The following is a 72,089-nucleotide window of genomic DNA, read 5'->3' as shown; positions in this document are numbered from 1 at the left end:
CTGCCCTGCAAGGCAATATTGTCAAGAAGATGGAATTGTCTGAAGAGCAGAAGATCTTATATGTTGGGGAGGACTTTGAAGATATGGGAGGTAATTTTTATGATTGCTTATTCGAACTTGATTGCAGAAAGAGGAAATTTGGAGATGTTCAAGATGTAGTTCCTCCCAAACCTGACATGAGGAAGAAAAGAAAATTACTCACCCTAACACCTCTCATTCCGTTCCTACCAAACCTTCCATGAGGAGAAGAACATGCATCCCCAGCCCTAGCCCTAACAACTCTTATTCTATCAAGAGCGCCATCGGGACTCAAGAAGATGATGATGCCTCTCAAATGATTCCAGCATCAATATATCTCCATGATGATGATAACCATCAAATGAATCCAACAACAACAACTCCCTAAAATAGATGTAGATTGGATCAAATGACGAATGAGCTTAATGAACTAAAAACTGCAATGAGGACGGAAATAAATCTCATAAAAGAGATCCTTAATCAACTACAAGAATAGTTTGGCATATTATCAGCCACACTAGGGGAGGAACAAAGTAGCCGAAGATTGAATGAGAAATATGTGGATGTTCTTGTGGAGAAAAGGAATGTGAATGAGGAAGACAAAGATGAGGAAGATTTAGAGAAGGTGAATGTTTTGATTGAGGATCTGGTGAATGAGAATATTGAGGTATGTCTAATTCAAACATTTTGTCGAATTCAAACATTTTGTCGAATTCAAACATTTTGTCTAATTCAAGCATTTTGTCTTTTATTTAGGATGTGGGGGATAAGCTGAATGATAAATACAAGGATGGGCTTGTGGAGCTGAAGAATGAAGATGTGGTGGAGAAGAAGAATGAGGATATGGTGGAAGATGTGGTGAATGAGTATGTGGTGGAGAATGAGGATGTGGTGGAGAAGAAGGAAGACAAGCAGAAGATTAAGGTTTGTAAAATTCAATCATTTTGTCTAATTCGAGCATTTTATCTAATTGAAAGATGAGATTAATGATGTGGAGAAGGTGGATGTGAATGATAAAGACAAGGTGGTGAATGAGGAGAAGGTGGAGAATGTGGAGGGGGAGGATGTGTTTGTATAGAATGAGAAGAAGGTGGAGAATGTGTAGAAGGTGGAGGAGGATGTGTTTGTGGAAAAGGTTGAGAAAAAGGAAGACAATGTGCAGAAGAAGAAGGTGGATGTGGTGGTGTGGAAGAAGAAGGTGGATGTGGTGGTGTGGAAGAAGAAGGTGGATGTGGTGGTGCAGCAGAAGGTGGAGGAGGATGTGGTGGAATTGGACGATCCAATCCATGTCCAATTTAAAAGAAAGAGGTTGAGGTCAAGAGTACTACTTAGTCCCTACACCGACCCTGCTGGAAAAAAAAATGAGAGTCAAAAATCTAATCAATGTCGATCCTATAGTGAAATTTGATCCAAAACTGCTGAAAGAGTTGGGTAAAAAAAGTCAATTTAAACAACTAGATCTCAGTACTGGCACTGTAGGCTATAAATTCTTCGATACAATGCTGAGGACAACTAAGTGGCTCATTGATGAGGAGATCAATGTCGGATGTGCTCTACTAAGAAAAAGAGCAATCACGTACCCTAAGACTTACACGAAGGATTTCACCATCGCAGATTGTCATCTCGCCCCTTTGTTTATATCACACTATGACCAATTTGTTGCTGCTGTTGATGAGCTAAAAGGCTATGATTTAGATCCTTTTATGAGTACTACTGGGGTAAGGAAGAAAGACATATACTGATGTGGAGCATGGTTGATGACATTTTCGTGCCCCTCAACCTCGAAATGAAGCATTGGGTATTGTGTGTTTTGCGAATTAAAGAATGAAGAATTGACGTTTATGATTGCGATCAGTCAATTTTCAAGGACAACCAATTTGCAAAATTCATGATACCCATGTGTGAAATGATGCCGCTCTTTCTTCATAAAGCAATGTCTCTAGTTGAAATTTCCAGTTATCCTAAGATGACCATGGACACTTTAACATTTCATAGAATCCCACATCCATAAGTACCAAAAGCAAAAATAAGTGGAGACGGTGGTGTTTTTGTATTAATGTATATAGAGTACCTGACTACTAAACTTGATTTAGAAAATTGCATATCAGATAAAATGAAATTTTTTAGAAAAAAGTGGGCAGTCAGGTTGTTCCACCAAATTTTAGAGCCATGAAGTGTTAATCTTGTAACATTTTAGAGCTATATGATGATAGTTGTAATATGTTCACATTATTGTAATATGTTGAAACTATTCACATTATTTTAATATGTTGAAACAATTCATATTATTGTTGTAATATGTTGAAAAATATATTCACATCTATATTAATGCATGAGTTGATGATACATCAATATTTGTGAGTGAGTTATGTTGTAATATCCTACACAAATTTCAACATAACTCACTCACGAATATTATAATATTCGTGAGTTATATTATAATATCATACATAAATTACAACATAATTCACAAATATTACAATATTCGTGAGTAAGTTACACAAATTACACGAATATGTGACTCACGAATATTACAATATTCGTGAGTTATGTTGCAATATCCTGAGTTGATATTATATATTACAACATAACTCACGAATATTGTAATATTCGTGAGTTATGTTGTAATATCCTGAGTTGATGATACACCATATTACAGCATAACTCACGAATATTACAATATTTGTGAGTTATGTTATAATATCATGAATTGATGATACACATATTACAACATAACTCACGAATATTAAACATATTGTAATATTCGTGAGTCATTGTTTATCTCTTTACCAATAAAAATAAGAACAATGTAATATGCATACAACTAAACTAAGAGCCAATGTTTTAAGTAAACTTAAAAAATAGAATTATTCATACAATACAATAGAATTATTCATACAACATTATCTTAGAAAAATGTCATGCCACACATGAAAATCCAATGAAGCATAACCGATGAGGATTTTGCTAGTAGAGTTTCATGGAAATCTAATTAAGCAATTTTCCCAGAAGTTTGTTGCAATGGATCTAATGGATAGGAGCCCCTATTCAATAGGTCCACTGAAACAAACTTGTGGGCAATTCTTGACACATTGTATTTCCATGAAACTTGTGGGCAATTCTTGACACATTGTATTTCCATTAGAAAGTACTGCAACGAACCCAAGTCTTTGACCTCAAACTCGGTCACCAACCGTTGTTTGATTAAGTTAATCTCATCTTCATCATCACCTGTTACAGTGATGTCATCGACATACACAATCAATATTGTGATTTTGGCTCCTTGTCTCTTAACAAATATTGTATGGTCTGAGTTGGTCTGCTTGAACCCAAATTTTATCATAGCACCGTGAAATCTCCCAAACCATGCTCTAAGAGATTGTTTTAGCCCATACAAAGTTTTCTTGAGTTTACACACTTTCCTTTCTGTAATGTGAGATGAGAAGCTAGGAGGGACATCTATATAAACTTCTTCCTCTAGGTTGTCATGCAAAAAGGCATTATTCACGTCAAGCTGTTGAAGATTCCATCCTAGATTGACAGCACAAGAAATTAGGATCCGAATAGAGTTCATCTTGGCGACGGGAGCAAACGTCTCCTGATAGTCAATCCCAAGTGTCTGTGTGTACCCCTTCGTAACCATTCTTGCCTTGTACCTTTCAACTGACCCATCTGGCTTATATTTTACAGTGAACACCCATTTGCATCCAACTGTTTTTTTGCCAACAGAAAGAGTCATAAGATCCCATGTGTCACTCTTCTTAAGAGCATTCATCTCTTCACCTATAGCACATTCCCACTTTAGTTCAAGTATAGCATCATGTCAACGCTGAGAAATAGGAATAAAAGACAAAGTGGAAACAAATGCACAATAGGAAGGAGATACAGAATCATAAGAAACAAAGTTAGAAATAGGATGATGAGTACATTTTCTAAAACCTTTTTTAGTAGCTATGTGGAAGATCAAGGTCAGAAAGAGAAGGATTACCGTTTGTATAGGAAGAAGGAGCAACTGTAGTACTAACTTTCGGATAAGACAATTTAGGGGGTAATATAGCATCTTCATGTTGTCTGCGTGAGTATGTCACCAAATTCGGTCCATCCAGTCTACTAGGTTTCAAACATGGTTCTCCACTAGAAGGTGCTTCCCTTTCCTCCTGTAAACATGATTCTCCACTAGAAGGTGCTTCCCTCTCCTCTTGTCTTGGAAAAGTAAGAGGGTCGATGGGAGTGGAAGAAGACTCCATGTTTATTTCTTCATTTTCTAAACTCTGCCCCTGAAGAGGTAAACATGAGCTAGAGGTGTAATAAGGAGTTGACTCCCAGAAAGTGACATCATAACTAACAAACACTCGTTTAGTGGGAGGATGATAGTATTTGTACCCTTTCTGAGTTGGAGAATAACTGATAAAGACATATTTTAGTGCCCGGGGATCTAACTTTCCATGCTATGGAGTAGAGTTATAAACAAAACAGACACATCCAAAGACACGAAGTGGGAGAGGATGTTTTGAAGTATGTGGGAGAAATTATGTTGGAGTCTTGAACTTAAAAACAGTAGATGGAAGACGGTTAATTAAATATGATGCAGTTAAAACTGCATCTCCCCATAGGAAGCTAGGAACATGCATAGTAAACATAAGAGACCTAGCAACCTCCAAAAGATGATCATTTTCTATCTTCTATCCCATTTTGTTCAGAAGTTTTGACACGTGTAGTAAGATGCAGAATTCCATGAGAAGATAAGTAAGACTCAAAATCCCCATTAGTATACTATGTACCATTGTCGGTCCGTAAGATTTGTATTACAGTTTGAAATTGTGTATGAATCATAGCATGAAATAATTTAAAGCATTCAAATACTTCATTTTTGTGACGAAGTAAGTAAATCCAGGTGAGACGCGTATGACAATCAATAAAAGTGACAAACCATCTATAACCGGAACGACCAGTAACCCGAGACGAGTCCCAAACATTAGAATGAATGACAAAAAATGGAGTCATGCTCCTTTGATTACTAATAGGGTAACTTGAACGTTTGTATTTTGAAAGTTCACATGGTTCACACATAAAGTCAGACCTACTACATTTCTTAGTTAAAGTATGAAAAAGATGTTCTAATACACCAAATGAGGGATGACCACAACGTCTATGCTATGAATGCAAAAACTCTAACGGAGAGTTAGTTGATACTTGGTGGACCATCGGTGAAGAAGTAGGCACATCCTCTAAGACATATAAGTCATTGCAAACTTTACCCCCACCAATCGTCTGACCGGTTATTATGTCCTGAAAAACATAGTGAGATGGGAAGAATGTTACCGAGCAATTTAGAGACTCTGTAATACGTTTAACAGATAACAAATTTGAAGTGAATGATGGAACATGTAAGACAGAGTTCAAAGGTAACTTAGAAGAAAGCTGAATAGACCATTTTCCTAGAATAGGTATAAGGGATACATTCGCAACCCGAACTGTATTCTTTTGAGATAAATAAGAGCTAAACAAGCTAGAAGAATTTGTCATATGATCAGAGGCTCCTAAATCGATGATCCAAGAATTAGAAGAAGACTGTGAGGTTGTTAAGGAAGAAGCCATACCGGAATGGGCAAGATGAGAGGATGTGGAATAAGCATAAGAGTTGGCTAGCAAGTTGCGAAGAGCACTCGTCTCCGAAACTGTCAAAGGAACCTCCGTTATAGGTGGAGGAGTATCCATACCAGAAATTTATGTCTCCACTAAAAGGTGAGCATTATACTGACGATGTCCTCTAGAGTCACGACCTCGGCCGCAACCATGGCCACGAAGGTGAGGATGTAGGAGAAAACACATATCACGAGTATGTCCCATCTTCTGGCAGTGATCACACAGAGGTGGACTCACATCAACAAAGGGAGGTGCTACTAACGGGGCATTAACAGGAACATGGGTAGCAACAAGAGTAGAACGATCAGAGTGTTCCGATTGAGGAACCATAATATGTCGTCGAGTCTCCTCCCCCTGAAAACGAGCATGGGCAGTAGAAACATCATGGAGTAGAACTTTCCCGATCAATTCTACCTTAATGGGATCATAGTAGATATCTAGCCCAGCTAGGAAGTCAAACAGACGATCTTCTTCTACAATCCTTTGATAGGCTTCTGCATCTTTCGTACATTCTGCTCTAAAGATGCGATAATGATCTAGCTTCGTCCATAACCCAGTCAACTCAGAGTAGTACTCTGCTAGTGTCTTGTTACCCTATATTGTCTCCTGAACTCTCTTTCGAATCTCATAAACCTTCGAACAATTTCTAGAATGGGAGTACGTCTTAGCTATCAAGCTTCAAATTTCTTGAGTAGTGGAAAGAAATAGATAGCTCTTCCAAATATTTGGTTCCATAGAATTAAAGAGCCACGTTTTCACCATGGCATTGTCCGATTCCCAATCATCCAATCTTGAATCATCATCATTGAGTTTCTTAGACTTCCCATTAATGAATTTATGCATTCTATTGGCTTGAATCGAAAGTAAACAAGTTTGCGACCATGCAAGATAGTTCGGCCCATCCAATTTCACGAGGCTAAGAACAAGGGACGAGTTTAAATGATATCCCCGACTAGCACCACCGTCACTATCTTTGGAACTAGGTTTACCTTCTTCCGACATAGAGAATAAATGCAAGCAATCATCAAGAACAAACCCAATAGTAATTAGAGAGGAAGGGAAAACGGAAAAGAAACCCTAACCCTAATTCCATAGCTCTAATACCATGTTACGAATGAAATGATTCAATAATAGGGTTTTCCATAATTACAGCCTCTCCAATAGATGGAGATTATATATAGAGATAAAATGCATAAAATCTAATGTATTTGGACATTAATATATATGGGCCTTAATACATAACATCTTAAATATATAAATACTATACAATATTAACCCATTATTTTAACAAGAAAGATAATTAATTTTATAGATATTCTAGAATTAGGATATATAAAAAAGAATAAAGGCTTAAGTCCACCTAAACCCTAATGTGGGTACGTCCATGTATATATAGAGAGATTATTGTCTAGGTGTATATTGAGAGAGTTATATATATAGAGAGAGGTATTATTGATGAAGGATATCGAAGGCATTTACATTCTATATTATGTGTATTCTATATTATGTGTTTTGAGCTAGAATTATTACTGTTCTATAAGGCTTCATAAAATCAAGTCCCGTTGCTTTCACATTTTGTGCATTCTATATTATGTGTTTTGAGCTAGAATTATTACTGTTCTATAAGGCTTCATAAAACTAAGTCCCATTGCTTTCACATTTTGTGTATGAACACCTTTTTTAACTAGAATGTAATAGACTATAAGATTACCTTTTACTCTTGGGACTCGGCTCCCCAAACCTCGTACGGGCTCTTCCTAAGAACTTAAAGTTTCCCTCTAAAAAAATACATTTACAAGACCAAAAAAAAACATTTTTTCAAAAAGCATAAAAGTGTAATTTAAAACAAAAATCAAACATGTTATTATCAAAATTAAATATATAACATGCGGTCACCGCACTCCAACGTATGAATTTGAGTTTGGGAAGTGACAGTTAAGGTCAACGTATGAATATTTTTTAATTAGAAATAAGTTATAATCTTCTACCTGGTGGATAGATCATGGATTAGTGGTAATAATGTTTTATTATTATATAATACAATATATAAACTTTAATACCTATTTTTGTATTATATAGTAAAAATTAGAAGGGTCAACCAGGGTTATACGCTCCGCCCTTGCTTTTCCATTCCTCCAATCTAGCTAGCTTGCTCTCCAATGGTGACTGTGAAAGAAACCCACGTAGTGAAACCGGCGGAGGAAACGCCGTCGATGATAATGTACGTTTCCGACATCGATCAGATCAACCCAATAACTCACGCCCCAACCATCTACTTTTACCGCCCCTGGTAGATCCAACATCGACGGTTCCAAAGTCATTGGTTTAAGAAATTTACTTGGTTAGAATATTCTACTTTGAAAGATGCTGCTTTTTGTTTCCCATGTTTCTTGTTTGAACATAAGCAACCCCAAAACCTACATTTACAATAGATGGATTCAAATATTGAAAGCGAGTTAATGATGGGATAGATGCTCTTTTGTTATGCATATAGGATGTAATATTTCACCACATAATAGGGCAATTGAATATCTTGATAATCTAATGAATATCCTTGTCATATTGACAAAGTACTGAATGCACAGTCTTCATATTAAAAACAAAATAACAAATTACGGCTTACAACAACTATTGAAAGTACTCGGTGGCTCACTTTGCAAGCGTGTACATTGAGAGGGCATGACGAGTCTCCATCTTCTAATAATCGTGGAAATTTTATTGAAAAAAACGGAGCATAGAAAAGTTAAATCTGAGATGCAAGTTGGAATCAGCCCCAGGTAATTTTTCATCCTGGCTCCGCCCCTGGGATCTACCCCTGGTTTTGATACAGTTGACGAAATTCAGTTGTGGTGGCGTCAGCCTTGGCCTCGGGCTTTCCCATATTCTAGCTGACGGGCAGTCGGCTCTCCATTTCATCTCGGAATGGGTTAGGATTGCCCGAGGCGAGGGACCAGAATACCCGCCGTTTCTGGACCGGACAGTGTTGGGGTATGAACAGGAGGATCTTCTGCCAGCTGATTTCGATGCTTCGGATTATAAGCAGCCGCCGTTAATGATCGGGAGTTTGAATGACATAGAGGAGAGGACGAAGGAGACTGATGTGTTGATGCTGAAGCTGAGCAAAGAGCAAATAGAGAAGCTAAGGAGTAAAGCTAATGAGGAAAACAAACGCCCTGGAGATCTCGACCGTGGCTTCACCAGGTTTGATATAAGATTTTAATATATTATCCTATAAATAGATAATGATGTGGTTATGTTTAATCACAGGTTCCAAGTAGTGGCGGGTCACATGTGGAGAACCGCATGCAAGGCACGAAAGCACATGGAGACTCAAGAAACGGCTTTGAAAGTGATGGTGAATTTTCGAAACAAGGTAAAACCTTCTGTTCCAAAGTTTTACTTTGGGAATGCGATTTTGCCCGTCATCGCCTCCTCGACCGCCGGTGAGCTTGTTTCTATGCCGTTGTCCTATGCCGCAGGCAAGATAAAGGCGGCTACGGAGAAGGTAATGGATGGGTACGTGAAAGGGTCGGCGGTTTTCCTTAAGAAGCAAGAGGATTTGTCGGAATGGAGGTATTTACATGTGGTTGGGAGCAAAGAAGGAACTTTCTATGGGAATCCAAACATGAGCATTACGAGCTGGATGACCCTTCCAAATTTGCAAGGAGGGACAGATTTTGGGTGGGGAGAAGAAGACCACTTTGGGCCGGGTGCGGTTGGGTATGACGGCAAGTCTTTTATTCTCTTGGATAGATCTTGCTCTGGTTCGGTTGTCATCGCACTGCGGCTGCAGGTGACTCATATTCAAGACTTCGAGACCTTCTTCTATGAAGATATTTTAAATTAGTTAAAGAAAATTTAAGTTAATTATGTGTTTTTGTGATTTTTAATTGTTGTTTGTTGTTGTGTTTATCTTTTTAAACATATTTTCATTTTTAAAATGGTTTTCTTTATTGTGTTGTGAAAGGACGTAGTTATCCTATAAAGAGACATGCATGTCATATAGTAATTGTAGTAAAGGATTTATCTTTAAGTGAATAGAGAGACTATTTAGCACTGTAAAAAAACCTACATGTAAAAAGAAATTTACAGATAAATGATATCTCTTTTTTCTTTTTCTTTTGTTTTCGCATTACTGCCGATCAATATGGTTCTAAGCCCCATTGTGACCTAGGATTCCCACGTATCTTACTTGGGATTCGCCAGAGGCGATAGTTCTTCGAAAGACGTGAACCACGAGTTAATATTTTGTGATTTTTACTTGTTGCATGTTATTTATTTATTTTTATTTTATTTTTTTTATTATTATTATTATTTTTTTTTTTGGGTCTAAAAACCTATTTTCCCAAAATGGTTTTTCTTAATGTGGTGTGAAGTTGGAATTTTTTTATTTTTAATTGTTTTGTTTATCTTCTAAAATTTGTTTTTTTAGAAAAATGGTTTTTTCTTAATATTGTTTGAAATTGGAATTTTGTAAACAATCGTTTTGTTTATCTTCTAAAAACCATTTTTTTTAGAAAATGGTTTCTCTTAATATGGTGTGAGTTTGGAATTTTGTGATTTTCAATTGTTTTGTTTATATTTTAAAAACTTTTTTTTTTAGAAAATGGTTTTTTCTTAGAAAATGGTTTTTTCTTAATACGGTTTGTGATTTTCAATTGTTTTGTTTATCTTCTAAAAACAAAAAATTGCTTTGTTTATCTTCGAAAAACCTATTTTATTTTTTAAATGATTTTTCTAATATTGTATAATCTTGTATAAAGAAGTGTAGTTGGACCAGATACATTTGGAAATCAGTTTTTAATATATAAATATAATAAGTATGTATTTTATTTAAACATAGATTTATCTTGTAATGATTTTTATTTCGACTTAAAACGTTTTAAGTAAGAATGAAAGATTTATATATTATTATTTGTTAACCAAGGTAATATATATATATATATATATATAATATGATGCTTAATTTTTAAAGTGTCCGGATTGCCGGGTCGAGAGCTGTGGTTAATTTGAATATATGTAAGAGTAAATGGATACTTGGGTCGGATTGTGGGTTGACCCGCCCATAAACTTAAAACGGTTAAAAATAAAATAAAAAATTTTATAGGTATGGTTCGAACTTGCAACATAACAAAACAAGTACAACATTTTAACCAACTAAGCTAATAACACTTTATATTATAAATTCAACCCAAAATTTGATAAACGCGTGACATTTTAACAATATAAGTTTAATTTTTTAACTAACTAATCTATATATATATATAATGATGCTTAATTTTTTAAGTGTCCGGATTGCCGGGTCGAGAGCTGTGGTTAATTTGGATATATGTGAGAATAAATAGATACTTAGGTCGGATTATGTGTTGACCCGCCCATAAAAATTTTACCGTAATATTTTTTTCACGATTTTTTATATTATTACTCGTGCAAATGCACATAATACATGCTAGTTCAAGTAAAAGTTGGCTTAAGACAAGGGAATCATTAATGTTGTAAGGTGTCGTTCTACTTCTTTTTATTTTAAGTATATATATATATTATATATTATTTTTACATTTATTCTTTTGTTTTTATTTTAAATATATATTTAATGATATAACTAAAATTTAATGTTATTAAACTATATAGTATATGGTTGCATTTTTGTTATCACCTTGATTATTGATACTTCGTCAAACAAGATTATATAATTAAAGGATATTGTGTAAATTACTATCGAAAATCTACCACAAATTTTATAATTCATTATTTTATTTTTTTATATTCCAAATATAAGTTGTTCGTTGTATTCTCATATGAGTGTATCGTTTATTTTTTCTATTTTCTTTCCTTAAAATAAGTGTATTATTAAAGTTTTTGATTTTTTTTATTACCAATTTAAGACCATATTGTTAATATTATTAAAAGTAATTTTGTTATGTAAATTATTTCAATAAATCATAAGAGGTCATTGAAGTCGAGAAAAATATTCGAATAAATATATATTCAGTTTAATCTTAAATAATTCATAATTTTAATTGTATTAAATTTGTTTTTTTTTTCTGAAATGAATCTAGGTCATGTTTGATAAAAAAAAACAAGTTGAGTCTTAAATTTACAGTCTTGATATTATTGAACTTGCTTTAGACTTCTATAGAACAGAATTACAGAACTTCGTAGTAATCGGAAGATCACTGATATCACGGAACCAAAAAAGGTAGGGTTTTTCCTCTCGATCTATTCTATTCAAGCCAATTTCATACTCCCAATGGGAAATTCATCATCGATGCTCACTCAGTACGATATCGAAGAGGTTCAGGAGCACTGCAATCATTCCTGTAAGTAATCATCTGAATGCATTCATGTATGATCCGTCCGTATCCTGATCTTCATTTCACCTATATGGTTCTTAACCATTGTTTACCTTCTTTGATGAAGTTTCTCAGCAGGAGATAGTTTCTCTCTATAAGAGATTCTGTCAGATCGATCGCAATGGGGGTGGCTTCATATCCGCCGAAGAGTTCCTTTCCGTGCCTGAATTAGCAGTCAATCCACTCTGTCAGGTTTTCTTTCGTCTGCTTAATGATAAAAAATTATTCATTTATTGGTTTTCCGCCTTCATTTTTGCTGTATCCATCCAACCATTGATCATTGTTGCTGGGTTAATTGGGAGCCCTAGTGAGTGGTGACAATTGTGTTCTAGTTTCAGCTGATCTTGTATTGATTTCACATAATCAAGCTTTACCCAAATTTGTAATATACTATTAGAGTTATTGAGGTTCGGCTGGCTTGTTAAGATTATGGGTTAACTTTTTCTCTTAAGCTAAACTTTTTCCTTCTTTTGTGCAGAGATTGTTGCGGATATTGGATGGATTGAATTTTAAGGAATTCGTAGCTTTCTTATCTGCTTTTAGCTCTCGTGCCACATTGCAACAGAAAGTGGAATGTGAGGGACTCTTGTTCTATGCCAATGGAGATTTATTCTTAATTTTACTCTGTTTAGGCTAAATTTCATATATTAACATGAAAGCTACTCTTAATTTCAGTCATATTCAAGGTGTATGATTCAGATGGCAATGGAAAGGTCACATTCATTGAAATGTTGGACATTTTGGGGGACTTGACTGGACAATTCATGTCAAAACAACAGAGAGAGGTTTAATTCATTTGTATTTTTCTTACATGCACCTACTTTTGTTTACGGACAGGAGGGGTAATTATTTGAAGACAGTTTTGCATATGTCATATAGTTCCTGGATGTTCATCGGTTCCCAGTATCTGCAACTACTCTGTAAAAGAATAGAGTACCCTTTAAAGAGAAAGCTTTATTACACTATTGCCTAACGTGATTCGTGTTACTTCCTGGAACAGTGAGACAGGATGTAAGCAGAGAATAGGAGGAGAAGATATACAATATTCTTCCTATTGAATATAAACTGTTAACTATGGCCAGTTAGTCTTGTGAAATACTAGGGAATCAATTCTTTACATGTTATTTCCATGCTCCTTGTGCGCCGCTAGATATACTGTGATACTTACAGAGATTTTTCGTAAATCTATTGGGTTTCGAGTTTAGGGATGTAGTTGCTTTTTTGGTTATTTGGTTTATAGGGTATGCTTACGAAATCATGATTGTGTATTACCTAATGGGATGCTACGGTTTTCATTAGATTATCAAAACCTTTCTCATACCAATAAACTGAAATGTGTAAAGACTTGTTGTTTGCATGTGATGTTTAGTTATGAGGATTTTATTTTGATTAGGTGTAGTTAATCTCATGTTACAATCTCTATAAGTTGGGTTTGTTTGTATACATTATTGTATATGTGATATCTTTTCTCGATATTTGTTTAGGAAAAAGAATACACAAAGGCACATGGTTTTAATTTTTTGTTTGTTTGTTTGGTAAGAGTCTTGAACTAAGTGGCCAACATGTTTGATTCTCACTGAAAACATGTAAGACAAAAACTACTGTGTACCTTCTTTATAGGTAGTCCTGTCCCGTGTTCTTGGAGAAGCTGGATATGACCAGGATTCATCATTTGTTCTGTCCGACTTTATGAAGGTAACTGTTATATATTCTTACTGTCATGCATATGATTTTCAAGACTTAGCAATTTTCATGAACATCTTGTTGGCTTGGCTATTTGGAGACACCCTATTTGGAAACATTTGTTTTTGTTTCTGAATCTAGGCCCGCTTCATGAACATCTTGTTGGCTTTACTAAATTTAGTTTCCAAACTTGTCTTTATCAATAAGTGTTTTCAAGTGGGGTATATTGTTAGATGTTAACCAAAAGAAGATGTGAATATTTCATTTGGTTGATTTCAATGTTATTGAAACTAACTCCAGCCCACATTCAATCACGTAGATTCTTGGCAACTCAAATATGAAGATGGAAGTTGAGGTTCCAGTTGATTAAGTTGGCTGTTGTTAGATTCATGAAGTAAACTATCTTTCTTTCGTCCAACATGTAATATGTTAATCTAGTTTCCTTTATCGAATGTAATGTATGTCATTTCATGACACTCTAAACTTTGCAGTTGTATTAGTTTCAAAATCATGGACCATGTTATGGTTTTCATTGCCCCGGTATAGTCCTCATTTATTGAAAATTGATCTATTAGAGCCTAGTTTGATTCATAAAAAATGGCGATACGACCTACTCATCTACAGTAGTATAAGTAGGGATGTCAAATTCTTGGTAAGTAGGGATGTCAAATTCTCGGGTTTTTGGTATCCAACCCAAATGGTCGTGTCTGGTTTCATCCGCTGCATCCAAATTTAAACTTTACTCATCTAACATAATTGACCAATTTAGTATGTTTGTACTCTTGTAAACAAGTTTTTATTCATTTAAAATGTTTTAACTATTAATTTATGTAACATATTTTGATCCACTTAATATAATTTTAACCTAATTAACATACTTTAATCGGTTAAATATTTTTTTTAAAATTTAATATATTGTGACACGATTTAATATATATTCTGTAGAATTTATTATATAAAAATTATTTGATTATATTTTTATATGATATATTGAAAGAATAATATTTTTAATTATTTATTTATAAAATTAAAATAATTTATATAAAAATTATTTGATTAAATTTTTATATGATATGTATATTGAAAAAAAAATAATTTTTTATTTATTTAAAAAATTAAAATAATTTATAAACTAGTAAAATATTGAAATAATAAGAATTTAAGTTTTCCTTAAAATCCAAAATTTTAAATAGTTATAAAGAATTTTTAATTGAATAGTATAACATTTACTAGAGTTGGGTCGGTGGTACGGTATACCTTAATATTTTATCCATATCTTATACTTTACCTAAAATTTCGGTATGCAAAAAATGCATACATTTACCTTACCTTGATTTTGGTATACAAAAAATTCATTCATTTACCTTACCTTAATTTCGGTATACCTTATTTTCGGTAGTATTATACCTTTGATACCTAAAAAATATATTAATTTTTATATATTGAATAATATTTCAGTATAATTATATTTTTATATTATTCAAAAATTATATTTCTATAATTAAATTAATTTCAAATCTATTTAATTATTTCCTTATAAGTATTATATATATATATATATTTATATATATATATATATATATATATATATATATATTAACTTATAAATACTATTTCGGTATTTTGATATATCTCGATATACCAAAATTTTAAAAATCTCATACTTTTACCGTACTAATAATTACGGTATCGGTATCATACCTTACCTTTTTTTCGGTATACCTTAAAAGTCGATATTTTCGATATATTACGGTACGGTATTTTCGATATACCTTTAATATCGGTAATTTTCCTCACCCCTAACATTTACACAATTACATTATTTTGTTAATATATATATTTTTTTTTAGAACGGATTTCGCTTTTCCTTTGGAGTGCGACTAATCTCCGCGGCTTAAACATATAGTCACAAACACATTTAATAATTTAAGCAGACACAAAATTTGCTGCTTGACGTGGTTGAGGCTAAAGATATTCATCTCTTGTTGTCGCTAGCGTTGAACTAAAAGAGGGATGCACAACTACATTTTGTTCTCCTAAATATGAAAACTTTTCTAATCAAACGGGAAATTTGATGAAATGACCCTGATAATGAGTCAAATTCTAAAAATGACCCACGTTTGATAAACTTTGCAAAAATGAGATTTTTGGCCTGCAAAATGTCTGTCTTACCCCCCGTGAGAGCCCAATGCCGCATAATATGTAATACTCGTGAAGTGCATTACATATAATGCACTTACATATTTAGGGTGATTGCAATACGAGTGAGGGTAATTGCAATACGCGTGAAAGTGATTTGCAATACAGGTGATGGTGATTTTATTGCAATACACGTGATGGTGATTTGATTGCAATACACATGTGGGTAATTAAAATAGTAAATTAACATTATTGAAACACTTTTTTTTATGTTACACTTCTTTTTATGTCCTTCTTACAATATATTTACATTATTGTCACTTCTTTTTATGTTCACTTCTTTTTATGTTTATATCTAGATCGCCGCTAGAGGACCGGGGGTTGGACCGGTTAGCGGTTCACACTCGAAGGGTGGTGATTAATCCTGTTAGAGATTAACACCGGGGTTTCAATACTACACAACCTGTCACAAACCCTTGAACTAGGTTCAAGCGCGGAAGAGGTTTGCTTTCAGGTTGAAGCGGCACGCTTGTATGATAGGCAGAATCGGTATTGTATAATGGAGATTTGAAGTTTGATGGGTCGGCTTCGGTAACCTGGGAGTTCGGCTTAGATAGGATTAAGTCGGTTATAGTGGTATAGATCGGTCAAGTAATGAAACCGGCAAACAATAAATAACAAGACAGATTTTATGGATGTTCGGAGATAAAACTCCTACGTCACCCCTTCCTCTCGAAACCGCGAGAAGGATATTCACTAAGGAATACAAGTACAAACCGATCGAGACTTATTCCTGCTCGATAACACTCTTACAATTTACACTGAAATTGTAGAACACACTTTAACTTTAACACTTAGAACAACACGGTCTTATCACTTGTAGAATAAATGCACTTAGAATTTCTCACTTGTTCACTATATCACTTGATGTCCCGCTTAAGTCACTTAAGTCTCTCAAATGTGCCGCATTTACTCTTCTGCAACTGCCTCCTTTTATAGGTGAAATATGCCAACGGTCATATTTCACTGCCTTGAATCTGATTGGCTGATCAGAGGTGCAGTGATTCAGTGTTTCAGAGGTTCAGACCTGCGGTCGTTTCCTCAGACCTGATGGTCAACCTCAGACCTGGTGTTCTGTCTCAGACCTGGCGGTCTGTTCTTCCGGTGTGTAAGATAAACCTGCCGGGTTTGTCTTTTACTTGATGTAGGCACTGTCTGTTGGACAGTTGTCTGTACTTGAAAGATTTCCTTTATGTCTTATCCCGAAGTGGAAAGATCCGGTAGTGCTGTCTTCTGCAGCCTACAGTCTTTCCTCAGACTTGCATGAATATGGAAGTGTTCAGTCTGTTCCTTTGGTATCGTTCTCAACAGATACCTGAAATGTCTTCTTGTACTGGTCGGTCATTTGACTTAGCCGAAAGGCTTTTGGTATGAGTGATGTAACCGGACTTCTTCCGGTTATTCCTCTGTCTTGTGGATGATCGGCTGTTTGATGATTCCGGTTTTGAGCTTTGGCCGATCCTTTCTTTGTGCGGTCACGTTCCGAATACTCTTGATCGGTTTAGTAGCTTGACCGGTTAGTTTTCTTTAGTCGGTTCTTTTGTTCATCCGGTCCGGTTCCTTGTTCCTGCATGGGAAGTTTATTTAAGTTAGGTTTATTTGAACCGGTCTGATTTTATCTAACACTTCTTTTTATGTCATTTTTACACTTCTATATATATAGACAAAGTTTGAGTATTGAGGTTCACAATGATCTCTATAAGACTTCTACACATCTACACCAATTTCCAACCAATTATATATTCTAGACGAAATCTTGATATCAAGGTTTATTAGAGCTGGTAAAAATCTTATAGAGAGACAAAGTTTGAGTACGATGGTTCACAACACAACGATCTAAAAGAATTTTACACATCTGATCCAACTCCATCAAGGTTTGTTGATATCAATGTTTGTTGGAGTTGTTTCAGATGTGCAAAAATATTATAGAGAGACAAAATTTCACAGCACAATATGGAGAAACTATACAATACACAACACAACTCTCTATAATAATTTTGCACATACACACGAGCTCCCAACATGGAGGAAATCTCAAGGTTTGTTGGAGCTTGTGCATATGTGCAAAAATATTATAGAGAGGCAAAGTTTGAGCATGGAGGTTCAGAACACAATGATCTATAAGACTTTTACACAATGATCAGTAGCCCAAATGACCATTCGATACGAAATCTTGATATCAAGGTTTGTTGGAGTTGGTGCAAATGTGTGAAAATATTATAGAGAGGCAAAGTTTCACAATATGCGTGAGAGTAATTACAATATGTATGAGGGTGATTGCAATACGCGTGAAGGTGATTGCAATACGCGTGATAGTGATTACAATACGCATGAAGGTCTTTGTTCATAACATAGTATTCACCCATAGTTATCTACAAATAAACACCCATGAAATCATACAATTATTCATAAAATTATTCAACATAAGGAAATTATTCACATTAAATTACTCAATCATTAACTAAAGGTAATGTCACACATGAAATCATAAAATACAATTATTCATACAATTATTCAACATGACTAGAAAATAAGTGGACTTAAGAAAATGTCACACATGAAATCACAAATTCAAGTAAGCTAAAGGCTCGTGCTGTTGAGATAATGACTCATGCAGCTGAGATGATGATGCTCTTGCAGTGGATGGTGCAGGCATCACTATTTTGCATGTTGCCCTGTTATGACATTTTCTACCATATGAGTTACATCGTCATATGTAGAATTTAGGGGTACAGTCAAACCTCTGGATAACTTTGGAACAAAATGACTAACACTATCCATAATTTTCCACTCTCCATCAAAGTAAATAATTACATGAGCTGGAATTGAAAACAATAAAACGATAATTATGTTTTAGATGCATTATTTGAAATAAATGGGAGGACGAGAAAGCATTAAATGACATGAATGTTTTTGATACATTATTTGAACTAGATGGGAGAAACTCGTCCTCTCATCTAATTCAAACAATGTATCAATAATGCGCGTGAAGGGCATTACTTACAATACGCGTATTGCAATGCCCATCATACGTATTTTAATGCCTTCACCAATACGCGTATTGTAATGCCCCTTATGAGTATTGTAGATGTTCCTCAACCATTACTAAGGAGTTTCTTGTTAGGGTTTCATGGATAAGGAATTTGAGGAGCCCTATTCATCAGATCTATTGCTACAAACTTGTTGACAATGTTTGTCAGATTGATTTTTCATGAAACTCTAGCAGCATATTCCTCAATTATGGTTGACGTCATCTACAAAAAAAAACAATAAGTAAAAAACATACGATACGTGTGAAGGTGATTACAATACGTGTGAAGGTAATTGCAATACGTGTGTGAGTGATTGCAATACGCGGAATATTATATAAACACTAAACCCTAATCATGATCAGATAATACATACATTCATGCAATTGTTAGATCCACCAGAATAAGAACATTACAATATCATAGGGGCATTACAACTATAGTATATATAACATAATGTTCATAACAAAGTCCGGATCCTAACTATACAAAATCAGGTCACTAACTAAGAAAATCAACTAACTATAACAAATGTACATTAACATACCCATTTAAAAATGCGATGGTTCTTCTTCAACCGAACAGTGAGTCGTTGGGATGGGGAGAGTCGTGGGAATTGGAGTTTAGGGAGAGTCTTGGTAGCTGATGGCGGCTGAGTTGAAGAGTAAGGTTTTGTAGGAAGCGGGAGGGAGATGAAAAGAGGAATGCCGGATTGGAGTATAAGACTTTTAAGAGAAAAAATAACATTTTGCAGGCTGAAAGTGTCATTTTTGTAAAATTTATCAGTGTTAGATTATTTTTCGAATTTGATACATTATTATGATCATTTTTCAAATTTCTTGATCAAACGAATGAGCAAAACATGCCTTTTCCTACAAGCCATTGATTGTTTCGTCTGATTTTTTTATGGATTTTTTAATCTTATTTTATTAGTTAGAATTGGTAGTGTAAAATTAAAATATATTTAATTAATTTATAAATAAAAAAATTAAATTGATATTATTTATTAGATGAATAATATTTATAATTATTAATAACTCTTAAAAGAAAGTAATGACATAAATATTGTTCTATCTTCATACATTTAAAAATATTTATAATTATTTATTTATTTATAAAAACATATCACTAATAAGAAAAATAAGTCATGGAAAAGATAATTAATGTCACACTCATGGTTTTTGATTGAATTGTAGGATTATTTGAAATCAATTAATACTTTTATCATTAAATAATTCAATTTTTTTAAGTTGAAAACATCTTTATTTCCAAATAAATTTATTTCAAAGATGACTTTTCTTCCAAGACTTATGGAAGGTTAACACATGCTTATATTGTTTCTTTGTCTCATTCCGCTTTTTACTATGTATATAATTAAATAAATAAAAATTAGTTGAATAAATTATTGAATAAAATCATATCTTATAATAAAAAATAACTGATAAAGCTATTTACTAGGAAAATATAATTATTTTATCATAACTAGAAATCATGAAACGATCTTCTTTCCCAACTGATACAAGAAGAAAGCGAGAAGAAGCCATGGCAGAGTTTTCTGCACGCCAATGATTGTTTCGTCTTCTTCTTTGTAGTTGTAATCGCGACTCAGTGATTGTTCTTTGTATGATTCGTCTCTTTTCTACGTTATTCTTTGATTTCAGAGATTAACCGGTTTGATTTTCTGTATCTATGAAGGATGCACGATGGATTTGAATTTACGGCATTAGGTTTACGATCATCATCGTCTCCGTTGAACAAATCAATATAAAATATGAATTCCACTGTTCGTAGCGGCAGATTTGTAGTTCATGTGGCCGAAAATGGACACTCATTCGAATGTGATTGTGATGAAAATAATCTAGTTCACGACGTACAGCGATTCCTTGAATCAGTTTCTGGAACTAATGTAAACGATCAGCTGTTACTATGTTTGAATATGAAACTGGAATCGCGGAAACCGCTTTCCATCTATAAGCTTCCATCTGATGATCGCGAAGTTTTCTTATACAACAAGTCAAGAATGAGAATCAACTCTCAACCTCCTTCGCCAGAATCGATTGAAATAGTCGAAATCCCGAACCCTACGCCTCCATCTTCATCTTCATATCCATTAGAAGATAATCCAGACCCTGCACTTAGAGCTATTCCTTCCTACGATATCATATTCAGATACAATTACCAGCTAGGGCACGCGATCTACAATCGAATAGTGACGAAACTCAAGAAATGCGAGAAACTCCTCGGTGAACAAAAGGTACAAGAAAGAGCAATGGAGATTGCGAGAGATAATCTAGATCATCTCTATGGAACGATTCATCAAAACTATACGGATTTCATGAAATGTTATTGTCGTCAGGATAGAAAACATTCGAACCTAATGATGAACTTTGGGAAGAACATAGAGAAATTGAGATATTGCAGACTTCATCCAGCGTTACAAACCACTGATCGGAACTGTTTGTTTGATCTTGTGAAGGAAGATAACTTACAGTTACAGAAGATTGTGGCGAATGAGTACAGAGATTCTTATAAACAATTTGAGAAGAAGATTTCAGAGTTTGAACAAGACTTTGATGAACTCAAGATGATTGTTGAAGAATTGTTTTCAAGTAAAGCTTCTTCTATTATCATCGATTCAGAACGTGCCATCAATGATCATTATGGTTATATTCATGAACATAAGAGTATAATGAAATCAATCAGGTAAGTTACTTAAACCACCATTCATGAATTTCCTTGTTTTTATTTCTGTATATGGAAATTTACCCATTACCATATGTGTAGCAAAGATGTGAAGATAGTGAAGAAGATTATCGACGATTGTCTTTCAAACCAATCACCTTCTTCAATTCGTCGTCCTTACGATGCTGTCTCATCACTAGGCCCAATCTACGACATTCAAGATCAAAATTATCTTCCCAAACTTGAGAATTGCGATAGTACAATCTCGAAACTTCTCAATTTCTGCAAGGAGAAAAAGAATGACATGAACATCTTCATATACAACTACATGCAAAAGATAGCATACGTTCAGTACGCAATGAAGAACATAAGATGCAGATTTTCAGTCTTCATAGAAGCGATGAAACATCAGAATGATCAATTTCATTTCTTAAGGATAATCCATGGTATAGGGCCATCATACAGAGCTTGTTTTGCAGAGATAGTAAGGAGAAAGTGTTCGTTTAAACTTCACATGGGAAATGCAGGTCTATTAGCTGAAAAACTCGATACCAATAGAGAGATTGAAGTGAGGAAAAGGAAGAAGTTTTTGAGATGGCACAGTTTATATATACCACAGGATGTTTTAGCAATGATGGGATTGTTCGATAATCCGAATCTATGTCAGGTCGATATAGCTCCTTATGATTGTAACCTTCTTGACATTGATATCTCTGATTTAGATGGGCTGGCGCCCGAATACTTAGTGGGGAATTGGAAAGGTTCGTTTAATGAGATTAACGAAACCATTTGTTCTGAAACAAGTAATATTGAAGTTGAGAATGTTAAACTGAAAGCTGATCTTGCTTCTGCTATAGCTAGAATCTGTACTTTAAACATTGAAATGCTGGGCGATAGTAAAATTGGAAGTGCAATGAAAGAGGCTGCGGAGAAGAATTCTGAGGCTTTGCGATTGAAAGATGAATATGGGAAGAAACTTGGGTCTTTGTTAAAGGATAAACAAATGGAATGTGATTCATATGAGAAGAAGATAATTGAATTGGAACAGAGATTGTACGAGGTTTCGTCTAATAAGGTTGTTTTGTGTTTATCAAATGAAATGTCAGGTAATAATATTGCTTTAGCCGAGATAAAGGAGGTGAATCGAAGTCAGAAGCTTCTAGAAGATTCTTACACGAATTGTGCTCACTTGGAGAATAGAGTTAAAAAGCGTACACTTTTTGAGATATTCCGTATGGTTATATCTTCGGGGGAGATTGATGAATTTCCGGAATCGTTAAGAGTTCTTTCCAACTCTTTGGCCAAGTAAGTTTTAAATAATGACATGTTTTTTTAATGGTTAATATTCAATTTCAATATGACACATTATTGGAATAGTATTATCTAAAAAATCAAATGTCATATTTATTGTTATTTAGAGTCATGTTAACAAATATTTGTTAACATGATTTCTTCTTAACTTGATTTGAAGGAAACATGTGAAGTAGTTGGAGATGTATAATTAAATTTGTTTATATAATTAAGGTCATTATTTTATCTAAATTAATATTTGAATTTTTTAATATTAGAGTTAAATTTGTTAATAGATATAAATAAATTAATTATTTCATCTAAATTAATATTCAAATTTTCTATTTTCGAAAACTACTTCAAATAATTAATTTTAATAAAATATGAGTTGTGATTCACATTTGTTAGTCTCATTCATATCATATTGATCGGGTGTACAATTTTATTTTCCCCAACTCATAAACAAACTTTAGTGTAAACCGTGAAGAGAAAGTGGAGGCTTGTAGTTAACTATTAGATATAGTAACTAAGGATGGATGTCAATTACAATTTGTTGCTCGCAATTTCTGATCTGAATTGTTCTGTTTATGACGGGTTTTCTTCAATTTGACCGGTTGTTGATTGGAGATGGGTCGGAGATAATATTTGTGTCTCCCCCGCTCAAATACTAATAAAATATATATAAAGATTATATTTATTTTTTATATTTTTATAAAATTTATTTCTTTATAATAATATATAATTTTAAATTTTTTTTTTTTTTTAAATATGGTATAAATGGTACCTATGTTCTAAATAGAACGGAATGGAGATGGTAAATACATTCTCCGTCCAAATTCGCGTTATGCTAATCTCCTAGGATAGGTTTGGAGAATTAGTTATCTCAGAAAAATATGTTTTTAAATAAATTTGTATTTCTTTCAACCTCATGTCAAGTTTGTTTCCAAACAAAAGAAATTAGCATTCTAGTTTCAATTCTCTTCATCCAAACTTAGTCTTAAAAATTTTCCTTCTTTTATTCAGTTCAATTGGCGATGATGATGAATTGGGAGAATGCATTAAGTTATTAGCGGATAAAGTGGGATTGTTGTCAAATTATCATAATGAAGAACTGATTGAGAAATACGCTAAAGTGAAGGAGCAACTTGAGAAGGAATTGGATGAAAATAAAGAGTTAGCATCTACTCTCCACAGAAAACATCAACTAGAAAAACAGGTAAAAGAAGCAAAATACGAAATTTCTGTGTTAAAAACGATAAAATTGTCTATATTCTTTGTTGCAGGCAAACAACGAGAAGATATCATTTGGGCATTTGAAAGTTCAAGAGATTGCTGCATTTGTCCTGAATTCACCAACCGGGCATTATGAAGCTATAAATAATTGTAGGTGTTGTAACTATTATCTTTCAGACGAATCAGTTTCGCTCTTGACTAATCATCTTCAAAACCGGCCTAGCTATCTAATTGGGCAGATTGTGCATATCGAACAACAAACTGTGAAAACTGTATTGTCTTCGAACCCGTATGATCTTCCTGTCGGATGTGAATACTTCATTATAACGGTTGAAATGTTACCAGATATCTCTGATGATGATGATCGATCTTCTACTCCGACTTCCTGATCTTGTAAAGATATGATGGAAGAGGAAAAGAAAAAGGAATAGCAAATTGCAATTGAGGAAATATGGTGGGAGTTTTTGAAGCTGGTTCCAATGATGATTGAATTTGAATTAGAGTTTAATCTCTTTTTTTTTCTTATTTATTTATTTTTGTACATAAACATTTTTCTAATTTTTTTTAAGTTTTTAGGTAACTATAATTCTTTTATTTAATTATAAGAAGCTAATCCGATTTACAATCTAGGTATTTTTAGTAGACTCAAAACATTTGGTATTATAAGCAATATTATTTTTACTTGAGCTATGTTGTTATTCGAATTTATTGATAAATAAGATAAGTTTTGTATCAAGTTATTTTAATTTATGTTTACTAGCTATTTATGTCTAATAAATTTTGAGGACAAATTTAATCTTAAATTTGTTTCTTAAAGTGTTTGAAATAACACAATGTTTGAAATATATGCAACTTTAGTCATAAGTATTGTTATTTAGATATATGGCTAAGTTAATCTTCTTGTGAGCCGCTCGGTCAAAACTCGACTTGTGTTTGACTTTGACCAAATTCGAGTTGAGTTCGAACTCATATAAATACTTGGTCGAAAGCTTGTTTGGTTTTTTCGAGTCCGATAGTAAATAATATATTTATTATTTATTCTACTATTAAAACATAAAATTTAAAATAAATATTTTTCTACACAAATATTTGAAAATTTAATTTTATTCAAGTTTTTCGAGTTGAGTCGAGTTTGAGCTCAAATTTATAAACTCATTCAAGCTCGAACTTGAGTCAAGATAATAAATACTTAATTGAGTCGAACTCTCGAGCTGGTTTGAACTCAGTTTGACTCATTTATCGCCCTAGTTAGATTTATTTTATCCTAGCATTTTGCATGGATATTGAGTTTTTACTTTTTACTTTTTACCCTTGCTTTGCCTAAGCAGATATAAATTTGAGATAAAATATGTTGAATTCTCAATCCTATTAAAGAGATGAACACTTAAGATTTCATTTGAAGTGATAGTTACAAAAGAGTGACTTTAGTTCGATCTCATTTCTCATAGTAGTTGTGGCCCATGTAGGCATATATGGACCATATGTGGTAAGTATTGCCTCTAAAGTACATAGCTTTAAAATCCCACCCTGTAATACAAGTAGAAATAAATGTGGATTTCATTTCATGTACATATAATAATCAATACTATCAAGTTTTGTGAAAACACTATACATGTCAAATTTCTGCTATACCATTAATAGATTTATTTTCTTTTGCAGTTTAAGAATCAATCTACTCAACTTAATAGAGGTTTAATGACATCTAAATAATTAAATCTACATAGATATGGAACTATTAATATCATTCATAAACAATTTTTTGATATATACATATTCTTTCTAAAAAATCAGGTTTATTCTTTTGGAGAAAAATAGTATCACCCACTTTCAAAAAAAAAAAAGTCAGATATTTAGTCTTTGTGTAACAAAAATGTGACTTTGATCTAAACAAATCATAACACAATATACTTTATTTTTTTTATTTAATTATTTTTCTCTGCTACATTCTTAAAGGTTTATGTAAATGAAAATGATAAAAAAATTTAAATATAACAACAAAGCATGACATGGAAAAAAAAGAAGTTAATCAATATGTTATCGAGCTCGTAAACAAAGGCAGAGCTAGGATTTAAAATCTACCCGGGCTAAAAACTTTTCACAAAATCTACCCGGACTAGAATGAGAATAATATCAAGCAAAAAAAGAAAATAAACCTATTTACTATCACTATTTCCCTTTAACGACGGATAATCTATCAACGAATATCGTCGTTTTTGACATATTATACAAAATATTTTGGTCTACTGGGTTATAGCCCAGATAGCCTTGTACATAGATCTGCACTTACTCATAAGTGCTCGTGAAAAACGATTAACTCCTCGACGAATTCTACTGACTTTTCAGAACAAATCAAAAAACGTCATAATAATAGAATTAAGAATGATACAAATCGGACGACTACGATCATTAAAAATTCGACGATTTCTCTCAAACCAGATAGTTAATCAAAAAATAATTGGGATAATAACCCAAATATATAGGCCTACCATATATGCCGCAACAATCCAAACTTTTCAACAATTACTCAAAGACTCGGACATCACCCAATAAATATCAGTATTACTCCACAAAAAACTCTAAATACTAACTACCCCTCGACAATACAAAAATAAGTGAGTTGCCGATTCAACTTTCTTGCGATACATATATACGAGTAACCATAATACAACATTTTTTCATCATACACATATTTAAGAATTTCACCGTGAATTACACTACATCCAAAGAACGAGATCTTGGATGAAATATTTGACTCTCAAAGTTTCTTCAATAAAAATTATATGAAATTATTTTAGCGAATAAATTATAATAATGTCTCACATTTAACTATTAATGTCTTGTCAACGCATAATGTCTTGTTCAGATGGGAACACTTGCTTGCGTCCTGTTAAAAATAAAACTCTATTATGGGATAGATCGATGATCAAACATGTTCTTAATTGTGACATTTTTCTACATATAACAATGGAAGCAAGCTCAGGATACTTTGTAGCTAGAGTTTTGACACTACACCAAATGTCGTCACAAAAAAATGATCGAAGAACTATCCCCACAATGTATCTAGACTATTCAAGAAAACTTTTCTACATATAATAAATTCCCTTCCAAATGCTACACCCCGCTAGATAATTAGACATTTTGATGAGCCAACTAGACTAATTATGACAATACTTACATTGGATCATCGATGTTCAAAGATTATTCGACTCTGTTGCCAATCTAATACACCATTTTGATAGAAGATCCTTAATTATTAAATGAAACAATATTTTAAATATCCAGACATGCTTGATTTTAAAATATTTAACATTATCGATCCTAATTGGATGACAAAACGATGGGATAAAAAATCTCAAATTCATTATCTTAGTTTTTGTTAGAGTGATCATATATATGGGTTAAATCATTTTTTGGATTGAAATTAAATTTGATATAATTACATATATACGGTTTCACTTTATGTATCAAATAATTAATTTTTGACATATTTTAAAAATAAAGTTAAATAAAATTAAGTAAAAAATTAGTATAATAACAATTAAATTTGTATATCCATAAAATATCTTAGTTATTCATGATATTAATTAATATATATATTGATTTGATTATTTAAACAATCATTATTCTTTGGATTTAATTTTTTTTTTTGAAGTAATTTGATTTATTTAAAAAATAATGATGGGTGACAAGAAGATAAATATTTTATTTTGGTAAAATAAAATATATTAATATATAAAAATAAATAATATTTTATTTTATTTAATTAATTTAAATAAATATATATTTAGTTTGGCGAGCTCCAAATTAAGAACCTACACTTGAGTTTGAATTAAGTTAGTAACAACGCTGTTGATGCAGATTACGTTGACTTTAATCTAACTGTTGCATCGATCACTCACATGGCTAGTCTATCAATCGGTCGTGCCTATCTCCCGACACATCTCCCAACTGGCCATGACGCCCCTCCATTGACCAACCATGTATCCTCCACCCCGACCGTCCTAATTGCTGTCAACCAAACTAGTAGCGCTACTTCTTCGACAGGCCATGTCGAAGCCACTCTGACCGGTCATGATGCTGTTTTTCTAGTCGGGCTCAACTCAGCCACTATGGCATGTCACGACATCCCCACCCTGACCGCTCAAATCCCTGATAAGTCGTGGACCATGGGACGAAATGAAATCGCAAATCTGGTGGGCATTAGGAACCAAATTCTCAAATCCCTCGTCCAGTTCCAAAGGCATGAACTTGTCATGACCAATGAAAGGAGCGAGCAAATCATTTGCCGATTCAAAATCCGATTCGAGCAAGATTGGAACTCATTCGACAAAATTGAATACGAGGAAATCGTTCTGTGGTCGGTTAGTGTCATGAGGGAGTTCTACAAGTGCCCCAGAACCTATGCTTACACTACACAAACAAATGCAAACCGAACATGGCAAACCAATAAGATTTGGGAAAAAAATGGGACAGCTAATGGAGACAAGCTCAATGTCGATCCTAGCCTAAAAATTAAAACGCTCGAACACCCGCTCCAAATCGAACTCCCCCTAGAAATTGAAGAGGAATGCGTCAACGATTGGAAGCGAGTTGTCATCGGTCACTTCATGGGCACCCACAAAGACCCATTCCGAGCAATCAATGCCGCCCTTTTCTGACAATGGAGCGAAAATGGACTTAAAAAAGTCAAAGTCAACGACTTTGGCTATTTCTTCCTCACTTTTGACACGAAGACCGAAGCTCAAGCCATTGCCGACTCAGATTTCACCTTCATGTTCAGTTTATGTTTCAAACTTGCCAAATGGAATGAAGAAATTGACATCAATAGCAAACCGCCACAATCTGAACAAGTGTGGGTGAGATTAAGAAACATTCCACCGCACCTTTGTAATGCCAAAGCACTTGCCTACCTCAACGGAATCGTTGGAAAGCCGCTTAAGCTCGATCCCAACTTTGACTCATTTGAACGAGTCACGTTTGCCCATGTTTGCATTGAGATCGATTCAACGAGTACAAAACCGGAAAAATTCGAGTTAAGATGTCGGAATGGAAACATGGCTATCATTGAGGTCATGTACGAGCAGACGGAAAAAGAGGACGGGGAAAAATAAAAGAAACTCGTGGCCACCCCCGAACAAGAGAATCTCAAGTTGATCCTATATCGAAATCCTCAAAGCAAATGAAAACCACAACGAACACGTGAATGAGAACCAAACTGATCTCGATCCCACCGAGCCTGAAATCGAGGCCCTTTTCCCACTAATTAGGTTCGAAAAGCCCGACGTCGATGTGGATGATAGCGAAAGCCAAAACATCTCAAAAACCATGAGCTCCGAAACCAAATAAAGCCGCAACGTTATCAAAGAAACCACCTTAAGGGAAACAACTCATACGCTCAACTCCAAACTCAAGCCCAAAAGAAAAAAAATTGATAAGAGAAGCTAGCAAAGACGAAGAAGTCGGAACTTAATCCGGAAATATATCCCAAAAAGACATAAGGGTGACAAGAAAGAAGGAAAGAAAGAACAAGGACAAAGACAAGAGAGACGAGTCCGAGGAAATCAACCCATATCGTCTTGTTTTAGTTGATTGATTGTTAGTTTCATTTCTTATTTACTTTTGTACTATGATTTCATGTCCGTATGCGTTTCTTAGGCCAACTGTGAATTCTTTATGGCCATTGTGTGTTGACTTTGAGCAAACTGTTGTAAACTCAATTTCAACTCTTGTACTCCTTTTACCATTTTCGGGTCCTTTTAATTAATGGCGTAAGCCATTTCTAAAAAAAAACTATACCGTCTATAAAACTATTCAAATCAATTTGAATGGTTCTATAATTTCTCTAATGTTTACCCATAAGCTAAAACAACATTTTATACTAGAAAAAGATAATTTAAATATAGGTGGGTGTACAACTCGCATAATTTAAAAAAAGATGTATTATTAAAAATTGGTTCATTTAGTTTATTATAAATAAAAATTAATATATTTATTTTTTCTCTCTATTTCTTTCTTTTTATTAATTAATTAATCAATTTTTCTCTTATTTTTTTTATTAATTAATTACTTTTTCTCTTTTTATTTCTCTTTCTTTACAATAATTTTATAAAAAAAAAATTATTTTTTTTTAATATAAACAAAAATAATATTAATAGTTAATTTTTTTAATTTTTTTTATTCAGGTTTATAATAATAGTAAACAAAATTTAAAGTTATTTATTTATTTTTGTATAATCTTAGTGTTGGATTATTAATATCTATTATTATTCAAATTCAATAAAATTTTATTATTAAAAGATAAATTATATATTATAATATTTAAGTAGTAACTTTTTGTAAGTCAAACTATTTTAAAATAATCAATCTTAAAAATAGAAAAAACATTAAAATAAGAAATTAATCAATTAATAATAATAATAATAATAATAAATAGGAAATGAAATTGATAATGAATTAATATAAAGAAAGAATGGGTAATATATATCTGAAAAGAAAAGAGGATGGAGAGAGAAATGAGAGGCTCCAAATAGCTTAGCCTTTGAAATTCTTACTCTATATACAAATGAAAAATTCTTGGATTTCCTTATCCTAATCTCCAAACCCCCCCCCCGAATCCCTTCTCTCCTTTCTCTTTCTATATCCTCTCAAACTACTGACACCTTCCCCGCTCGCCCCCTCTTTCTCTCTCTAAAATAATCACTAATTTCACTTCAAGAATGTGAATAACAGAGAATCGAAAACCTAGAAACTCATTTTGTGCATTAATTACTAGCTTGTATACATAAATGAAGAAGAAGGCGGAAAGAGCGATTGTACGTACGTAATTGAATTCAAATAGTACTACAGCTTGCATTGGTATCGGCGCGGCTACGTTTGAATCGAATTTAGCTTGTATTCGGCTGATTCTTCGACTGCCATGGCTCCGAAAACAGGTAAAGCAAAGCCTCATAAAGGCAAGGGCGAGAAGAAGAAGAAGGAAGAGAAAGGTATATATATATATACTGTACATTTTGTTAACTGATTTCAATTTTACTTTTCTATTTATATATATATAAACTTTTTACTCATCCTTTTTCACTCTTTAACAGTTTTACCCGTCGTTATTGAATTCACCGTAGAGACACCCGATGAATCCCAAGTCACGCTTAAGGTAAATTTTGTCAATCTCATTCAATTATTTTATTATTATTATTATTCTAATTTGATAAATAAGAGATGTATTTTTTCTGACAATATTTTAAAATGTGAGTTAATTTATATTAATTAAGAAATAAATGCATTTTTATTTCATATAAAAATGTGATTAATTAGTTTTACACTTTATTTAATTAATTAATTATTTACAAATTAGTTCAGGTATATAATTTGGAAGGTGACATTTTTTAAAACCATATATTGATAAAATTTTAAAATTATTAATGTAATTTTGTATTAAATAAAAAATTATTATTTGGATAAATAGATTATGTTGAGGATATAATCAGAATCAAATAATGTATATAATAACTTCAGCTTATTATTTACTTCAATAATAATAAAGCTGTTTATAAGATTGTAATATTAATTTGGTCTTAAAAGAAAATATTGCAATTATATATGCAGGGAATATCAACGGACAGGATTTTAGATGTGAGGAAGTTACTGACGGTCAATGTTGAGACATGTCATCTCACCAACTATTCCTTATCACACGAGGTGATTTCCTTTTTCACGATAAATTATTATTATTTATTAAATAAAATTATATTTATACAAACATGTAATATAATAAATATTCAGAGATTAAATATTACTAATTTAATTTTTATTTAGAAGACTTAAAATTTAAGTGTAATAAAATTTAAGTGTAACTCATGATTGTTGTGGTATCGAAATAATATATCAAATTTTAAATATATATGGCTGGATTGTTCATTTATTTTAATTTTATTATTATAATTATGGATAATAATATTGTGTAGATGGTGTATATTACTAAATTTTTGAAATTTGTTTATGAATATTATAGATTATTACATTTATTTGCAGCTTAATTGTTTTAAATTTATACATAGTTTGATGCATCATAATGAATTATAAGCTGTAACATCAAAATAATAGGTACGAGGAACAAGATTGAAGGACTCTGTCGATATACTCTCCCTAAAACCATTTCAATTGACTATGGTGGAAGGTAACTGACTTACTATTTGAAATTATAATTACTTTCAAAATTAATAAAAAAAAGTTTAAATTATCGGTACTTAAAAAGAAGAAATGATGGTTTTTTTTAGATTAATTAAGGATGAGATATTGGGACGGTTTTCCCAATTTGATCGGTAGTTGATTGAAGATAGGACGGGATGATAATTATCTTTCCCGCCCCGATCTCACCCTATTTTGCACTAATCGCTATAAACATAATTAAATATTTAAAATCACCAATATATTTATTTAATAATTATATTTTATAAGAATTTTAAATTTATTTCTTAATAATATAAAATTTTAATATATATTATATTAAAAATTTTGTTTATATATATATATTTTTATAAAATATGGTATAAACGGTGTTTCGCGGGGATTTCTCGAAACTGAACGAGATATGAATCCTAGTAAAAAATCCCCAAAATAAAAACAAGAAAAAAATGATAAATATATACCCATTCCAAACCACCTCATTATCCCTAAACTCACATAATCAACACAACTCCACTCTCATTTACAAACTTATTTAATTCATTAAATGAAATATTAAAATAGTTTTTAATTTAAATTATTATTTATTATTTTAGTATTATATATTAATATTATGTAAGATTTTTTTATAAAAAAAATAAAAATTCAAACTTCCTTCAAACTATAGTCAATCATTGTTTTTTAAACAAAAAAAGTTATTTATAAAAGTCCATTGTATTTTTTTAAAAAAGAAGAAAGAATATTAATAAAAGAAAGTATTGGGACTTAAAATTTATAAAATGAAACTTAAGGGATGAATTTGTAAATACAAAATTATACAGAGGACTACACAGAAGAGCAAGCTATTTCACACGTGCGTCGTCTTCTCGATATTGTTGCATGCACGACCTCTTTCGGTTCGTCTTCGTCCAAAACCGCCAGTCGACCGAGTCACAAAGAATCGGTGAGTAAGGACACTGATTCGAGCGAACTCGAACCCGGTTCAGATTCCTCCGATGTCACTACCAATGCGAAGCCCAAGACCGCTGCCGGTGTTGCTTCCGCCGGAGATGCAGGGGATAAAGGCGATATTGCGGCGGTTTTGTGTCCTCCGCCAAAGCTTGGCCAGTTCTATGATTTCTTCTCATTTTCACACCTCACATCACCTATTCAATGTTAGTTCTACTCTATCTTTCTCTTTCTTTTAGTTGATTCGTGGTTTCTTTCTTATTGAATCAAGTGTTTTGTTTTGTTTTGATTATGCAGATATTAGGAAATCGAGTCGACCATTCCTTGAGGATAGAACTCAAGATGATTTCTTTCAAATTGATGTAAGATATCTCTTTTTAACCCTAATTTTGATCAGACGAAAATGAATTTGGCTTTCTTTACACGCAGGTTCGAGTTTGTACTGGGAAGCCAACGACAATTGTTGCTTCTCGAGAAGGATTCTATCCTGCTGGAAAACGCAGTCTTCTCTGTCACTCTTTGGTTGGATTATTGCAGCAGATAAGTCGGATATTTGATGCTGTAAGTGGGTTATTCATGTTTATTATATATATTACTGAAATTAAATGGTGTACCATTTCTCTTCTCAGGCTTATAAAGCACTAATAAAGGCTTTTATTGATCATAATAAGGTAAAACACTTGAAATATTTGTAACTGGGGATGAACAATTGTTGATTGGGTATTTTCCTTTATGTTTCAGTTTGGAAATCTTCCATATGGTTTTCGAGCAAATACTTGGGTTGTACCGCCTATGGTTTCGGAGAATCCTTCTATATTTCCTCCTCTTCCTGTGGAGGATGAAAACTGGGGAGGAAATGGAGGTGGACAAGGAAGAGATGGAAAACACGATAACCGACCTTGGGCAAAGGAGTTTGCAATTCTAGCGGCAATGCCTTGTAAAACAGCAGATGAGAGGCAGATTCGTGATAGAAAGGCATTTCTTCTTCACAGTTTATTTGTCGACATTTCAGTCTTCAAAGCTGTTGCAACCATCCGACATCTGATTTACAATAGTAGTAGTCACCTTTCACATTATGAGGAAAAAATTGGGGATCTCCTTATTAGTGTTACGAAAGACCTGCCAGATGCAAGTGCAAATTTGGATAGCAAAAATGATGGTAGTCAAGTCCTTGGGCTTTCACATGACGATCTTGCTAAGAGAAACTTGTTGAAAGGGATAACTGCAGATGAGAGTGCCACCGTCCACGTGTGTAACTAATTAACTACCGAACTGTTTCTTCTTCTTTATTCTTATATATATTTTTATAACATTCCCTATTCTATTCATTTATTTTGCAGGATACTGCTACTCTAGGTGTGGTAGTTGTTAGGCATTGTGGCCATACAGCAGTTGTGAAAGTCAACAGTGAAGTAAATTGGGACGGAAAGCTTATTCCAGAAGTTATAGACATTGAAGACCAGCCCGAAGGAGGTGCTAATGCTCTGAATGTAAATAGGTCAGTGATAGGACAAACAAAACTGTACATGTTGATGAAGAACTTCTTGTGTGGTAATTGAGTTCTTTTTGTTCTCTTGTCTCTATTTCAGCTTGAGAACACTACTGCAACAGCCATCTACACCTGTAGCTCAAAGATCAAATAGTGCAGATTTAGAAGATTTGAATTCTACTAGATCTTTGGTAAGAGAAGTGGTTGGTGAAAGTCTACTGAAGCTACAGGGAGAAGATGGTATACGTTCAAGATCTATCAGATGGGAGCTGGGAGCTTGTTGGGTACAACACTTGCAAAATCAGGCCTCTGGAAAGAATGAAACTAAGAAAAATGAAGAAACCAAGGTTGATCCTGCTGTAAAAGGTCTTGGAAAGCAAGGTGGTCTGTTGAAAGAAATTAAGAAAAGAATGGACGATAAGAACCTCAAGTTAGAACAAGGAAAGGATGCTGATAGTAATATTGGACAGGAGAAACTAGATGAGGAGAAGGAAGAGATCTGGAAACAAGTACTACCTGAAGCAGCATATTTGCGTCTTAAAGAATCTGAAACTGGCCTGCATCTAAAGGTTCAATTTATCCAAATGATTTTTTATGTCTTTCTGTTACCATATGATTCTACAGTATATTTCTCGGAGACATTCAGTTTGTCTTAGGTATCCTCATTTGGAGACACATACTGTTTATGTATCTCAATTCGTTTATAGATACATAATCGTTTGTAAGCTAAATTTAGTCACAGTCATTCAGAAAATTATTTATGCTTCTTTATCCGGAAATGGATCAAGATACAAAAGCACAAAAACAACAAGTGTTTTGTGAGCTTATATTTGGCTTTGTTCTATTCTTGTTTGCAGTCACCAGATGAGTTGATCGAGATGGCGCATAGCTACTATGCTGATACTGCACTTCCCAAGCTGGTAAAACCCCTAAAGAATGATAGTGATGTTTCTGAAAGTAGAATGATAATGGAAAAATCTATTAAACATGGTTTGTAATCGCTATTGCTTGATGTTTTCCAGGTTGCAGATTTTGGCTCACTCGAACTCTCTCCGGTTGATGGGCGAACACTGACAGATTTCATGCATACCAGGGGCTTACAGATGCAATCGTTGGGGCGTGTGGTAATAATCTATTGTTTTTGTAATGTTCTTAGGGTGTGTTTGATAAAACTGATTACTTTCAACATAAGTCATTCACAACTTTCCAAATTAAATCAATTTTTTAGCTTATTTTGAGCCGAATTTAAAGAATTAAGTGATTTTAAATAACAATTATAGCTTAATTCAAATAAACACTTAGTTATTTGGATTAAGTGATAAGTTGTGTTAAAATTATGTCTATCCCAACATATCCCAAAGTTTAATATTGGAAGCAAGTTTTCAAGAAACTGCACGAGATTTAGCAAAAGCTGCTCTTCTCGGTCATTTGTACTCGGATTCTCTCGATGTTTATTTTATTTGCTATTTCCACTGCTTGTGCCAGGTTGAGCTTGCAGACAAGCTTCCCCATGTGCAATCACTTTGCATACATGAGATGGTTGTTCGAGCCTACAAACATATATTGCAAGCTGTCATAGCAGCAGTTGATAGTGTGTCTGATTTGGCTGCATCAATAGCATCATGTCTGAATATATTGCTAGGAAAAACTTCTGGTGAAGGTGATCTCATAGAAACAGGTGATGACGATGAAACACTAAAATGGAAGTGGGTTGAAACTTTCCTTCTGAAGAGGTATGGATGGCAATGGAAATTAGTAAACCGACAGGATCTGAGAAAGTTTTCCATTCTTCGTGGGCTTTGCCACAAGGTATGATTATCTGCTTGCTCATGTAGGTATGTATCCGTTGATCCCATTTAGAAACACTTTTGTTTCTGTATTTGGACACGTTTCCAGATTCCTAACTAAATTTTGTTTCCAAACGTTACTGTGTATCAAATGTTTTCAAATATAGAAACATAAACAAAGTGTTTCTAATTGGGGCTGAGAGATCTCAAGACGTCTATTCCATTCTATTTTCCTTAGGTTGGACTGGAGCTTGTCCCTAGAGACTATGATTTGGATTCAGCATCTCCTTTCAAAAAGTCTGACATTATAAGTATGGTACCCGTCTACAAGGTATGAAAATATAAACTATTTGTTGTTTTAGTCGAAATGGTGAAATTCAGTAACCTGACAATTAATATTGTTAAGAACAGCATGTTGCATGTTCATCTGCGGATGGTCGAACACTGTTGGAATCATCCAAGACATCATTGGACAAAGGGAAACTAGAGGATGCTGTTAATTATGGAACAAAGGTCTGACAAATCAACAGAATGTGCCAACTGCCAATCATACTTAAAAAAGTATTGTCTGTAGGGCTAATATTCCCTGTTGTTAAACTTCACAGGCACTTTCCAAGCTTATCACAGTTTGTGGCCCTTACCACAGAATGACAGCGGGAGCATATAGTCTTTTGGCTGTGGTGTTGTATCATACAGGGGATTTTAATCAAGTAAGTACTCAAAAAAGACACTTGTGTTCATCAAATGACTGGTTTTCGGTCAGATCTTAGTGATTTATGGTACAATGAGCAAAAGAAACAGAAATGGGAACGAAAAGAAGAAGGTGAGAAGGAGGGGAAAAAGACCCCTTCAATTAAGTCTGATAACCTCCTAGGAGTAGATTACGATTAGATAAGAACTTCCGATTGAAGAAACATCACAACCACAACACTAACTATAATTAGGGCCGGCCCGAGGATGGAGCTGCCCTAACCGACTTCACCTTTTTTTTTCTTTTATATCACGTTGCATTTTTAAGCAAAATTTAAAGTATATAGTATTTTAGTGTTAGAATAAAAAAGTACTTCAGAATCGTTGGTTAAGCTTTTCCTTTATGTCCATGAGTCCGTTTTACCCCAGGGCCTGTCTATAATAAGCTCATCCACCCATTGTAGCTCAATTAATAACAATCTTGAACTAAGAGGTTGGGGTTGAAAGTTCAAATTCTCACTAAAGCACCTTGAATGAAGTGAGGAGTTATGGTGGGAGATGTTGTGCTAGCCTCTTGCAGGGAAACAAACCCAGGTCTAAGATTGAAACCATAAAATAGAAAGAAGAGAAATGGGGTCATATCATTTTTACTTATTGGAAAATGTAACAGTTAGGAGGGTTAGTGTTAGTAGATAGAGCATATTAGTAATTAGTCCATGAACTTATATTATTATGTTATTTTACTTTTATCAGTAAGACACTTGTAGTTTACAAGTGACAATCTAAATGTTATATATAGAGTTGTACACCTTTTGAAGAATCAATTGATCGAATGAAAAAAGAACAATATTTTCATCTCACTTTTATCCGCAAACAAACTGTTTAATAGTAAAATCCTAGTCCTTTGAAGTGCGTGTGTTTGGGGTTTGCATAGGCCTGTTCTCTTAGCTTTTGTTGTGACCTCTGTCACCTTCTCTGTTGAGCTGTGAGTTCTAGTATCCAGGAAAGATATGGTTTTCATTCTAATGCTTATGTCTGTTTGACCTCTAGCTAAGATAAGGACCTTTTTTCTCTCCAGGCTACCATTTATCAACAAAAAGCTCTAGATATAAATGAGAGAGAGCTCGGGCTTGATCATCCAGATACAATGAAGAGTTATGGCGACTTGGCTGTTTTTTACTACCGACTCCAGCACACTGAGTTAGCCTTGAAGTAAGTATTTTTATTTTCATACAATCTAAGCCTCCTCGAATCAGTGACGTGTTTGCATTGAAGAAATTTATCTACCTTGTCCCATTATAGGTATGTGAATCGGGCATTGTACCTTTTGCATCTGACATGTGGACCTTCTCATCCAAATACTGCTGCCACCTATATCAATGTAGCTATGATGGAAGAAGGTCTAGGAAATGTTCATATTGCTCTTAGATACCTACACGAGGCTCTTAAATGTAACCAGAGGCTACTTGGAGCTGATCACATTCAAGTACTCTTTCTCTCCATCCTTTTTCCATGTATTAGGAAATTATACATGGAAATTACAAAGCCAGTTCAATTTATACATTACTTTTTATACTTTTCTGCTGACTTGTGCAGACTGCTGCAAGTTATCATGCTATAGCTATCGCTCTCTCTTTGATGGAGGCGTATTCATTGAGTGTTCAGCATGAACAAACCACGTTGAGGATATTGCAGGCTAAACTTGGGTCAGATGACCTACGTACACAGGTGACATAGTATTTCCATCCTGTGTCCTCTTAAAAGCCTTAACAGTTTTTCTAACTCTCGACACTCATTAACATATATAAGGATGCGGCTGCATGGCTTGAATATTTTGAGTCCAAGGCTCTTGAACAGCAGGAGGCTGCACACAATGGTACTCCCAAACCAGATGCTTCTATATCCAGCAAAGGACATTTAAGGTAATGCTTTTTTTCATATCTAAGGATGATATCATTGCATCAACTCCTGCCAACACTGCTTAATAAAATCTTCATTGTAAACCTCCTCCGCCTATCAATTTGAGGAAGAGTGACATGTTTTGGATCTCCTTGATAGTATTGTACACTGATTGTCCTCAATTTTATTTTTGTGTTCCTTCTATCTTTTTGGTTTTGCTGTCACTTTTGATGGCTCTTTGTCCTTTCATTTTATGTACTTTTGACGCGTCCTGTATAGGTTATATCCTGTATAGGTTTCTTGTATATGATTAACATAGGGACACCTTTTCCTCTCTCTCTCACCCATTCATTCTCATTCCCTGTAGGTCTTGTTTGATCTAGGGTTATTTGAATAACCAAGTGGTTATTTTCAAATAACCTTGTTTGATGTACGTTATTGAAAATTAGGTTGTTTGGATAAAAAGACTTTAGAGGTATAAATATAATGAAAAAATGTATTTGTTTTCTGTAAAGGTAGATGGTATTTTGGAAATTTGATTGATGATTTGAATAATGAGTAGATAGTGGGTTATTTGAAATTAATCTCAAATAACCCACATCAAACAAGTCTTTGTTGGTTATGTTGATTGTTTTCCTTGTTGAATCAGTGTATCCGACCTGTTGGACTACATAGCCCCAAATGCAGATATGAAAGCACGAGAAGCCCAAAAAAAGCAAGCTCGTTTAAAGGTACATCTCATGTATTCTATATTGGCCACAGCTGAGAACACTTAATACATTTTTCTTTTTGTCTCGGAATTAATGAGAAACTAATAAATTTCTAAAATTATATGTTACTATGCTTAGCTTCCAAACATAATTTCATCCACTTGCATGTTTGGATCCCTGATCCAAAACTTTTGTATCTAGGTCCCGACTAAAGTTCGATCTTAACAGGTTAAAGTGAAATCTGGACAAAATGGAGAAACAGGTGCAATCGAGGACACTAAGGATGACATCAACATATTACTACCTGGTCTTGTTCAAGAAAACTCTAGTGACAAGGAAAACAAATCTGAATTAGATAATAATGTTGTATCTCCAGTTTCCGAATCTGTTGACAATAAACCTGATTTAGTTCTAGCAGAACCCGAAGTTTTCCAAACCGATGATAATATTTCACATGAAGACGCCTCAGAGGAAGGATGGCAAGAAGCGTTTCCAAAAAATCGTTCTATTTCAGGGAGGAAACCTTCTGTTTCTAGACGCCCTAGCTTGGCAAAGCTCACTACCAACTTTGTGAATGTCTCTCAGTCATCATCGAGATACAACCGTGGGAAGTCCTCCAATTTCTCTTCTTCTCCAAAGCCAACACCTCAAAGTGAGTCTTCTCCTGCTTCAACAGGCTCTTCTCCTTCCCCCATTCAGAAGAAATTTAACAAAAGCTCCAGTTTCAGTCCTAAATTGAATAATCCCAGCACTCCAGCTAGCGGGTCGGAGAAACATGCTAATGTCAAGTCAGCCCCTAGTAGTCCAGCTCATCTTATTAGTTCGGTTGGCATTCAATCTGCTGCAAAACTGTTCTCGTATAAAGAAGTTGCTCTTGCTCCACCCGGTACTATTGTGAAGGCAGTGGCAGAACAACAACTGCCAAAAGAAAATCCTCAGGCTGTTGATTCAGAACCGATTCCAGTGGATGATACCACAAATCAGATTCAGATCGCCCAAGTGGAAGAAAACCCCTCCGATCGAAAGAGTGAAGAAGAAGAAGAAATACGAGTTAAAGACAAAGATGTGGATGCTCTTGTATTACAAGTCAAGAATGACGATTCTGTCCCTACGGGAGTCGAGATTTCTTCTGAAGAGACGAGCCCAACTACCAAAACCACACCATTGGATGAAAAAGATGATTGTTTGAATGATCCATCTAAAAGCTCCGACATAATTATCAGTCCATTGCCAACAGAAGCTGAAACGGAAGAAAACACGACATCTATTCCTTCACCAACCGAATCAGAAAAGCAAGGTGAACCAGAAACAGTGAAAGAAACTAGCAAAAAGCTTTCTGCATCCGCACCTCCATTTAATCCGTCAACAATTCCAGTCTTTGGTTCAGTTTCAGTATCGGTTTTCAAAGATCACGTCGGAATATTACCTCCGCCCGTAAATATTCCACCAATGGTTACCGTTCGTAGGTCACCTCATCAATCCGCTACAGCAAGAGTTCCTTACGGTCCAAGGATATCTAGTGGACATAATAACCGATCAGGAGGTCGGGTTCCACGTAATCATACAGCAGATAAAAGCCACTTCAACCCTCCTCCAATAATAATGAATCCTCACGCTGCTGAATTTGTACCTTGGATCCCTAATGGTTATCCAGTCTCTCCAAATGGTTACATGGTGCCCGTCTCCCCCAACAGTTACCCTATATCTCCAAACGGTGTTCCAGTTTCGGTTAATGGCATTATAGTGGCTCAAAATGGTATACCAGCCTCGGTAATAGTTACAAGTGACGAGATCAATCATGAAAGTGAAGGGGTTGCTGTGGAAGAAGAAAAAACACAAGATTCCTCGAACGATACCAAAAAGCAAGACCAGCCCGAAGAAGACAGTCAGGAGAAACCTGAGGGCATGTTAGTGGAAGATGGTAGCGATGAGTCAAATGAAATCACTGGCGAGATAGGGACCGAGAAGAAGCAGCCAAGTAAGTGTTGGGGAGATTACAGTGACAGTGAAGCTGAGGTTATTGAGGCTGCTGCGTAAAGAAATTTGTTAGCCAACGATAAACGAGGAGATTGAAAGATTCTTCAAGTTTTGTTCGATCGAAAGGAGATGGTGTTGGCGCATTGCTAACTTTCAAGCGGCATCAGTTGATGGTAATTGTTCATCAAGCTCAAACTTTTATTTTATTTTATTTTTCTTTCTGTTTTTGCCTTTGAGATCTGGCTTATTTTGCTTGGAGCAAGCTGGTCAAGGATCGGTATAACTTGTGATGAGTTTATGTCCCTTTTTCTTTCTTTCTTTTGGTTCCTTGTTAAGAAAAAAGAAAATGAGTAATGTCAGAAGTTGTATTGGATGTTCATTAGTCGAACTTGTTTATATGATCCTGAGACAATTCTGAATTTCTCAAGTTTTTGAGAATCCTCGGAAAAAAAACAGGTCTATTTGATCCAAGGTTTATCTTAATGTGAATATTTCTTATTTGACTATCAATGTCTGCATAAGTGTAGTTGATGAATGCAATACTTACTAGGAATTAAGTTATGATTTGTGCATGAAGTTTGCTTGTCCAAGTTCCAACTTGAACAATCTAAAGGTTTCATCATCATTTTATATGGGAAATTCTGGTTTTGGGGTTTTACTCTTAATGAATGTGGAAGGAACTAGCTAGGGCATTTTTTTTAAAAATTTTGATCAAGGTTTATTTTTTTAGGCTGATACATTTGGTTTCTTAGATAACTAACTATGACCTAGAGCTGGTTTGATCTTGGTTTTTTTGTGGGTTTGTCAAAAAAACTAAAATGTATTTTTGTATTTAAATTTAATAAAATTAAAATAAAGATATTTTAGTTAGAGGAAATGATTGATTTGATAGTTTGAATGAGAGTGATTTATAAAAAAAATTGTAATTTTTTTTAAACATATTTGTTATTATTTGGAAGCTTATGATGATCCTGAATTATTCTACCTTCATTTTGTATCTGAAAATTTATGCATTCTATGTGTAGATTTTGAATATGAAATCATGTATATGCATCTGGAAAGTTTTAAAAGGAAAGAATGATTGATTTTGTATGTGGAAAGTTTAAAAATAAACTTCAAAACCAAAAACCAATAATGTGGGATGTTTATTTATAATTTATTTTTAAGATTTTCATAACAGTTTTACATATTTTTTAAAACATATTTTAATATAGTGTTTATATATGTTTGGTGTTGTTATTTCCATGTTATGCATTCATTCGATAGATCTATGGTACAATCGTGACAACAGAATTGGTTGATTATTAAATAGAGAGTTTACATTCTACAATGAATTTAATGAAATCTAATTTGAAAAATATTAGTTATATATTATTATTATTATATATATATATATATATGATTAATTATTTTATATATAGTCTATTTTAAAAATTTTATATATTTAAATATAAAATTAATTAAAAAATAATAATAAGTAATTAATACTATAAAAGAATTATATTAATATATTTATTTATAAATATAAATTTATTTTTTTAATATAAAATAATATAAAATTAAAATTATAAAATTATAAAATTTTGTTATCTTAAATTTAAAATAACATGAGTTTACCTATTTAAGAATTTTATTTAAAATAAATTAAATAAAATTTTAATAGTAAAAACATAATTAATACACTATACATAATAAGTTAATACTTTTTTAGATTCTAGATTATAAAAATTTGTGAATTCTACATTTTCAAATGGAACCCTTATTTTATGGTTCGATAGTCAAAAGTCCATTATAACGGAGTGCCCAAAAATAAGTGTAGGATACTAGGATGGGTTGTTTCTTAAGAATAGTTGGACAATAACATTAAAATGAACATTTCTCTCTAGAAAGCTTTGGTTCTTCTGCAATATTTCCCTCAAATAAATTGTTTTAGGTTCCAAGAATTGGGGTTTCTTCCTTTCGAAGATCCCAAACAATTTTCATTAGAAACGCTACCGACAATAATAATCCCAAGTTTTTGATAACAATCCAGTTTCGGTTACAACCCCCCCAAAAAACAAGTCATTAGACTATTCTTTAGGAGTTATGCTCATCATACACCATGTGAGTCCAACCAAAACCTTTTACATAAATTGGTGAGAAAAAGTCGTTTTAACAAAATCCTGCTCAATATTTGGCAGTTGTTTCTTTGATTCTTTTTTGCTTTTTTTCTCTAACTGAAAGTGGACCAAACAAATCAATGGTGCTACTTCTTTCTTCTTGAAGCTATCTCGGCTGCCCAAGCTTTGCCTAACTCTGTCTGGAACTTCCCTGCAAAACAAGGTCATTTTTACATTTCCCATGTCAAAGGAGAAATAGAAGTTTTATACCGATTATCCTAACAAATAAATATATTTAAATGTCATTTTAACTCGAATTGTAATGAGATACGCTTACCTGCAGTTGATTGAAAAAACTCATCCAAGTCCTTCCCTTGCTCTGCATGGAACAAAACAGACCATGAATGCGTACATTAAAACATCACCAGGTTAAACCTTCCCAAATTAGTTTTACTCCTATAAATGACCTCACCCTAAACAACTAACAAGGACATGTCATTATACTTTTAGTAAAATTTGAAAAAAAATAAAAAAATTTGCCCTGCCTTTCTTTTGAAGCCACGAAGAAGTATAAGTGATAGGATTCTCGTTACCCCACTGAAAACACTTTAATTGAAATGAAACAGAGAATAAACCTTATTCTGAAAAAAATAAAAAAATCATTGACCCTGCTCATTAGCCTCGCACTATAAGGACCCCCACCGTTTAGGACTCTGAAAGTGACACATGTGATACTTTGTTATTGTAAGATTCAAGATGTGGACCTCATGGCATTTTATTCCACCACTGATCACTTTGATACCATTTTAATGTCCCAGACCCATAGGTCAAGAGCGTTAAGCAAAGTAACATGACTACCACAACCCTAGCCCAAAGGTACAAAGGAAAGAGTAACTATAACCCATTGGCCTTACAATTAGGGAAATTCATATTTTTACTAGACACGTGTGCATATAAAGATACAATATGTTTACCTGTTTCATATTCCAAGGCTTGAAGTATCATCTCCACCTGGATAACAATGAACTTTCAGTATAATCAACTTATCTAACAATTATTCACATTGAGAAGGAATAACATAATTCAAAACAGAGTAGCTCAAGAAGAAATACAACATTCCAACAAACCTACTCGAGAACTGATATTTTGTCACAATCATGATTCATTGAGAAATTGACAAAGTTAAACTTCAAAGTGATTTTTTTCGCTTGGTATAATATTTTTTTTGGCGTATTTGACAAACATTACAAATGTAGATTTTTTAAAATCACATAATCCAGATGGAAACAAATGCATACCACCATATACATTTGCATCCCAAACCCTCCTCCCAAGCTATATCAAAACCTTGAACAGTTTCTTTGGCGTTCTCACTATGGAGAACATCAAATTCTTAAGACTAATCCGAGAAAGTTTCCCTTATGATTCATTACATATACATTTCATACATGGGCATCAAAAGAAAGTATATGATTGTCTTACCTTATCAAAGTCCTTCACAACCTTAGCTTCAAGTGTGGAATTTTCTTCATACTCCAACCATAACTCATGCATTTCTTTAGCTGCAGGTTTAATCTTGAATAATCAGCCAATGATGCATAACTTAATAATAATATTCCAACATGATTAATAAGTTTTCACCTCACTAGGCATACATAGTCAAATAGGAAATGTACCTCTCGGCCCTTCACCAAGTAGTTTGCACATATGGTTAAGAGCTTCCTGCTCTCGTCGACTCTTCTCCAGCTTCGGAATTCCATCATCAGGAGTTATATCTCCAACTATCGCTGCTCAACCAACAAAGTCAAGAGGACAACAATTACTCGATGAGGTGCAATCACTCTTAATCAGTCAATTTATGTTTTATCCAGATAATTAAATCTCATTTATTATGTAACTTAGGTTATTAATGATGTGGTTATCTGATTTGCAACATTATTAGCTAACAATACCAATGAACTACTAAGAACTCAAAAGAATGCAGTCTTCAGAAGACCCATTTAGCATAGTTAAGGACTCAAATCTTGATTGTTAAATACAAGAACCAGACCCTACCTTCAGCAATATCATGAACAATTGCCATTTTTATACACCTGCAAGGGGGGAATGAGTCGGCATTAGAACTCAAACGATGAAAAGTATAAAAAAAATGGGATTATACAGGTGAAAGATAATGAGGGGAAACAAGAGATATACTTGTCACGATTAACACCAGGTAAATCAGATGAAATAAGGGCCATCAGTCCCATTCGGTACATATGATCAGAAATCGATTCCGGGTCCTTGACATCTCTCTTCACCCAGCCTGCCCTCTTCGTTGTCTGAACCAAGAGATCAAATGAGACGAGTTTGAAAATGATTATTCGGTTAAAAAACGTACCTTTAGGCGGGTGCAAAGAGAGAGGAAGTCTATGGCGGAAGACGGAGATGAGGAGGAAGAAGAAGCTTCAGGTGCCATACTGAAAACCCTTGTTGTGGATGAAGAAGAGAATGATTTGAATCGAATGGGAGTGGAGGAGAGAGAAGGCCCGAGCAAGGATTTGCAAAAGAGTCTGCTCATCCTCTCTATACCTTTCTAATTTATTGCTTTCTCTCTCTTCCCTTTCCTTACTGATAACTTTCTTTAACTTCTAGCCTTATTCATATATAGAAGATCCTAAGAATATACAATAACACTTATTTATAAATTTCTTACTAAAAATTAAAATAAATAATTTGATATGTTAAAATTCATAAATCGAAATTTTATGATTATTGGTAGGTGGTTTTGTAAGGAATGAGAAAAATCTTAGTTGTGTTTATTCTAGTTATTTTTTCAGTTAAATGTAGAAATTTTGTTGTGAAGAATATATGTTGTTTGATTTAAATTCATTTCAATTTAATTTTTTTTTGTTAAATTTACCATTAATAAATTTATTGTCATTATCTATTGGAATATATAATGATGCTTAATTTTTAAAGTGTCCGGATTGCCGGGTCGAGAGCTGTGGTTAATTTGGATACTTGGGTCGGATTGTGGGTTGACCCGTTTTTAAATTTAAAACGGTTAAAAATAAAATTAAAAATGCTAGAGGTATGTTTCGAACTTGCAACCTATCAAAACAAGTACAACTCTTTAACCAACTAGGCTACAAAGATTTTATATTTTAAATTCAACACCAAATTTGATAAACGCGGGACGTTTTAATATTAATATAAGTTCAACTTTTTAACTAACTAATCTATATATATATAATGATGCTTAATTTTTAAAGTGTCCGGATTGCCGGGTCGAGAGCTGTGGTTAATTTGAATACTTGGGTCGGATTGTGGGTTGACCATTTTTAAATTTAAAACGGTTAAAAATAAAATTAAAAATGCTAGAGGTATGTTTCGAATTTGCAACCTATCAAAACAAGTACAACTCTTTAACCAACTAGGCTACAAAGATTTTATATTTTAAATTCAACACCAAATTTGATAAACGCGGGTCGTTTTAATATTAATATAAGTTCAACTTTTTAATTAACTAATCTATATATATATAATGATGCTTAATTTTTAAAGTGTCCGGATTGCCGGGTCGAGAGCTGTGGTTAATTTGGATACTTGGGTCGGATTGTGGGTTGACCCGTTTTTAAATTTAAAACGGTTAAAAATAAAATTAAAAATGCTAGAGGTATGTTTCGAACTTGCAACCTATCAAAACAAATACAACTCTTTAACCAACTAGGCTACACAGATTTTATATTTTAAATTCAACACCAAATTTGATAAACGCGGGACGTTTTAATATTAATATAAGTTCAACTTTTTAACTAACTAATCTATATATATATAATGATGCTTAATTTTTAAAGTGTCCGGATTGCCGGGTCGAGAGCTGTGGTTAATTTGGATACTTGGGTCGGATTGTGGGTTGACCCGTTTTTAAATTTAAAACGGTTAAAAATAAAATTAAAAATGCTAGAGGTATGTTTCGAACTTGCAACCTATCAAAACAAATACAACTCTTTAACCAACTAGGCTACACAGATTTTATATTTTAAATTCAACACCAAATTTGATAAACGCGGGACGTTTTAATATTAATATAAGTTCAACTTTTTAACTAACTAATCTATATATATATAATGATGCTTAATTTTTAAAGTGTCCGGATTGCCGGGTCGAGAGCTGTGGTTAATTTGGATACTTGGGTCGGATTGTGGGTTGACCCGTTTTTAAATTTAAAACGGTTAAAAATAAAATTAAAAATGCTAGAAGTATGTTTCGAACTTGCAACCTAACAAAAACAAGTACAACTCTTTAACTTTATATTTTAAATTCAACACCAAATTTGATAAATGCGGGACGTTTTAATATTAATATAAGTTTAACTTTTTAACTAACTAATATATAATGATGTTGAATAAATGAATACTTGGGTCGGATTGTGGGTTGACCCACCCATAAATTTAAAACGGTTAAAAATAAAATTAAAAATGTTATCCGTAATTTTTTTTTATGTTTTTATATATTATTACTCGTGCAAAGGCACGGGCTAAATGCTAGTTATTTTAATATTAGCATCATAAACCATTTAAAAAACTCAACAAGTTTATAAAAAATAATTTCTTTATTTTCAATTAAAAATGTAAGGTACATTACTAAAATCAAATTATAATAATCATCAACTTTTTAAAGACTAATCATCAATATTATATATAATATGAATTAATTTAAAATATTTTGAGCTACTAGTTTCAATCAATAAAAATAATAATATTATATTCATTTTAAATTTCACAAAATAAATTACAATAAAATATATTTACACCATTTTTTAAAAAAATTTTAATTGAAGATTCAAAAGATGAAAAATTATTCTACTCATTTATTGCATCATAACCTTAAACAATTAAAATCTCGAATTAACTCTTAAAATTTTAGGATTTTAAAATTTCACATTAGGTTAACTAGACTTATTTTAAGTAAACTCTTAAATAGGTAAATTCTTACTATTTTAAATTTACAATAATAAGATTTTACGAGTTTATAAATAATTTCGATTTTACGATTTTATACGATTTTATGTTTTAAAAAATAAATTTATATTTAAAAATTAAAAATAAATTTATTATTTATTCAAATAAATTAATTAATATAATTAATTTTTTAAGTATAATTTTTTATAGTGTTTTATTTATTATTATTTTTAATTAATTTGATATTTAAATATATAAATTTTTAAAATTGACTAAATATATAAAATATTTAATTATATATATAAATAATAATAATATATAACTATTATTTTTTCAAATTAAACTCTTACGATTTCAAGTAAACTTTAGATTTTACGAGTTTACAACTGTCCAACAATTTTACGTAAATTCTCGATTTTAAGAGTCTTGCTCAACATATTAATTGCTTCTTGTTAATATTTTTGCTGATAAATGTTTTTTTATCATCGTGACAATAACTAAATGGAGTGGGCACTATATTATAACTTGATTCTTCATTTTCTTTATTCTTTTTTCACCGCTCAGTACCCCTATTAATTTGAATCAACCCTATTGTAGAAGTCTAGTTCTTCGACATAACTTACTAAGTAAATTTGCTTTTGAATTTCCCCTTTTAGTGATTTTATTTTATGTCTCGACTTACTACGATAAATTCTTTAATCAATATTAATTGTCATTGCATTATATTCAATAATCTCCTTCCTAGTATGACTAATTTTCTTTTGTTTTTGAACCGAGAGAATAGAAACATATGTTTTATCAATATTTGATGCAAATTCAGACACAAGAATCTAACCTCTTACAAAACCGTAGACATAAGAATCTGCCTTTTTACAAAATTTTAAGTCATTTAAACTTGTCAAGAATTGACTCATTCTTCTCTTAACATCAACTTCTTCCACTTTGTTTGAAATTTTGCAACATTTGTAAACTATAATCTTACAGTCGCATCATAGTAATGCGTTTAATGTCGTGAATTCATCTTGGAATAATAAGGTTCCACAATATATTATCTTTATTTCATTAAACTAACCTCCCTTCAAAGTTGGAAAGAAGACTGTGTATTGATTCCTTGTCATAAATTTATTGTAGTCTTAGTATGAACAAAAATTTTCTTTCACTTCTACAGTTTGCGAATTCAATATCAAAGATCTAATAAAGAAATATGCTCTATCGAAGTTGTCCGGCAAAATCTTCTAGACAAGAAATTGGCCTGTCAATAAATCCCTACTTGGATTTTGCTGTTAGTTTAATAGGAATGCCTCTATTCCAACTCATATAATTATTTCCATTAAAAAAATTTGTAACTATTAACATACCAAGATTATCATGTTCTGCATAGAGTGAATCATTTGAATGTTGCACCATTATTTATTGAGTTTTAATCGACGTTTTCATTTTGATTTTCTTTAAATTCTTCTAACTCTTGATTTCGACGTAACTTCGATTTCTTCAACTTTTCAATATTTTTTCATATTTATCTTGCTCTCACACAAACAAAATATTCAAACAAACCTCGCTATGAGATATTCTTGATAAAAGATTTATGGTTAATAAAAGAGAAGCAAGAGAATGGAATATCCAAATAGAAGATGACTCCTACTTAAAATGAGATGTAAAAGTTTCACAACAGTTCTTAGACTTCTGTTGTAGTTACAAATAAGATATCAAACTTATTATTATGTTAATTTATCAAATCACTATAAATTTAATCTTCTAAATTTAATTAAATTATAAATAAAATTATTACAACTCGATACATGAACATTCTCATATTTATCACTCGATACATGGGTACATAATTTCTAGACCTCTTCTCTTATTTTAACACCATGTCAACACCCTCTCAAACATGAACAAGTTTGTCATCGTCTAAGTGCATCTCCTTCCATTTGGATATTGGATTTAGGTGCATCATATAACATGTCTCCTCTTTGTCATCTTTTCTCAATTTGGTTCATAACTGTTCTACTTTAAACTCAATTATGACACTCCTGTATCATTAGTAGGCATTGGTTCATCAATGTTTGCTATATTCATATATTATTCTTAATCTTGTCTTTGTTAGTCAATTATTAAAATATAGTCACTTAGTCACATTTTCACATTCCACTTGTTCTATATTTATATGACACAATATGAGAAACTATATATTTTTTTTGGAGCAACTCAATGTATCTAATGTTACAGTTGTTGTTAGTGTAAAACTCAATGTGTATGTTTCTAATGTTGTTGTTAGTATGGATTTATATCTTTTGATTGAGTGGTTTTCATCAGTCTCTAATTTATAAGTTTGAATCTTTTGTTGCGGAAAATCCTTGTATCCTATTGCCAACCAATCAAAATGCTTTCGAATTTTTTGTTATTTAAATATATCTGGGTTAAAAAATAGGAATTTGAAATAAAGTCCGACCCTTTTTGTTGTAACCCAAAAATTTTCCCGCTCTGTCACTTCATCTATCAGAATCGTTTCACATCAGTCCTGATCGTTTCTAATTTCACTATTTTATTACGATTATGATTTATCTCTCTAGACGATTCACGATTCTTTTCCGGAAACCTATTTCACAAATTTTGTTGGAAACCCATTTCACGAATCTTTGCTGGAAATAAGCTCCATATCTCGCGAAAATGGTATACTTTGAACATTATTTGTACGAAACGAAAGATTTATTTTTTGTTTGAAGAACTAACAAGGTTCTATTTTTTTAATATTCAATAAAGAAACAGCAACAATAATGCTGGGATAACCTATTTTATTAATATTGTGTTATAGTATTTTAAGTTGTATAACTTTTGTAAACTTATGTTTGTAGTGTATTTAATGTGAAGCGCTCTCTTATGAAATATCTTTCACATGATTATTTTATTTAAGCATCATTTTTTCATAAATAATATAATTATATTTTTATAAATCATAATTTTAATTATTATTTTTATTTTTATTTAACAATAATAACATAATTTTCATGACTGCTGTCTTCACTTCACATTAATCTTTATTTTATTTTCATATTTAACATCGTTTTTAATTATCTAAAGTTGAGAGTAAATTTAACAATTAAATTTTAATCAAAACGATCAAAATTTAGAGAGTACTACCTCCTATATATCATTATATATATATATAATGATGCTTAATTTTTAAAGTGTCCGGATTGCCGGGTCGAGAGCTGTGGTTAATTTGAATACTTGGGTCGGATTGTGGGTTGACCATTTTTAAATTTAAAACGGTTAAAAATAAAATTAAAAATGCTAGAGGTATGTTTCGAATTTGCAACCTATCAAAACAAGTACAACTCTTTAACCAACTAGGCTACAAAGATTTTATATTTTAAATTCAACACCAAATTTGATAAACGCGGGTCGTTTTAATATTAATATAAGTTCAACTTTTTAATTAACTAATCTATATATATATAATGATGCTTAATTTTTAAAGTGTCCGGATTGCCGGGTCGAGAGCTGTGGTTAATTTGGATACTTGGGTCGGATTGTGGGTTGACCCGTTTTTAAATTTAAAACGGTTAAAAATAAAATTAAAAATGCTAGAGGTATGTTTCGAACTTGCAACCTATCAAAACAAATACAACTCTTTAACCAACTAGGCTACACAGATTTTATATTTTAAATTCAACACCAAATTTGATAAACGCGGGACGTTTTAATATTAATATAAGTTCAACTTTTTAACTGACTAATCTATATATATATAATGATGCTTAATTTTTAAAGTGTCCGGATTGCCGGGTCGAGAGCTGTGGTTAATTTGGATACTTGGGTCGGATTGTGGGTTGACCCGTTTTTAAATTTAAAACGGTTAAAAATAAAATTAAAAATGCTAGAGGTATGTTTCGAACTTGCAACCTATCAAAACAAATACAACTCTTTAACCAACTAGGCTACACAGATTTTATATTTTAAATTCAACACCAAATTTGATAAACGCGGGACGTTTTAATATTAATATAAGTTCAACTTTTTAACTAACTAATCTATATATATATAATGATGCTTAATTTTTAAAGTGTCCGGATTGCCGGGTCGAGAGCTGTGGTTAATTTGGATACTTGGGTCGGATTGTGGGTTGACCCGTTTTTAAATTTAAAACGGTTAAAAATAAAATTAAAAATGCTAGAAGTATGTTTCGAACTTGCAACCTAACAAAAACAAGTACAACTCTTTAACTTTATATTTTAAATTCAACACCAAATTTGATAAATGCGGGACGTTTTAATATTAATATAAGTTTAACTTTTTAACTAACTAATATATAATGATGTTGAATAAATGAATACTTGGGTCGGATTGTGGGTTGACCCACCCATAAATTTAAAACGGTTAAAAATAAAATTAAAAATGTTATCCGTAATTTTTTTTATGTTTTTATATATTATTACTCGTGCAAAGGCACGGGCTAAATGCTAGTTATTTTAATATTAGCATCATAAACCATTTAAAAAACTCAACAAGTTTATAAAAAATAATTTCTTTATTTTCAATTAAAAATGTAAGGTACATTACTAAAATCAAATTATAATAATCATCAACTTTTTAAAGACTAATCATCAATATTATATATAATATGAATTAATTTAAAATATTTTGAGCTACTAGTTTCAATCAATAAAAATAATAATATTATATTCATTTTAAATTTCACAAAATAAATTACAATAAAATATATTTACACCATTTTTTAAAAAAATTTTAATTGAAGATTCAAAAGATGAAAAATTATTCTACTCATTTATTGCATCATAACCTTAAACAATTAAAATCTCGAATTAACTCTTAAAATTTTAGGATTTTAAAATTTCACATTAGGTTAACTAGACTTATTTTAAGTAAACTTTTAAATATGTAAATTCTTACTATCTAAAATTTACAATAATAAGATTTTACGAGTTTATAAATAATTCCGATTTTAGGATTTCATACGATTTTAGAAAAACAAATTTATATTTAAAAATTAAAATTATTATTTATTCCAATAAATTAATTAATATAATTAATTTTGTATGTATAATTTTTTATAGTGTTTTATTTATTATTATTTTTAATTAATTTGATATTTAAATATATAAATTTTTAAAATTGACTAAATATATAAAATATTTAATTATATATATAAATAATAATAATATATAACTATTATTTTTTCAAATTAAACTCTTACGATTTCAAGTAAACTTTAGATTTTACGAGTTTACAACTGTCCAACAATTTTACGTAAATTCTCGATTTTAAGAGTCTTGCTCAACATATTAATTGCTTCTTGTTAATATTTTTGCTGATAAATGTTTTTTTTATCATCGTGACAATAACTAAATGGAGTGGGCACTATATTATAACTTGATTCTTCATTTTCTTTATTCTTTTTTCACCGCTCAGTACCCCTATTAATTTGAATCAACCCTATTGTAGAAGTCTAGTTCTTCGACATAACTTACTAAGTAAATTTGCTTTTGAATTTCCCCTTTTAGTGATTTTATTTTATGTCTCGACTTACTACGATAAATTCTTTAATCAATATTAATTGTCATTGCATTATATTCAATAATCTCCTTCCTAGTATGACTAATTTTCTTTTGTTTTTGAACCGAGAGAATAGAAACATATGTTTTATCAATATTTGATGCAAATTCAGACACAAGAATCTAACCTCTTACAAAACCGTAGACATAAGAATCTGCCTTTTTACAAAATTTTAAGTCATTTAAACTTGTCAAGAATTGACTCATTCTTCTCTTAACATCAACTTCTTCCACTTTGTTTGAAATTTTGCAACATTTGTAAACTATAATCTTACAGTCGCATCATAGTAATGCGTTTAATGTCGTGAATTCATCTTGGAATAATAAGGTTCCACAATATATTATCTTTATTTCATTAAACTAACCTCCCTTCAAAGTTGGAAAGAAGACTGTGTATTGATTCCTTGTCATAAATTTATTGTAGTCTTAGTATGAACAAAAATTTTCTTTCACTTCTACAGTTTGCGAATTCAATATCAAAGATCTAATAAAGAAATATGCTCTATCGAAGTTGTCCGGCAAAATCTTCTAGACAAGAAATTGGCCTGTCAATAAATCCCTACTTGGATTTTGCTGTTAGTTTAATAGGAATGCCTCTATTCCAACTCATATAATTATTTCCATTAAAAAAATTTGTAACTATTAACATACCAAGATTATCATGTTCTGCATAGAGTGAATCATTTGAATGTTGCACCATTATTTATTGAGTTTTAATCGACGTTTTCATTTTGATTTTCTTTAAATTCTTCTAACTCTTGATTTCGACGTAACTTCGATTTCTTCAACTTTTCAATATTTTTTCATATTTATCTTGCTCTCACACAAACAAAATATTCAAACAAACCTCGCTATGAGATATTCTTGATAAAAGATTTATGGTTAATAAAAGAGAAGCAAGAGAATGGAATATCCAAATAGAAGATGACTCCTACTTAAAATGAGATGTAAAAGTTTCACAACAGTTCTTAGACTTCTGTTGTAGTTACAAATAAGATATCAAACTTATTATTATGTTAATTTATCAAATCACTATAAATTTAATCTTCTAAATTTAATTAAATTATAAATAAAATTATTACAACTCGATACATGAACATTCTCATATTTATCACTCGATACATGGGTACATAATTTCTAGACCTCTTCTCTTATTTTAACACCATGTCAACACCCTCTCAAACATGAACAAGTTTGTCATCGTCTAAGTGCATCTCCTTCCATTTGGATATTGGATTTAGGTGCATCATATAACATGTCTCCTCTTTGTCATCTTTTCTCAATTTGGTTCATAACTGTTCTACTTTAAACTCAATTATGACACTCCTGTATCATTAGTAGGCATTGGTTCATCAATGTTTGCTATATTCATATATTATTCTTAATCTTGTCTTTGTTAGTCAATTATTAAAATATAGTCACTTAGTCACATTTTCACATTCCACTTGTTCTATATTTATATGACACAATATGAGAAACTATATATTTTTTTTGGAGCAACTCAATGTATCTAATGTTACAGTTGTTGTTAGTGTAAAACTCAATGTGTATGTTTCTAATGTTGTTGTTAGTATGGATTTATATCTTTTGATTGAGTGGTTTTCATCAGTCTCTAATTTATAAGTTTGAATCTTTTGTTGCGGAAAATCCTTGTATCCTATTGCCAACCAATCAAAATGCTTTCGAATTTTTTGTTATTTAAATATATCTGGGTTAAAAAATAGGAATTTGAAATAAAGTCCGACCCTTTTTGTTGTAACCCAAAAATTTTCCCGCTCTGTCACTTCATCTATCAGAATCGTTTCACATCAGTCCTGATCGTTTCTAATTTCACTATTTTATTACGATTATGATTTATCTCTCTAGACGATTCACGATTCTTTTCCGGAAACCTATTTCACAAATTTTGTTGGAAACCCATTTCACGAATCTTTGCTGGAAATAAGCTCCATATCTCGCGAAAATGGTATACTTTGAACATTATTTGTACGAAACGAAAGATTTATTTTTTGTTTGAAGAACTAACAAGGTTCTATTTTTTTAATATTCAATAAAGAAACAGCAACAATAATGCTGGGATAACCTATTTTATTAATATTGTGTTATAGTATTTTAAGTTGTATAACTTTTGTAAACTTATGTTTGTAGTGTATTTAATGTGAAGCGCTCTCTTATGAAATATCTTTCACATGATTATTTTATTTAAGCATCATTTTTTCATAAATAATATAATTATATTTTTATAAATCATAATTTTAATTATTATTTTTATTTTTATTTAACAATAATAACATAATTTTCATGACTGCTGTCTTCACTTCACATTAATCTTTATTTTATTTTCATATTTAACATCGTTTTTAATTATCTAAAGTTGAGAGTAAATTTAACAATTAAATTTTAATCAAAACGATCAAAATTTAGAGAGTACTACCTCCTATATATCATTATATATATATATAATGATGCTTAATTTTTAAAGTGTCCGGATTGCCGGGTCGAGAGCTGTGGTTAATTTGAATACTTGGGTCGGATTGTGGGTTGACCATTTTTAAATTTAAAACGGTTAAAAATAAAATTAAAAATGCTAGAGGTATGTTTCGAATTTGCAACCTATCAAAACAAGTACAACTCTTTAACCAACTAGGCTACAAAGATTTTATATTTTAAATTCAACACCAAATTTGATAAACGCGGGTCGTTTTAATATTAATATAAGTTCAACTTTTTAATTAACTAATCTATATATATATAATGATGCTTAATTTTTAAAGTGTCCGGATTGCCGGGTCGAGAGCTGTGGTTAATTTGGATACTTGGGTCGGATTGTGGGTTGACCCGTTTTTAAATTTAAAACGGTTAAAAATAAAATTAAAAATGCTAGAGGTATGTTTCGAACTTGCAACCTATCAAAACAAATACAACTCTTTAACCAACTAGGCTACACAGATTTTATATTTTAAATTCAACACCAAATTTGATAAACGCGGGACGTTTTAATATTAATATAAGTTCAACTTTTTAACTAACTAATCTATATATATATAATGATGCTTAATTTTTAAAGTGTCCGGATTGCCGGGTCGAGAGCTGTGGTTAATTTGGATACTTGGGTCGGATTGTGGGTTGACCCGTTTTTAAATTTAAAACGGTTAAAAATAAAATTAAAAATGCTAGAGGTATGTTTCGAACTTGCAACCTATCAAAACAAATACAACTCTTTAACCAACTAGGCTACACAGATTTTATATTTTAAATTCAACACCAAATTTGATAAACGCGGGACGTTTTAATATTAATATAAGTTCAACTTTTTAACTAACTAATCTATATATATATAATGATGCTTAATTTTTAAAGTGTCCGGATTGCCGGGTCGAGAGCTGTGGTTAATTTGGATACTTGGGTCGGATTGTGGGTTGACCCGTTTTTAAATTTAAAACGGTTAAAAATAAAATTAAAAATGCTAGAAGTATGTTTCGAACTTGCAACCTAACAAAAACAAGTACAACTCTTTAACTTTATATTTTAAATTCAACACCAAATTTGATAAATGCGGGACGTTTTAATATTAATATAAGTTTAACTTTTTAACTAACTAATATATAATGATGTTGAATAAATGAATACTTGGGTCGGATTGTGGGTTGACCCACCCATAAATTTAAAACGGTTAAAAATAAAATTAAAAATGTTATCCGTAATTTTTTTTTATGTTTTTATATATTATTACTCGTGCAAAGGCACGGGCTAAATGCTAGTTATTTTAATATTAGCATCATAAACCATTTAAAAAACTCAACAAGTTTATAAAAAATAATTTCTTTATTTTCAATTAAAAATGTAAGGTACATTACTAAAATCAAATTATAATAATCATCAACTTTTTAAAGACTAATCATCAATATTATATATAATATGAATTAATTTAAAATATTTTGAGCTACTAGTTTCAATCAATAAAAATAATAATATTATATTCATTTTAAATTTCACAAAATAAATTACAATAAAATATATTTACACCATTTTTTAAAAAAATTTTAATTGAAGATTCAAAAGATGAAAAATTATTCTACTCATTTATTGCATCATAACCTTAAACAATTAAAATCTCGAATTAACTCTTAAAATTTTAGGATTTTAAAATTTCACATTAGGTTAACTAGACTTATTTTAAGTAAACTCTTAAATAGGTAAATTCTTACTATTTTAAATTTACAATAATAAGATTTTACGAGTTTATAAATAATTTCGATTTTACGATTTTATACGATTTTATGTTTTAAAAAATAAATTTATATTTAAAAATTAAAAATAAATTTATTATTTATTCAAATAAATTAATTAATATAATTAATTTTTTAAGTATAATTTTTTATAGTGTTTTATTTATTATTATTTTTAATTAATTTGATATTTAAATATATAAATTTTTAAAATTGACTAAATATATAAAATATTTAATTATATATATAAATAATAATAATATATAACTATTATTTTTTCAAATTAAACTCTTACGATTTCAAGTAAACTTTAGATTTTACGAGTTTACAACTGTCCAACAATTTTACGTAAATTCTCGATTTTAAGAGTCTTGCTCAACATATTAATTGCTTCTTGTTAATATTTTTGCTGATAAATGTTTTTTTTATCATCGTGACAATAACTAAATGGAGTGGGCACTATATTATAACTTGATTCTTCATTTTCTTTATTCTTTTTTCACCGCTCAGTACCCCTATTAATTTGAATCAACCCTATTGTAGAAGTCTAGTTCTTCGACATAACTTACTAAGTAAATTTGCTTTTGAATTTCCCCTTTTAGTGATTTTATTTATGTCTCGACTTACTACGATAAATTCTTTAATCAATATTAATTGTCATTGCATTATATTCAATAATCTCCTTCCTAGTATGACTAATTTTCTTTTGTTTTTGAACCGAGAGAATAGAAACATATGTTTTATCAATATTTGATGCAAATTCAGACACAAGAATCTAACCTCTTACAAAACCGTAGACATAAGAATCTGCCTTTTTACAAAATTTTAAGTCATTTAAACTTGTCAAGAATTGACTCATTCTTCTCTTAACATCAACTTCTTCCACTTTGTTTGAAATTTTGCAACATTTGTAAACTATAATCTTACAGTCGCATCATAGTAATGCGTTTAATGTCGTGAATTCATCTTGGAATAATAAGGTTCCACAATATATTATCTTTATTTCATTAAACTAACCTCCCTTCAAAGTTGGAAAGAAGACTGTGTATTGATTCCTTGTCATAAATTTATTGTAGTCTTAGTATGAACAAAAATTTTCTTTCACTTCTACAGTTTGCGAATTCAATATCAAAGATCTAATAAAGAAATATGCTCTATCGAAGTTGTCCGGCAAAATCTTCTAGACAAGAAATTGGCCTGTCAATAAATCCCTACTTGGATTTTGCTGTTAGTTTAATAGGAATGCCTCTATTCCAACTCATATAATTATTTCCATTAAAAAAATTTGTAACTATTAACATACCAAGATTATCATGTTCTGCATAGAGTGAATCATTTGAATGTTGCACCATTATTTATTGAGTTTTAATCGACGTTTTCATTTTGATTTTCTTTAAATTCTTCTAACTCTTGATTTCGACGTAACTTCGATTTCTTCAACTTTTCAATATTTTTTCATATTTATCTTGCTCTCACACAAACAAAATATTCAAACAAACCTCGCTATGAGATATTCTTGATAAAAGATTTATGGTTAATAAAAGAGAAGCAAGAGAATGGAATATCCAAATAGAAGATGACTCCTACTTAAAATGAGATGTAAAAGTTTCACAACAGTTCTTAGACTTCTGTTGTAGTTACAAATAAGATATCAAACTTATTATTATGTTAATTTATCAAATCACTATAAATTTAATCTTCTAAATTTAATTAAATTATAAATAAAATTATTACAACTCGATACATGAACATTCTCATATTTATCACTCGATACATGGGTACATAATTTCTAGACCTCTTCTCTTATTTTAACACCATGTCAACACCCTCTCAAACATGAACAAGTTTGTCATCGTCTAAGTGCATCTCCTTCCATTTGGATATTGGATTTAGGTGCATCATATAACATGTCTCCTCTTTGTCATCTTTTCTCAATTTGGTTCATAACTGTTCTACTTTAAACTCAATTATGACACTCTTGTATCATTAGTAGGCATTGGTTCATCAATGTTTGCTATATTCATATATTATTCTTAATCTTGTCTTTGTTAGTCAATTATTAAAATATAGTCACTTAGTCACATTTTCACATTCCACTTGTTCTATATTTATATGACACAATATGAGAAACTATATATTTTTTTTGGAGCAACTCAATGTATCTAATGTTACAGTTGTTGTTAGTGTAAAACTCAATGTGTATGTTTCTAATGTTGTTGTTAGTATGGATTTATATCTTTTGATTGAGTGGTTTTCATCAGTCTCTAATTTATAAGTTTGAATCTTTTGTTGCGGAAAATCCTTGTATCCTATTGCCAACCAATCAAAATGCTTTCGAATTTTTTGTTATTTAAATATATCTGGGTTAAAAAATAGGAATTTGAAATAAAGTCCGACCCTTTTTGTTGTAACCCAAAAATTTTCCCGCTCTGTCACTTCATCTATCAGAATCGTTTCACATCAGTCCTGATCGTTTCTAATTTCACTATTTTATTACGATTATGATTTATCTCTCTAGACGATTCACGATTCTTTTCCGGAAACCTATTTCACAAATTTTGTTGGAAACCCATTTCACGAATCTTTGCTGGAAATAAGCTCCATATCTCGCGAAAATGGTATACTTTGAACATTATTTGTACGAAACGAAAGATTTATTTTTTGTTTGAAGAACTAACAAGGTTCTATTTTTTTAATATTCAATAAAGAAACAGCAACAATAATGCTGGGATAACCTATTTTATTAATATTGTGTTATAGTATTTTAAGTTGTATAACTTTTGTAAACTTATGTTTGTAGTGTATTTAATGTGAAGCGCTCTCTTATGAAATATCTTTCACATGATTATTTTATTTAAGCATCATTTTTTCATAAATAATATAATTATATTTTTATAAATCATAATTTTAATTATTATTTTTATTTTTATTTAACAATAATAACATAATTTTCATGACTGCTGTCTTCACTTCACATTAATCTTTATTTTATTTTCATATTTAACATCGTTTTTAATTATCTAAAGTTGAGAGTAAATTTAACAATTAAATTTTAATCAAAACGATCAAAATTTAGAGAGTACTACCTCCTATATATTACAGAGGTAAGAATTAAGAAGATGTTTATGAATTATATTTAACGTACACTAAAAAAATATATTTGATATAAGAGTAATGATAGGGAGAACGAAATTTTTGTAGCAAAGGGTAGCGAATGAATGACGTGGAAGGTGATTAGACTTGCTGACTACACTAGTAGAAGTGTCATAATCACCGAGGAAGAAAAGCGAGAGCCATCAAAAGCTCTCGGAAATAAAGAACTCACCGAGAGCATTGATTCGCTCTCGCTGACATTTAAATAAGTCACCGAGGGCTTTACATAGTTCTCGTTGATAACTGTTATTTCCGAAAATTTTTGATTTCTGCTCTCGGTGAGGTTTTAGTGAAATTTTTTTCCGAGAGAACCTGAAACACCCTCGTAGATATATTTAATTTAACCTAAATCGATTCTATCTTTCTTCTTTCTGCTCATCTCACTTTTGGCACTGATCCGACGTCCGCGAACCGCACGCCTGATTCCTTTTCCGTCCAGATTCCGTCGTCGTCGCCGTCCCTATTCCGCGAACCGAGCGCCTGTATTGAATGGACTTGTTCCATCGCGCGCCTATTTCGCGCGCCTCTTTCCGTCTAGATTGTTTCTCCCATTCTTATCGTCAAACGCTGAACCTCGCCACAACAGTTGTTGTCGTTGATTCTCCCATTGTTATCGACAAACGCGCTTATAACAGTTGCTGCCGTTGATTCCCCAGATCTTGCTGAAAAGATTAATTCTCCCCTTCTTCTTATCGATTGAACACTTAAATTGGGATCTATTGTTAAGCTTGAGTGCTTATTTACAACTTAAAGGTTAGTTGAATATAGAGGACCGTCTATGTTGTTTTTATGTGAATTTGGTACGTAGCTGTCAATCTAGAAACAATCACTATACTTTGTATTGTTAGAAATTTTGTAGCTGTAATTTGGTAGCTATAATTTGCTTGTTTACAATTCCATCCATTAGTAGCTGATCACCAGACATAGGCTTTGGATTTGAGGTTGAATTTTCAAAACAATTTAATTGAAAAACTTTGAGATAATTAATCTATATAATTATTTTAGAATGAAATTGGAAAGGTAATGGTTGGGAAGAGAACGGCTATATATGTCTATCTGAACATTATACAATGTAATATGTAACCAACCAGTAATAATTATATAATAATAATAGGAAATATAAATTATTAAAGATGGATGGATCTTATTATCAGTTTGACTTGGCAGGGTAAGATCCAATAATTATGGGAAATAATGTATTTCAATAATATTGTGTTTATAGTATTTCAAGTTGTCAAAGATGACTATTGTAAACTGGTTTTAGTGTATTTAATGTGAAGCACTCTCTTATCTCATTCACAATTATTGTACAATTTTTTTTATTTAATTATTATTTTTTTATAAATAATAAAATTATATTTTTATAAATATTAATATTAATTATTATTTTTATTTAACAATAATAACATAATCTTTGTTATATTTTCATGTTCACATTAATTTTATTTTATTTTCATGTTTAACATCGTTTTTAATGATCTAAAAGTGAGAGTAAATTTAACAATTAAATTTTGATCAAAACGACTAGATCGAATTGGAGAGTACTACCTCCTATTAAGAAGATGCTTATGAATTCTATTTAACTACACTAAAAAGATGTATTTGATATAAGAGCAAAGTATTTGTAACAAAGAGATAGCGAATGAATGAAGTGAAATTAAAGTGATTAGACTTACTGACTAGTTAAGTATAATATTTATTTTTTTCCTTTATCTTAATTAATAATTTATCTCATTTTTTAATATTTATATTTTCTCTATCTTAAATAGAATGCATTTAATTTTTATTTTTTCAATTTTCATTATTAAAATACATTTAATAATTTATCTCTTTAATTTTTTATTATTATAAATATATTTTTTTTAATTAGTGTACATACCACAATAAACACATTTTAATTATTTCACTCATCTATTAATTTAATTAAATTTATATTAAGTTAATAGAAAAATAAAATTATTAATTATTTTACGGAATATATCTTTTAAACTCTTCAATGTTGTTTCTCTCACTTTTCTCTCCTTAAAAATTTTTTTCTTTTCAGGTTAGTTCATTTTCTAATCAATTACAGAAGTTCAATCAACAACATTCAACTATAACACCATATTAGTTATTCTCTCTTAGTGGTTTTTTATTTATTTATGTTGAATATTAGTAATTGGTGATTTGAGTTGTATCTATCTATCTTGAATATTAATAGTTATGATTTGAGTTGAATCATATTAGTAATTAAGAATTTGTCTATTAAGTGGTCCAATTTAAAATGAATTGAAAGATAATAATATGCCTCGAGACTTCATCGAGTTGAAATGAGATTAAGCTATCTTAAAATGACAATAAGATCAGATAAATAAGTTGTTGTTGTTTGATTTTATACAAGTAAATGTCATTATATACATTTTTACTATGTTTTTTTTAAATTTTATTTCACTTACTAGTTGATTAGATTGTATAATTTATTTATATAAAATAATAAATTAATTCAAATAAATATTTTTAATCAAATATAATACAATTAACTATTATTTATTTTAATTTGAGTCATTTTTAATATGGAAAATAAATTTTAATTTTTTTAATAAATAAAAGAATAAATTATTTAGATAGAGAAATAATTAAAATGTGTTTATTGTGGTATGTACAATAATTTTAAAAAATAATATTTATAATAATAAAAAATTAAATAAATAAATTATTAAATTTTTTTAATAATAATAATTAAAATATATATACATATTAAATGTGTCATATTCAAGGAGAAAATGTAAATATTAAGAAAATAGAGGAATTATTAATAAAGATAAAAAAAATAAAAATTTTATACTTAGTCAACAAATTTAATTAGTGTTTCCACGTCATTTCTATGTCATTTCTATCCCCTCTTCCCTATCATCATTATGTGATATAAAACACTGTTTCAAACAACAATGATAAATCATGTTTAATAATAATACTTGTATTACTCACCTATTTAAATATATTAACTATTAAAAATTTATATATCTTTTTTTCTCTTCCTTTTCTACTAATTCATATTTTTGTAATTTTGTTTTAATCCTAATCAGTTTATAATATCTTCCTATTTTTAATCTAAAATTATTTAAATTTAAATATATTTGTGTTTTAAATATTATTTTAATCAATATTATAAATATATTTGAAAAATAAATGAGTTGACACATGATTTAATCAAATTAAATTATATATATATTTGAAATTAAAAAAATTATATAAATAATAAATATTTCCTTTTAATCATATAATTTCTCATATATTAACATAATACGTTTTACTAATGATTAAATTTTGTAAATTCTAAATTAATAAATATTTTAAAATTATATAAATTATATATATGTATATATATTAATAATTATATATATATAATTTTAAATTATTTATATAATTGAAAAATTGAATAATAAGAAAATAGTGAAAATTAATTAATAAAAATACAATTACAAACTAAGAATAAGAGACTATAAAATAAGTTTAATTAATAATTAATGTGTCAATTATTTTTTATTTTATTTAAATTATAATGAGTTGTTATTTGAATAAAAAGAATAAGTTGTTAATAATTTATTAAATATTTTATAATATTAAATAAAATTTAAATAATTGTATACATATAATTTTTGTATTTATATTAAAAATAAAAATATATTATAAACTCATTTAATAAAATATAAATGAGAGCAGAGAAAAGAGAAAAAATATTAGAGAAAAAATTAATACAATAAATAACAATAATTGTGATAAGCTAAATATGTTAATTCTTAATAATAATACAAAATTTTCTTAATATATTTAAATAAATCAGTAATAAAAATTGATTTATTCAATCAAAAATACATTCAATATAATAAAAATAAAATTAGAGAGATGATTGGAAAAGTGCAAACATTAAATTTGGTTAGTAAACAACTCAATTGTTAAATAAGTAATTTAACATGTTTGGAAATTAAAAGAATCTGTCCATAGAAAATATAAGAAAAAATAAAATAAAAATCTCCTTGAAAAACAAACAACCCCAAAAAAAAAAACTAACTAAAAAAGAAAATAAAAAACTCAATTTAAAAGTTTTCCATGATTATAGCCGTAATACGAAAGATACCACCTAACAAACTTCTTCAAACCCGTTTGCAAATCCGTAGTCGGTTTATACCCGATTTCCCTCCGGGCCAAACTAATATTCGCATGTGTAAACGGTACATCCCCATTACCCGGCATATCCACAATATTCTTCTTTGCCTTTACCTTCAAATACTTCTCCAATATACTCACCAACGTCGGAACCGTCACCGGTGAAGTATTCCCCAAATTATATATCCTATATGGAGCCACACCCTTCTTCTTCCCACCCGACCCGGTACTCTTACCCGCAGTATCCAACGACCCTAAACAACCCTTCACAATATCATCAATATAAGTAAAATCCCGGGCCAAATCAGCCCGATTCTTACCCCTGTAAACCGTTATCGGTTTCCCTTGTAGAATATTCCTTGTAAACGAGAAGTAAGCCATATCGGGTCTACCCCACGGGCCATAAACCGTGAAGAACCGGAGACCCGTTATAGAAAGTCCGTATATATGATTATACGTATGCGTTATTTCCTCACCCGCTTTCTTTGTTGCAGCGTAAAGTGAAGCGGGTTGGTCGGTTTGATCCGATTCGGAAAAGGGAACATTCTCGTTTAACCCGTAAACAGAACTTGACGAAGCCCATACGATTGCGGGTTGCGGTTCGGCCGTTTTACATGCCTCGAGAAGCGTGACTAGACCCGCGATATTACTATGAACATACGAATGAGGATTCTCCATGGCGTAACGAACGCCGGCTTGAGCGGCTAAATGCATAACATGTGTAAACGCAACGGTATCAAACAATTTGGATAATAAACGACTATCGTTAATATCACCTTCAATAACGAATACATTATATGTATTCAATAAAGATTTACGTGCTTTCTTAAGAGAAGGATCGTAATAATTATTGAAATTATCTAATCCAACAACACCATCGCCGCGTTTCTTAAGTGCAATTGATACATGGGTACCTACGAATCCACCGGCGCCGGTAACTAAAACCGAGAAACCGCCGGAGCGAGTATTGGCAGCGGAATTACGCACCTGTTTTTCCCATTGAATACCACCCCATGAGGCGTTGAAATAACGGCTGCCGGAATCTACGAAGCTTTGGAAACTTAGATAGGATGCGGTTAAGGCGATTAAGAAGAGAGCCCAGAGAAACATTGTGCTTGTGGAAGCGAAACAACGGTGGAATTGACGGTTGATTGCATGGCTACGGTCGACCTTGAATTTGCCGGTGGTTGTGTATGGGTATAATTCGTCATCTGCAGACGGCATGTTTATTGTTTTTGAATTGTTGTAAATTGGTTTAGAAATCATATGAAATGTAGATTAATAATTAAGGAGATATGGATAAATGGAAAACGGAAATTAAGGGATAATGGAGAAAAAGAGAAAGAAAATATAAGGAAAATGGGGATTTGTTTCTTTGGAGAGAAATTGTGAAGCTGCTAATAGAGATTGAGGAAGATAAAGTTAGTGGTCTCCCATTAATATACAAGAAGAGGAGAGAGAAAGATAAAAAAAACATTCATTGGTGGGAGAAAATTATTAGGTTAAATAATCAAAAAATTCAAATATACACGTTTTTAATTATATTATTTTTATATAATTTATAAAATAAATTGTTTAAAATATTACAAATTTATTAAAAGAAAATTAAACTAATAAGAGATTATTACTTGATTGAAATTAAAAACTATATTCTTTTTATATAACTAGCTAGATTAATAAAAATATTGCAAGTTCAAAAATATTCTAATCAAATAAGATTTTTTCATTTATTTAAATAATTTAGGGTAATTTAAAATGAATAGGAGAATGAGTAAAATAATATTTAATTAAGTTAAATAAATTCAAACAATAAGACCTGATAATTCTATAAGACATTATTATATGTAACGAGATTAAAATATTGATATGATTTAAAAAAAAAATCATCTGCAATAATTAAGGTTTTTCACAAGTTTTATGGCTAACTATTTGGTATGGGATATTCAACAATATATATATATATATATATATATATATATATATATATATATATATATATATATATATATATATATATATATATATATATATATATATATATATATATATATATATATTAAAAGGCTTGGAAATATAATATTAAAATTTTGTATTTTAAATAATAATTAATTTTATAAAACACATTAATTGTATATATTAGTTGTTTCAATTGTTATAATATTATATTTTAAATAATTATTAATTTTATAAAAAAGTATTGGATGATTAATTCAATAACTTTTACCATTCTAGTTGGAGGAATCTTGTTAGCAACAATTTTAATAATTTTAGATATTAGTGTTGCATAGACCTCCACTGATATTAAATATATATATAAAGATTTTTTCAATTTGTTTATATGACATGGACAATATGATATGATGTAACACAAAGTTGAGAAAAAATAATAACTACAATAATTGAATAATTTAAAAGATAATATTGTTAAATATTTTTATCAATAAAATTAATTGAACAAAAGCTGATATAAATGAATTAGTCAATTAATATGTCATTATTTTCAATATCTAAACATTATAATAAATTTTCATTTAAATTACAAATAACATTAAAATATACAAATTATACAATTTAACAAAAAAAAGTTCAAATAATTTAAATTGTATTTGATAGTTTAAAATTAAATAGTATTTGATAGTTTAAAATGTCTATATTTTAAAAAAAATCATTTAAAACACAAAATCATTTAAATTGATAAACAGTACTCATAATTATCTATTATTTATTTATTTTTTAAATCTTTCCTTATATTATATATATTTTAGTCATTTAAACTACCTTTAATAAACTAAAATAAGTCAATTTCAAAAAATGAATATTTAATTTAAAAATATTCTTTAAATATCATTTTATTTTAAAAAATTAATTAGTATAACAAAAATGATACCTTATATATAATAAAGAAACAAACTTTTTTTTTTATTTGAGAAAAACTATAAATAATTAATTTTCTTTGATAATTCCAAGATCTATCAAACTTCAAAACTCAAAACTCATTTTATAAAAACAATCTAAGTTTGAGTCAAATAACAATTATCCATTATCATTTAAGTTAAACTATTTCAAATCAGAATAAATATTTTGTTTACCTATAATTTCTTTTCTTTTTTTAAAACCAAAATTTATGTTATCTATGAGTCAATCTGTTTAGTTTTTAATTATGAATACCCTCTAAGTAGTCTGACACAATCGTAACCATCCCCCTTATTTATTAAGAATCAAATACAAATTTTAAGATAAACATTTAGTCCAAATATGATCTTATCAATCAATGAACTAATTGAATGGTTGGGTCAATTAAAATAAGAACAATTATAATAAAAATAATCAGACATTAAATATATCTATGCATCTTTATGATCAAGCTTTATCTAAAAGAAAAGTAGTCTGGTACCACTCGTCACTATGATTTATGATTGAACATTTAATTTATATAGAATATTCACTAGTTGCATAAGAAAATTTCATTTATGATTTATGATTGATATTTAATTTAAATAGAATATTCACTAGTTGCATAAGAATATCAACAAAATACTAAAGATGTTTTCAACAAAATCAACTAATTTTCCAAAATCTTATTTAATCTAATTAATTTTTAGGTTTAATATTAAACTTATTACCAGTTCAAAAATAAATTAATCTACTAATCTTTATTTTCTAGGAATTATCAATTACTTGATTCCTAAGTTAATAGCAGAAAATTGAACACTATGGAAAATAAAATAATTTTAGGATATTTATAGTTATATTCATGATAGAATCAACCATATCATAATAGGTATCTCCACGAGTGACAATTCCAAGGCAAACTTGAAATGGTTGGTGTTACATATGTAAAATTACAAGAAATAATATATTTATTTATTTTTTAAATAGGGTTTATTAATCTCTAAAAATATTTATTATTAAAAAATTTAAATTTCACAAATTCAATTCCCATTTAGGAGGCTATGTCATGTTAGATAGAGATGACAATTATATTATACATTTCCCATTTAGTGGTCCTATTTGATCGAAAATGAAACATGTTGATATATATTTGTATATCGAAATTCAATCCTTTCTCGATCATAATTAAATATGTAACATCACTAATATATTTACTTATTCTTTATATTTTATAAAAAATTTAGTTTATTTTTTTATAATAATATAGTTTTTAATATATCACAATATATATAATATAAAAAAAATTAATTTATAAAATGTTAGCATTTTATTTAATTTAGAAAAAGATGATATAACAGTGCTCTTTAAGATAACCTAAAACCAAATAAAATAAAATTGGAGAGATAATAAAAAAATCATCTAAATAGAAATTGGGAAGGGATAATATAAGTATCTACCGCCCCCATTAACCATCCCTAATACTAGATTCCAATAATCTATTGAGAATTTCTTAGATAAAAAAAGTTGTCTTTTACAAATACAAACAAAATGCATCAAACTCTTGATTCTTCCTATGATCATTTATATATATTAAAATGGGTTGAAAATCATTCATGTTAATTAATTGGAGATATATACTTTGTATTTTTATTTTTTAACAGCATTAATTGAATCATATAATATAAACTTATTTTTTTGTAATTTTTTTTTTTTGTAATTAAAGGAGTATATGGTAATTTCTTTAAAGATTTTAAAAAGCAGTATATGAAAAGATTTTAAAGGATAAGGTCCGAACATAGGGAAGCAGAAAATCCAAACTCCTCATTTCATTAGGCAGTCCCACCTGTAATTTAACGTAGCATTTTTTTTTTCGATCAAATAAATGCATTTTTTAATTAAAATTTTACTCGGTAATTACATAAAATACTAACAAGCACAATTACTAAATTATTCTTGTCCATGAGTCGGTACAAAAGAAGACAAAATCTCTTCATTACGTTGACTATACCAATCAATCAATTCAAGAAAATTACCTTTATTTGATGAACTACTTGACTCATCATGTCCCCGAAAAGGCAATCCTTGCCTCAATATTAGAAAACGTGTTACATCAAACATTATCGTTAAACGGGTGCGATAATTTATTTCTATATCACGACCATGTGTACGTAAAACGTTTCTCATGTTATGTCGACTTTGATCTTGAAATGATTCAAATTGAATACTAACTTCATTATGACAACTATTTGAAGTTCCCATATGTCGATTGAATCTTTCTAATGCCCTTTTCCAATTTTTGTACCAATCTCCTATAAAGGTATCATTTATGTTTTCTCTATTTAAAGGCTTATAAAGATAATATTAAAAACAAAATGATGCATATTTTGATATGCTATATTCTAATCATGTATATTTGATCAGTAACATTAGACTCATTAATAGGCTCATTAATTGATTGAGAAGGCTCACACTGGTCATGTGATGTAGAAGTACAAATTCGTTTATAGAACATCTCCATTATTTTATATCCTACATAAAATAAAATAACTAAAAATAAATATGTGTCATAACATAGGCCCCTAAATAAAATTTAACAAATACATTATTTAAAACTAATTTAAAATTAAGAAATATAAAATAGTATTTTATCTTTATATTTATTAAATTATTATTTTACCCTTATATTTATATAAATTATTATTTTAATCTTTATTTTATAAGTAATTTGTATTATTAATTATATATATATATATATATATAAAATTATAATATAAATGTAATTTTAAAATAAATAATAATCTTATATGATTTTTATTATTTTATATATAATTCTTTATATTTTAAATTATATAAATAAATCTTATTTATATATTAACTAAAATTTATATATAATTATAAATATTGTATCTTATAGAATATTGTTGGTATAAAATAAAATATTAATAATAATTACTTTAATAAAATTATATTTGAAATTAGAATACTATAATTATGAATTAGTTTTTTTTATTAATTTTTATAAAAGAAAGTGTTAATTTATTATAAATATTTATATATTAGAAAATAATGTTTGTATAAAATAAATAAAAATTATTATTTTATAAAAAAAAATGTGATGCAAGGTTTGATTAACTAACCTCCATTGATTTCAACTTCAAAACTATCAGGACAAAGTCTTATTTCATAAATATATATATAAAATATCTTAAAACTTTTATGGTTGAGGAGGCCCGG

At 30.7% G+C, this 72,089-nt stretch overlaps 6 protein-coding genes across 6 annotated transcripts; 4 read left to right on the top strand and 2 right to left on the bottom strand.

Annotated features, from left to right (window-relative positions):
• Positions 1–7,801: 7,801 nt before the first annotated feature.
• LOC124935333 (spermidine hydroxycinnamoyl transferase-like) lies at positions 7,802–9,545 on the top strand. Its single transcript, XM_047475773.1, has 3 exons — positions 7,802–7,954; positions 8,467–8,865; positions 8,932–9,545. Exons 1-3 carry the CDS (start codon positions 7,824–7,826, stop codon positions 9,509–9,511), a joined length of 1,110 nt encoding a protein of 369 aa, XP_047331729.1. The 5' UTR covers positions 7,802–7,823; the 3' UTR covers positions 9,512–9,545.
• A 2,267-nt stretch (positions 9,546–11,812) lies between these two features.
• On the top strand, positions 11,813–14,234 carry LOC124936097 (calcineurin subunit B-like). The gene is made up of 6 exons (XM_047476557.1): positions 11,813–11,984; positions 12,085–12,209; positions 12,496–12,592; positions 12,693–12,802; positions 13,638–13,712; positions 14,020–14,234. The coding sequence occupies exons 1-6, from the start codon at positions 11,915–11,917 to the stop codon at positions 14,068–14,070; spliced, it is 528 nt and encodes a 175-aa protein (XP_047332513.1). The 5' UTR covers positions 11,813–11,914; the 3' UTR covers positions 14,071–14,234.
• A 6,465-nt stretch (positions 14,235–20,699) lies between these two features.
• LOC124935332 (autophagy-related protein 11-like) lies at positions 20,700–24,522 on the top strand. Its single transcript, XM_047475771.1, has 4 exons — positions 20,700–21,631; positions 21,713–22,915; positions 23,924–24,116; positions 24,184–24,522. Exons 1-4 carry the CDS (start codon positions 20,700–20,702, stop codon positions 24,520–24,522), a joined length of 2,667 nt encoding a protein of 888 aa, XP_047331727.1.
• Positions 24,523–30,732: 6,210 nt separating this feature from the next.
• LOC124933628 (protein REDUCED CHLOROPLAST COVERAGE 2) lies at positions 30,733–42,324 on the top strand. The gene is made up of 23 exons (XM_047474062.1): positions 30,733–31,119; positions 31,222–31,283; positions 31,736–31,828; positions 32,234–32,306; positions 33,136–33,468; positions 33,560–33,624; positions 33,692–33,823; positions 33,892–33,933; positions 34,004–34,510; positions 34,603–34,760; positions 34,852–35,320; positions 35,609–35,671; positions 35,774–35,875; positions 36,237–36,560; positions 36,777–36,869; positions 36,950–37,051; positions 37,144–37,248; positions 38,307–38,440; positions 38,531–38,714; positions 38,825–38,956; positions 39,038–39,150; positions 39,777–39,858; positions 40,066–42,324. Exons 1-23 carry the CDS (start codon positions 31,050–31,052, stop codon positions 41,872–41,874), a joined length of 5,247 nt encoding a protein of 1,748 aa, XP_047330018.1. The 5' UTR covers positions 30,733–31,049; the 3' UTR covers positions 41,875–42,324.
• Positions 42,325–43,806: 1,482 nt separating this feature from the next.
• Positions 43,807–46,538, bottom strand: LOC124934302 (5'-deoxynucleotidase HDDC2). The gene is made up of 8 exons (XM_047474813.1): positions 46,294–46,538; positions 46,110–46,234; positions 45,969–46,006; positions 45,590–45,700; positions 45,396–45,475; positions 44,888–44,924; positions 44,251–44,292; positions 43,807–44,124 (listed from the first exon to the last, which is right to left on the bottom strand). The coding sequence occupies exons 1-8, from the start codon at positions 46,471–46,473 to the stop codon at positions 44,060–44,062; spliced, it is 678 nt and encodes a 225-aa protein (XP_047330769.1). The 5' UTR covers positions 46,474–46,538; the 3' UTR covers positions 43,807–44,059.
• Positions 46,539–65,827: 19,289 nt separating this feature from the next.
• Positions 65,828–67,374, bottom strand: LOC124936460 (UDP-glucuronate 4-epimerase 1-like). Its single transcript, XM_047476961.1, has one exon. The coding sequence runs from the start codon at positions 67,227–67,229 to the stop codon at positions 65,889–65,891; it is 1,341 nt and encodes a 446-aa protein (XP_047332917.1). The 5' UTR covers positions 67,230–67,374; the 3' UTR covers positions 65,828–65,888.
• Positions 67,375–72,089: the final 4,715 nt, after the last annotated feature.

This window comes from Impatiens glandulifera, chromosome 4 (assembly GCF_907164915.1).
Source record: "Impatiens glandulifera chromosome 4, dImpGla2.1, whole genome shotgun sequence".
NCBI lineage: Eukaryota > Viridiplantae > Streptophyta > Magnoliopsida > Ericales > Balsaminaceae > Impatiens > Impatiens glandulifera.
Note: the sequence above shows the minus strand (reverse complement) of the source record. Positions and strands in the feature narration are given on the sequence as shown.

Excerpts from the sequence above, each read along its gene's own strand:
- LOC124935333 (XM_047475773.1), top strand. The coding sequence starts at position 7,824 with ATGGTGACTGTGAAAGAAACCCACGTAGTGAAACCGGCGGAGGAAACG. Across the intron at positions 7,955-8,466 it reads ATCTACTTTTACCGCCCCTG|CTGGGATCTACCCCTGGTTT; the intron begins GTAGATCCAACA and ends CTGGCTCCGCCC. Across the intron at positions 8,866-8,931 it reads CTCGACCGTGGCTTCACCAG|GTTCCAAGTAGTGGCGGGTC; the intron begins GTTTGATATAAG and ends GTTTAATCACAG.
- LOC124936097 (XM_047476557.1), top strand. The coding sequence starts at position 11,915 with ATGGGAAATTCATCATCGATGCTCACTCAGTACGATATCGAAGAGGTT. Across the intron at positions 11,985-12,084 it reads GGAGCACTGCAATCATTCCT|TTTCTCAGCAGGAGATAGTT; the intron begins GTAAGTAATCAT and ends TCTTTGATGAAG. Across the intron at positions 13,713-14,019 it reads TTCTGTCCGACTTTATGAAG|ATTCTTGGCAACTCAAATAT; the intron begins GTAACTGTTATA and ends TCAATCACGTAG.
- LOC124935332 (XM_047475771.1), top strand. The coding sequence starts at position 20,700 with ATGAATTCCACTGTTCGTAGCGGCAGATTTGTAGTTCATGTGGCCGAA. Across the intron at positions 22,916-23,923 it reads CTTTCCAACTCTTTGGCCAA|TTCAATTGGCGATGATGATG; the intron begins GTAAGTTTTAAA and ends TCTTTTATTCAG. Across the intron at positions 24,117-24,183 it reads AACATCAACTAGAAAAACAG|GCAAACAACGAGAAGATATC; the intron begins GTAAAAGAAGCA and ends TCTTTGTTGCAG.
- LOC124933628 (XM_047474062.1), top strand. The coding sequence starts at position 31,050 with ATGGCTCCGAAAACAGGTAAAGCAAAGCCTCATAAAGGCAAGGGCGAG. Across the intron at positions 33,469-33,559 it reads CCTCACATCACCTATTCAAT|ATATTAGGAAATCGAGTCGA; the intron begins GTTAGTTCTACT and ends TTGATTATGCAG. Across the intron at positions 38,441-38,530 it reads CACACTGAGTTAGCCTTGAA|GTATGTGAATCGGGCATTGT; the intron begins GTAAGTATTTTT and ends GTCCCATTATAG.
- LOC124934302 (XM_047474813.1), bottom strand. The coding sequence starts at position 46,473 with ATGAGCAGACTCTTTTGCAAATCCTTGCTCGGGCCTTCTCTCTCCTCC. Across the intron at positions 46,007-46,109 it reads CCTGGTGTTAATCGTGACAA|GTGTATAAAAATGGCAATTG; the intron begins GTATATCTCTTG and ends CCCCCCTTGCAG. Across the intron at positions 44,293-44,887 it reads AGCCTTGGAATATGAAACAG|AGCAAGGGAAGGACTTGGAT; the intron begins GTAAACATATTG and ends TGTTCCATGCAG.
- LOC124936460 (XM_047476961.1), bottom strand. The coding sequence starts at position 67,229 with ATGATTTCTAAACCAATTTACAACAATTCAAAAACAATAAACATGCCG.